At 49.0% G+C, this 67,326-nt stretch overlaps 9 protein-coding genes, 1 long non-coding RNA gene and 1 pseudogene across 27 annotated transcripts in view; 5 read left to right on the top strand and 6 right to left on the bottom strand.

Annotated features, from left to right (window-relative positions):
* Window positions 1–861, bottom strand: part of LOC120670129 (BAG family molecular chaperone regulator 3-like) — a 2,041-nt gene extending 1,180 nt beyond the window's left edge. Inside the window, exons 1-2 of the mRNA XM_039950135.1 lie at window positions 239–861; window positions 1–144 (exon numbers count right to left, since the gene is read on the bottom strand). The exon at window positions 1–144 is cut by the window's left edge and continues 113 nt beyond it. Coding sequence (XP_039806069.1) covers window positions 1–144; window positions 239–512 — 418 coding nt within the window. The 5' untranslated portion in view covers window positions 513–861. The remainder of the gene's footprint in view (window positions 145–238) is intronic.
* A 9,199-nt stretch (window positions 862–10,060) lies between these two features.
* On the bottom strand, window positions 10,061–14,921 carry LOC120670215. Of its 7 annotated transcripts, none has more exons than XR_005673103.1 (4): window positions 14,181–14,921; window positions 13,996–14,074; window positions 13,445–13,523; window positions 10,061–11,840 (listed from the first exon to the last, which is right to left on the bottom strand). It is a non-coding gene; the product is annotated as an uncharacterized LOC120670215 (long non-coding RNA). The 7 variants fall into 7 exon arrangements; XR_005673104.1 differs by having other exon boundaries at window positions 14,215–14,921; XR_005673106.1 differs by lacking the exon at window positions 14,181–14,921 and having other exon boundaries at window positions 10,061–11,537; window positions 11,618–11,840; window positions 13,996–14,174.
* A 1,622-nt stretch (window positions 14,922–16,543) lies between these two features.
* LOC120670843 lies at window positions 16,544–18,020 on the top strand. The gene is made up of 3 exons (XM_039951011.1): window positions 16,544–16,920; window positions 17,052–17,516; window positions 17,633–18,020. The coding sequence occupies exons 1-3, from the start codon at window positions 16,603–16,605 to the stop codon at window positions 17,729–17,731; spliced, it is 882 nt and encodes a 293-aa protein (XP_039806945.1). The 5' UTR covers window positions 16,544–16,602; the 3' UTR covers window positions 17,732–18,020.
* A 42-nt stretch (window positions 18,021–18,062) lies between these two features.
* On the top strand, window positions 18,063–19,589 carry LOC120670841 (gibberellin 2-beta-dioxygenase 8-like). Its single transcript, XM_039951009.1, has one exon. It carries the CDS (start codon window positions 18,421–18,423, stop codon window positions 19,462–19,464), a length of 1,044 nt encoding a protein of 347 aa, XP_039806943.1. The 5' UTR covers window positions 18,063–18,420; the 3' UTR covers window positions 19,465–19,589.
* A 3,974-nt stretch (window positions 19,590–23,563) lies between these two features.
* LOC120670840 (probable receptor-like protein kinase At2g21480) lies at window positions 23,564–26,825 on the top strand. The gene has a single exon (XM_039951008.1). The coding sequence runs from the start codon at window positions 24,025–24,027 to the stop codon at window positions 26,566–26,568; it is 2,544 nt and encodes an 847-aa protein (XP_039806942.1). The 5' UTR covers window positions 23,564–24,024; the 3' UTR covers window positions 26,569–26,825.
* Window positions 26,826–35,115: 8,290 nt separating this feature from the next.
* LOC120670484 (probable transcriptional regulator SLK2) lies at window positions 35,116–42,487 on the top strand. Of its 7 annotated transcripts, none has more exons than XM_039950583.1 (11): window positions 35,126–35,243; window positions 36,915–36,954; window positions 37,062–37,752; window positions 37,839–37,967; window positions 38,269–38,317; window positions 39,025–39,239; window positions 39,395–39,463; window positions 40,263–40,363; window positions 40,505–40,598; window positions 40,684–40,753; window positions 40,881–42,487. In XM_039950583.1, exons 3-11 carry the CDS (start codon window positions 37,066–37,068, stop codon window positions 42,116–42,118), a joined length of 2,652 nt encoding a protein of 883 aa, XP_039806517.1. In that variant the 5' UTR covers window positions 35,126–35,243; window positions 36,915–36,954; window positions 37,062–37,065; the 3' UTR covers window positions 42,119–42,487. The 7 variants fall into 7 exon arrangements, with proteins under 7 accessions (XP_039806516.1, XP_039806517.1, XP_039806522.1 ...); XM_039950588.1 differs by lacking the exon at window positions 36,915–36,954 and having other exon boundaries at window positions 35,128–35,243; window positions 37,062–37,180; window positions 37,288–37,752; XM_039950584.1 differs by having other exon boundaries at window positions 35,134–35,243; window positions 36,915–36,935.
* Window positions 42,488–43,126: 639 nt separating this feature from the next.
* LOC120670485 (E3 ubiquitin ligase BIG BROTHER-related-like) lies at window positions 43,127–45,694 on the bottom strand. 4 transcript variants are annotated; one of them, XM_039950590.1, is made up of 8 exons: window positions 45,550–45,694; window positions 44,960–45,128; window positions 44,513–44,741; window positions 44,344–44,411; window positions 44,173–44,223; window positions 43,900–44,027; window positions 43,599–43,707; window positions 43,127–43,461 (listed from the first exon to the last, which is right to left on the bottom strand). In XM_039950590.1, the coding sequence occupies exons 2-8, from the start codon at window positions 45,104–45,106 to the stop codon at window positions 43,420–43,422; spliced, it is 774 nt and encodes a 257-aa protein (XP_039806524.1). In that variant the 5' UTR covers window positions 45,107–45,128; window positions 45,550–45,694; the 3' UTR covers window positions 43,127–43,419. The 4 variants fall into 4 exon arrangements, with proteins under 4 accessions (XP_039806524.1, XP_039806525.1, XP_039806526.1 ...); XM_039950591.1 differs by having other exon boundaries at window positions 44,960–45,236; window positions 45,550–45,609; XM_039950592.1 differs by having other exon boundaries at window positions 44,960–45,268; window positions 45,550–45,596.
* A 2,906-nt stretch (window positions 45,695–48,600) lies between these two features.
* LOC120671336 lies at window positions 48,601–50,404 on the bottom strand (annotated as a pseudogene).
* Window positions 50,405–52,123: 1,719 nt separating this feature from the next.
* LOC120670526 (pentatricopeptide repeat-containing protein At5g08510-like) lies at window positions 52,124–55,429 on the bottom strand. 3 transcript variants are annotated; one of them, XM_039950647.1, is made up of 5 exons: window positions 54,473–55,429; window positions 53,412–54,275; window positions 52,948–53,239; window positions 52,750–52,870; window positions 52,124–52,568 (listed from the first exon to the last, which is right to left on the bottom strand). In XM_039950647.1, exons 1-2 carry the CDS (start codon window positions 55,412–55,414, stop codon window positions 53,622–53,624), a joined length of 1,596 nt encoding a protein of 531 aa, XP_039806581.1. In that variant the 5' UTR covers window positions 55,415–55,429; the 3' UTR covers window positions 52,124–52,568; window positions 52,750–52,870; window positions 52,948–53,239; window positions 53,412–53,621. The 3 variants fall into 3 exon arrangements, with proteins under 3 accessions (XP_039806581.1, XP_039806579.1, XP_039806580.1); XM_039950645.1 differs by having other exon boundaries at window positions 52,750–53,239; XM_039950646.1 differs by having other exon boundaries at window positions 52,148–52,581; window positions 52,750–53,239.
* Window positions 55,430–61,338: 5,909 nt separating this feature from the next.
* LOC120668940 (oligopeptide transporter 7-like) lies at window positions 61,339–66,427 on the top strand. Its single transcript, XM_039948757.1, has 7 exons — window positions 61,339–61,503; window positions 61,606–62,096; window positions 62,197–62,294; window positions 64,310–64,879; window positions 64,961–65,216; window positions 65,310–65,492; window positions 65,585–66,427. The coding sequence occupies exons 1-7, from the start codon at window positions 61,413–61,415 to the stop codon at window positions 66,200–66,202; spliced, it is 2,307 nt and encodes a 768-aa protein (XP_039804691.1). The 5' UTR covers window positions 61,339–61,412; the 3' UTR covers window positions 66,203–66,427.
* The window catches only part of LOC120668941 (pentatricopeptide repeat-containing protein At5g16420, mitochondrial-like), a 2,285-nt gene continuing 993 nt past the window's right edge, over window positions 66,035–67,326 (bottom strand). Inside the window, exons 1-2 of the mRNA XM_039948758.1 lie at window positions 66,549–67,326; window positions 66,035–66,218 (exon numbers count right to left, since the gene is read on the bottom strand). The exon at window positions 66,549–67,326 is cut by the window's right edge and continues 993 nt beyond it. Coding sequence (XP_039804692.1) covers window positions 66,662–67,326 — 665 coding nt within the window. The 3' untranslated portion in view covers window positions 66,035–66,218; window positions 66,549–66,661. The remainder of the gene's footprint in view (window positions 66,219–66,548) is intronic.

Below are 67,326 nucleotides of genomic sequence, written 5' to 3'. Positions count from 1 at the left end.
CCTCGACGACGACGAGCTTTGACCGGTCCTTGACGCCGGCCATGTCCAGGAACGCCTTGGAGTCGCGCTCCTTGTCCTTGTAGAGCACCTTCTGGTCATCCGGGTGCAGCCCCGTCTTGGCCGCCACCAGCTTCTTCAGCTCCCCTGCACCACCACCGAATCCGAAACGGTCAGACAGGCGATTGCCGGCGGCCGCAGTAACCTCGCCGGCGTCGAATCGAAGCAATCCATCACCGACCGAAGGACGCCTCGGAGCTGATGTAGATCTCGTGCGTGACGCCGGCGTGCTTGACCTTGACGCGGATGGTGGGCACCGGCTTGACGTTGGGCGACGGCTCGTCGTCCGGCAGCCCGCCGCCGCGCTTCTGCACCAGCATCCCGCCGGGCCGCACCTCCCACACCTCCTCCGCCGGCACCTTGTTCCCCGCCGGCGCCACCGCCGGCGGCGCCTCCTTCACCGACCCCAGCTTCGCCGGCGCGCCTTTCCTCGCCTTGGGGGTCGCTCCCAGCATCCTTCCTGTCCCCCTCCTGCTCCCTTTCGAAGCTGCTAGCTCTAAAGCTCAGGGGTTGGGGGCGCCTTTGACCGGGGCGAGAAGGAGCAATGGCGCGCGAAGGAAGCACGCACCAGAGCTAGCTCCTGGGGCAGTGAATATGAAGGGCTTGGGGATCGGAGGGGAGAATCGGAGGAGGAAGGCGACTGATGGACGGACGGATGGACAGCGAGGAGGAGGAAGAGGAGAAGCAAATAATGGCGCGAGGTCTGTCGATGAGGAGGAGGGGGGAACCACCGCATGGACAAGGGGAATATATACGCCAAATAGAATAGCGGCCACTGGCCACATGGCCAAATAGGTTCAGCTCATCAGCTCCATGGAAAATAAAATCGCTCGATAATCGCGATTATCGGTAAAATTTATCGTTACCGATGCTAGCTGAAAACGTAAACCGACTGGAATTTCGCTGGATTTCAATGGAAAATTCAAAAATTTAAAAAAAAAATCATAAAAATTAGAGAACTTATTTTTTATAAAAAACTAGACCTTCTCTTGATTCCAGAATGTTGTCACATGTTGAAAGGAACAATTGTTTGCTCAGCGAAAAAAATATTTTTATCTAACTACCCGTTACCATCCACTCATTTGTATGTGACTGTGGCCTCACGAGGATCTCCCAGCAACCTCCTGTCCCTTTCCTCGGGTTCCAGCTCACTTTCCCCAACCTGCCTCTCACTTTCCCCACACGGGCGCAAGCACAAAGCGAGAGTGGGCGATTTCAGCTCCGATCACCGATTTTCGTGCGATTAAGGCCGATAATCAATATATATGCAGCGATTATCGATGATACTGCAGCTGGGAGCGAGGGAGCTGTGATCGTGGCGTCGATAATCGAGGTAAATTGTTGATTATCGATTTGTATCGAACGATTTTCCAAAGCATTTGCGATGTCAAGAGCAATGCTCAACCTTTGAGTTAGAGTAAGATAACAGGGAATGTTAAATAGGAAAACAATGTGCATGACTTTACTTTATTTTGTATGCCTAAATGGTACAAATTAAGAGTGAGTATCATTTATTCGTAGCATAATTTTGACAGACATGGTTCGATTTCCCTCTTGTAGGTGAATGTCTGATAATCAGGACTTAGTTTGAGAACATGGAGAGAAGATTGACATTGGTTTCAAGTGCAAGTATTGTCGTGTTGAAAAGGGTGGAGGAGGGGCAACACGGCTAAAGGAGCATTTGGCACACCGAGGGAAGAATGTGAGGTATTGTCCCAATGTTCCTAAAAAAGTGAAGGAGTACTTCGGGCTTCAGATCGACAATAACAAGCAAAGAACGAAAGCAAGACATCGTCGAAAGCTAAGAGAAGATGAAGCAGCTAGAACTGAATATGTGGACTTAGAGACTGAGAATGACGACCATGATTTGGAAGCTGCTCTCCGACAGTCGAGAGAAGAGCATGAGTATAGAGAGAGAGCTGGTCAACGATATGAGAGAGGTGGTGGTTCCAGATCGGAGCAAGTGAGAGGTACGCTCCCATCTATGCTCACTAGGAGCAAGACACAAGTGACAGACCGTGTGAGAGACTACAATCTTGCTTCTGCCTCTGGCCCAAGACAACCACGAATTGATATAGGCCCATGGACGGAAAAGGGGAGAGGGGCCAAGAGCAAGATTGGGAGAGCGTGGGCGAAGTTTTGCCATGCGGCTGGTATACCTGGCAAGAAAGTAGATGACCCTTACTTTAGAGCAGCTTTCATGGAGACCCAAAAATATGGTGAGATTGTATGCATGTGCTAGTTTGCATACTATTACATCTATGTTTATTTTGTGTTAACATGTTTGTGTGACAATGTAGGTCCTGGAGTGAAATCACCTACTGGGAGGGAGGTTGATGGAGTTTACTTAGACGAGAATGAGAAAGAGATCATGAAAGAGATCGACAAGTGGAAGCAGGAATGGCCTAGTTATGGTGTAACAATCATGTGTGATTCATGGACTGGTCCAACCCGCATGAGTGTCATAAATTTCTTGTTGTACTGCAATGGCACTATGTACTTTTGGAAGTCGTTTGATGCCACAGGATATTCACAGGATGCTGATTTTATTCTTAAGGTATGTCGAATGATTTTATTCACACAATATTCACAGGATGGACACTAATGGTTTGTTAATACATGCAGCTCATCAAAAATATTGCGACAGATGTTGGCACTGATCATGTTGTCCAAGTAGTGACAGATAATGGATCCAACTATAAGAAGGCATGTCAGTTGCTCAATGCCGAGTATCAACACATAGTTTGGCAGCCATGTCTTGCCCACACAATAAATCTTATGCTGAAGGACATTGGACAATGGTCAGACCACGAAGCAATCATTGAGAGTGCTAAGAAGATATGTATTTGGTTATACAACTCCAATTCCTTGCACTATATGATGAAGTTAGCCATTGGAGGTGAACCGGTTAAGTGGAATGCAACAAGGTTTGGCACAAATTACATGTTCCTTCAGAGCTTCATGAGGAAGAAAGATCAATTCATGCAGTGGATGATGACCCCAGAATTTCGGGCTTCTCGCCATTTCAATTCAGAACAGGGAAGGTATGCATACAGATTCCTTAATGACAGATCTTCGCAAATGTTTAGAAAGGATGTGTGATACAAACACAGCGGCTGCTGCACTTCAGGAAGCTGTGTTTTTTAAGCAAAAGCGAGGAGATTTTGCTGGAGAGCTAGCTAGGAGGATGGCCACTGATCATGCTACTTCACCGGCTAGTTGGTGGTCTATGTTTGGTAATGATACTCCAACACTTCAACGCCTTGCAATGAAGCTTCTCTCTCAATGTGCCTCATCAAGTGGATGTGAGAGGAATTGGAGTACTTTTGCTTTCATCCACACAAAATTGCGAAATCGGTTGGGACACAAGAAGTTGCATCAGTTGGTTTTTGTGAACTACAACCTTCGACTTCGTATCCATCGAGCAGTAAGCACAGTTGAGCCTAGTGACTTTGATCCTGTGAGTAGAATGATGGATCTTTCATTCTATCGCCAGCGAAGTGCTATTCAAGATTGGATGGAGCACGGCAGATCCAATGCCCCTCCAACATTGGATGAGGACTCTGATATTAGTGATGTTCCCCCTTCCTAATCCAATGTTCACTTCTTTGGTAGAGGACAATGAAAATTTAGAGCAATGGGCAGATGAGAATGTTGGTGATACACATCTTGGCAAGAGGAAGACAAAAGTTCTCCGACCTGGGCCACCAGAAAAGAAGGGAAAAATGATTAGGAGCCCTCAAGAGGAAGAGCTTGCGAGCAATGAGACAACACCTGAGCCTAGTGGTGGTGGTGATGAAGGCAACACCGATGATGACGATGATGATGACAATGATGATGGAGGGAGTGGTTATCCTGTATCTAGTTAAGCTGGTGGAAGGAGTTCTCGTAGTATGTCGCCTATTAGATTTACCGGGGAGACAGATTTCACTCATGCCACACAAGATCAAGATCATGGTCAACCCATGTCACAACGGAGGACGACAACCAACCGACGTCGATCTGATCCTCGGGAAGGTGATAGCTCCAGTTCAGTGAGTTCAACCTTCAGCTATCCACGTCCACCCTCCTACCCATATCCATACCCACAACCATACCCATATCCGTACCCACAACCATATTCTCACCCACCACCATATCCAAGCCACTTCATTCAACTACCGGTACATTTTGGCATGAGCACTAGTGGTCAGATTGGTGAATTACAGATATATATGTACATATATCACAATTTCATCATTATGTGTTCCCCTCTTATTTGAGTTCATTTCAATATTTAGGAATATTATTATGGATATCACACATACCAGCAAGAAGAGACCGAAGAATGATTAAATTGATATGCCGAATGCCTTCATGGATGGACTATGTGCTTGCTAGTTTGTATGTGGCTTGTATAGACTACGTACTCTTGTTTCTATGCACTATGATGTTTGTATGAACTATGCACTCTTTTGTTTCTGTGAACTATGAAGTTTGTATGGACTATGCACTCGTTTATTTATATGAACTATGCACTTCATGGTTTGTATACATGTGCAAATTCATGTGCTTTATGCAATTTCATGGGCAAAATATGTAAACATGTTTATTTCTTAGGCAACCCCATATGCAAAATTGTGCATGTATGTGTAATTTATCTAATATAATATAATACATCACCTAAAAAATTAAATGCTATCAAACCTTTATATTTTTTCCACTGCCAAAACACATTTTCAGTAGGCGAAGCGATAAATCGTTTGGTTTGCATCGATTATCGACGATAAATTGTCGATTTTCATTTTTTTGAATTTGGGTCCCTTTACCAATCGGTTTTGGCGATTTTTCACCGATTTTCAATCGATTATTGTTACCGGAGCTCACTGATAAATATTGTATCACCGGTAATGTAATCCTTGATCAGCTCAGCTCACCTCCGAGGAGAGGAGGAAGAAGACGATTTTAAAAGCGCTAACCGTTTTCAAATCGGTTTGGGCGTAAGGTTATATTTAGTTTTCAAAAAATTTGCTACAGTACCCACCACATCGAATTTGTGGATACACGCATGGAGTATTAAATGCAGTTAAAAAATAACTAATTATACAGTTTAAATGTATACAACAAGACGAATCTTTTAAATCTAATTAGTCTATAATTAAATATTAATTATCAAATAACAACAAAAGTGTTAAAGAACCAAAACCTAAAAAACTAAACAAGATCTAAACCTGGCTATTATTTCGGCCATGATGAGGAGCCTGGCCTGATCGCAACTGCTTTCAATTTCTTAGCTAGACGCTATTGGCGCCATCTGGCAATCACTGTTGGTTGTTTCTTACTACTTTGTTTCGGTTTCGTATGGTTTCGGTGCTATTTCTTGCTCGTCCTGATGCTACCTGCCCGAATTTAATTATATTTGTTAAATATGGATAAATATAAAGGAAATGGAAGGATCCTGATTCGTTTTTTTTTGTGAAGAGATTCGTTTTCGTTTGGTTGGACGGTTAATATAATCGCGGAGAGTGTCGGCCGGCTCTGCTGCCAGCGCTTCGTAATCATGCGCTTTTCCTCCCCCCACCCCTGGCCTGTTTGATCGATCTGCTTGCTTCTTTTTTTTTTTGAAAACTGATCGATCTGCTTGCTGATCAAGCAGATCGCGATGCGCTGTGCCTGTCGAGACATGAACGTTCCAACCATCGCCGGTACAAGTTCAGGCATCAGCAGCATTCAGCTCAGCAGGTAAAACATCTGCAAGAAACATAAACAAAAGAAAACAACTGACGCAACGGCCACTCCTTTTTTTTTAAAAAAACTTTTTTGAAGGGGAAAAAAAGTTTTGAAACAGTTACAGGTACTCGGTGAGAAGCTACATGCCGCTGCTGCATGAGCAGGTAGTTGGGGTTTCATCGGCAGATGGTGAGGTGGTGGGAATTCAGTGCACATGCGGAAGATGCGAGGTCGGATTATATTGGTCGCTGAAATTATTATCAGGGGATCATCGCCCCCCCCCCCCCCCCCCCCCCCCCCCCCCGCGCAAGGCATTATTAGCGCGACTGCGCGAGCATGATTTGGGTTTGTTGGCTCACTTGCTCTAACCACCCAGGGGCGAGGCCCAGAGCCAAAAAAAAAAAAAAACTTATGGACGTGATCCGATCGGCGTGCTGGTGCTGGTACGATTGTGTACACAACCGAGAGAACCGTGTCATGGGCGCTTTAAAGAGGACAAACAAAAAAATAAAACCAGGCGTTGCCATGGACACCTATCTATCTATTATCTTATTATTTGACCAATAAATAGAGCCTCCACGTTCGCTCTCTAAGGCCTAAAAATTCTCACGTTAATCGGAAAAAAATAGAAAACTAAAATTACCCACCACTGCCATTATAATAAAAATTAGTCTAAAATACTCTTTGCCTACTTAAAATCACCCACCAATGCCATTATGAAAAAATAAATATAAAATATCATTTAGCTATGTATCAATTACAAACATATACTATTAATAAAAACTAAAGCTAACAACAATCAATCAAAATAAAACAAAAATAAGAATAATTATATGCATAATATTATTAAAGCTGAACAAATCAAATTATTATTATAAGTAGATCATATTTGAATTGTTTTAACCAACAATAAGACATAATTTACGATAATGAACTGGGTGATGTATGATAGAAAATAATATAATATTTAAGTAAGGATAAAATACATATGAATTTTTGAATTTTCAATACTAGCCGCGTAAATGCGCGGGTTATACGCCTAGTTGTTACAGTAATGGGAGCACGGAAAGTGAAACAGTGGGATCTAGAGTACTACTAATCAGGTGGTTCAGATGAGATGAGGGCAGAGCATTACTGTACGTGGCGTCCGGGTCAATCTCCAACCATGGAACGGTCGAGTGGCCGCTGCACTCAGGGGTACTCCGATCCGCCGCTGAACTGTTGGATCCCTCGCAAACCTACCACCTGAACAGCTACAGGTACTACTAATGTACTGTACTGCTGTCAGTTTGTACGCGCCATGTATGCTGTCAAATCATACTTTACCGAGCTTATTATAATTAACCGTATCCGATCATGTGGGTGACAAGTCTGCTTCCGAGGTTTAAAAAAAACTGAAACTCTACCTTTTTTTGCCCCATCGAGAATCTAACAAAACAGTCACCGACAGTCTGACAGTCTGAGCTCCACCGACAGTCCGGGGGTCCCCACGTGGGGCTGGGCTGCCACGCTGGCCGCCGCCCCTCCAACGGCCGCCCGGCGTTGACCGCCGAGCCCAAAAAGACGCTGCAACCTACCACCACCCTCGCGCTCGCCGGCCGTTCTGTCCCTCTTGCAGATGCATGCCGGGATCCGATTCCAAAAGGGAGACAAAAAACCAAGACAGTCATGTTTCAGCACAACTGCCCCGGTCATTGATCCCTTTTTCTTTGAGAAAACAATGCAAAATGCAGTCAATTATTCTCACGCCAAAATGCACATGCGCAGCTTGCATTGGTGTGCAATATCCACTCGTTCATCCTCGTGTTCTGGGTAACAAGTTCGTACTGGCAGCACCTGCTCGTGTATGTGCCACGTTTTTTGATGGGTCATGACCAAACCCCTTCGACCATCGTTCAGCTGAAATTTGCAGCCTTCAGATGAACTTGACAGCAACAGCCAACAGGCTTCTTATTGCTGACAATAATCACGGAAACTTGGTGGGTTCAGACGCCTGCAAGACAATCCCCTTTGTTTGTGTGCAGCCACGGAATGGGAATGTTCCCGGGCGGGCGTCGTCGTCGGCCACGGTCACCAACCAAGTCCCAACGAATCCAAAGCTCCCAACCATGGCGTAAGCCGCCTTAGCTTGTAGCTTAACACCGACGGATAGCTTATGCTTATTAGTATATGGTTGGCAAGTCACGTCAGCAGGATGAAGACAATGCCAGGACGGCGGAGGCGATCTTCCTGCCCGGCCGCGATGATGGAATGGAGACGGAGTTGTGTTGTGTGTACGCGCGCACAGACCACAAGATCAGGCCGGTCGCAGGCAGCATTGTATACGGAGCAATCAGCAGCGGCGGGAAGGTGCCGCCTCCCTGTCACCCCATGTCACTCGATCGCTCGCCGTCGGCTGTCGCCGCCGATGGGTGATCTGGATTGCCACGCGCGAGAACCAAGCTGCCGTTCGTGGGAGGATCTATCGGATCGGAGGAGAAGGAGATGGATGGATGGGCCGCTAGTGGCTAGCTGGTGCCGAGTTACCCTCAGCTCGATCGCTACTACTACAGGCGTGGCGACGGCTTCCGCTCACCTAATACTCCATTCCTTCCTTCGCATCGCATATACTGACAGGCTAGCTTGGTAGAATCTAATCTAGTACATTTCTGCTGCGCCTGCAGCAAGAGTGATCGTGCCATCAATCGTCTTTACGGGAACCGCAGTTCACGAAAATACAGCAGAAACAAAATGCCCACATGACATGGAACGGCACCCCACAATTTAGCTACGTACTTAGCTAGGCATAGATGACGCAATGCATGCACGGTCGGTCCATGGGGACGGACACGGACGGGATGATGAGCTAGCTTTCCCAAGAAAGATATAGAACATACTACAGTCTATATGTAGGCCGACCATGCCTGCCTGCTTTACCTTTCCATGGCGGCGAATGCGAATCCACGGGTACGACAGAGCGGATGCCTTAGCTTGTTAGCTGCTAGCTTGTCCATGGCAGAGGCAATTACATAAGGCACATGCTATGATCAGTTAATGAGCTAGCTTGATACTTATTCCTCAATTAATCTCTGATTAAAATCCAGCGAGGTTGAATTGACCGAGCTGGCGAGCGCCTGTACAATTGAAGTACAGTTCGCACTCATTCGCAGGCCTGTTAGTAGGTGAGGTCTCTAGCAGTTCATGCCGTTTGCAAGGATCTAGTATGAAACTAGCTGATAAGCTAAGGCAGTATGATCGGTGTTCTACCGTTCTAGCCACCATGTGCTGCACCATCGCCTCCCCATTTGTCAGCTCCTTCTGGCCGGCCAAGTGGTTAGAGCAAGCGATCGGGCATGTGGAGGACACTGTACTGTCTGTGCAAAGTCTTCTTCTTCCTTCTCTCTGTGTGTGTGAGAGATAGAGAAAGAGAGTTGCTTCCCTTTTCTAAACCCCGCCAACTGGTGAAAAGTAGTAGTAAAGGTTAAGCGACTGGATCGATGCGAGCTCCATCGGCTGCATGCCTGACCAACGACGCGGACACATGGGATTGTTTAACCAATGCGGCACGAGTTTCAGATTGTTGTATTCTGACGGCCGGTCAGAAAGCGGATGCAGAGTCAGAGGTCAGAGCTAGCCGGAGCCCGGAGGGGAGGAGGGCTCTTTCTTTGTGGATCCCAACACTGCACACATCTCTTGATCGGCATGTTTGGTTGGAGTGTGGAAAAATTTTGATGAGAGAGAAATGATGTTTTGACTACTAATTAGGGGTATTAAATAAAGTCTAATTACAAAATTACCTCCACAACTGTGGTACTGTAGCAGTTGCTCTACTTAATGAGGTCTTTGACCGCATGATTAGAGGATGATTGAGCGCGGTTACTGTAGCATCACTGTAGCCAATCATGATGAAACTTGGCTCATTAGATTCGTCTCGAAAAGTTACACCCATTACTAAAAAAGTTTTGCAAATAAACTTCGTTTAGTACTTCATGCATGCATTCGTCTTTTAGTGCAAAAGTTTTCGTAACATCATCCAAACATGGCCCTTTGTGGATATCACAGACTGTGTAGTGTAGGTGTAGTTGCTTTTGACCTTGGAATCGAGATGCCCCCGTCCCGGACCAATGATCGAGTTCTGACTCCCGGAGGTTCCACGATCCCGGTGCTCCAACCCGGTCCTCACTCATCAACCGAGCCTCGGCTCTAGTTTACGAGTACTTTGCGCGCGCCTTGACGCGCCTGAATTTTTTAAGCCTAGCTATTAAGGTATCCTTTTGTTGTCTGCTTCAGTAAAAATTAAGGTACGAACACATAATTATGAACAACGAGCACGTACATATATATTTTATTGATAGTTGTAATGTAGTTTTTATACCGGGCATTGAAGTAGGAACACATACAGAGGTAGGTAGGAACACATACAGAGGTTTTGTTTAGTTTTCTAATAGGAATCTAAATACACATTTTTTTCCACGTCGGTTGGAAGTTGTAATCCTGAACGAAGGATGTAACAGAAGACACATGGCTTACTGTTATTGCCCTTGAGCCCTTTGCTGATACCTGCTACAGTACTGCAACCAATCATCACCAGTGGCACCCTTGCTACAAGCCTGGTCGTGTGGCTTGTAAGAAGGCTATCCCCTATCTGAAGAAAAAAGAGCACAACAAGAAAGGAAATTTTGTTACCCCTGTGCATGGAAAGCCGTATAAGAGAAACAATAGTAAGGGTTAGTGTCTTGGCGAGCTCGAGAATAGCATGTTATATGTAGAGTTTGGAGCATGTATTCAGGTTCTGGATTTGGAGATAGCGGGTGTTTGTCACAGATTCAAGCATACTGCTGCAGCCATATTGGAAGAAAATGTGCTCCGATTATAGCATGAAAACGGGTTGGACCTGAAAAAAAGGCAATTTTGGAAAGAACAGAGCTGGGGAGAACAAACCACAATGCACATGACCTTCTCAATTTGCCGTGCAAGCTCATGGGTTAGAGCAAGAAAAATGCCTGGCACGCAACCAATCCATAATCTAGCTTCTGCAAAATCCCTAAACAGAACGTAGCTATTTTCTTCATTCCAGACTGAGATTGCTGGCTCACATCAAGTTGATGGCTTCTCAGAACCTGCAGATGAAGTAAAAAAAAGGTTTATAGAGCAGATCAAAACTGTAACCATTGAATGAACAGCAAGAATTATAGATTTTTTTTCATGCCGTAGGCATAAATGCCTCCCAGGAGGTTCTCGAGGGGCCCCATGTTATCAAAATGTTAACAGTTTATTTCGTACGAAGTAAAGAAGTTTTCAGTTGTGGGACTAAAAGTTGATAATTGTAAACGATGAAGAAAGCTGCAAGAGTTAATCAAAATTCTTTGTTAGCATGAAAGAAAAAGTTACAACATGTATATAATGAAGGGCCGTCTGAATTTGAATAGGTATTGTTATTCTTGCTGAACTCCAACATCCTAAATAAACATAAAATGATTCACCTCTAAGATGCACCAAGCTACAACCTGAAGCTCTAAAGCAAGCAAGGCATGACTCAAATGAGATGCAAAGTAAGGACTGCTCATTTACTTGTGACGCTATAGAATTCACTGGATTGGTAAAAACTTCCATCTTGAGCCAGTAATTTCAAAATTAAAAACTAAAGGTTGAAGTCCCTTGTGACTTAGCTGTTTTAAGTTCCTTCCGTGAATAGTATTTTGCAGTTTGAGATCAAAAGTTTTTCAGTACAGGCCCGTTACACCAAGCTACTTACGTAGGGTTCATACAAATTTTCCAATTGGCGAGAGATGCTGAAATAGAAGAGAGTTCCAGATCCTGAATTGCATTGGTAAAAGGAAGTTGCAGAGTTAATTCCAATAGATGCTCGTACCTTGTAGTTCTTGGATCAAGGGTTGTTGCTTCCTGCAATTGCATTAGTAGAGGAAATGGAGATGGAAGGAAAAGTAAATTGAATTCGGGTTGAATTTCATGATAATTACATTTCCCTTTAATTCCTTAGCTCTGCTGGCTTTAGCGAGTTGTTTGAATTGCCAATTTCATGTTGTTCTGTGCCGCCAATAGCAAAAGGATCAACTATTAAGCAGCGATATGATCTGCATGTAAGAAAGAATTTAAAATAGTTTTAGTCTTGTAAAAAGCATGTATACCTGGCGTCCAAATTACATTGAGTAGGATTATAGGTGCTAGGCAATGATGTAGCATGCAGAAAGTAGCAAAGAGTATCTCAAAAAAAAAAGTATGAGGGTTTAGGATCCTATATTGACATTGAGCTTCAATTACCATGAACTCACCTCATCTCTTTTTTAAATTGGCCAAGCTAAACCTATAGTAATAGATGGCAATGATGTTTTCTACTGTTGAACCAATTATATTATAATCACTGTGTAAATCGAGCTGGAGGTTCTCTTCCGCACCTAAATTTGCTTCGGCCAATTAGAGCCTGCAGTAGAATTGCTCAGCCTGAAAATATCTTGTCTTTTAATTCAACAACATGTACATACATCTCTCAAAGGAATTTCTTCCATGTCAATCATTTTTACCAAAACATTGAACATGTAGAGAAATTACTTGGTGCTAAATCGAAAGCATGGTTTCTCCATTAGGGGCACTCAGTTATGTATAGTTCAATTGGACTGTTAAAAAGGTCTTCATTCAATGATATTCAGTTGGAAACTCACCAGTCAAGGTCCATGTTGTGCTCCCTAATTTAAAAAGGTCCATCTTTTTACCTAGAACATTATTGCATAGAAAAATTGTCTTGCATATGTAACTCCACTTAATCCCACTTGTATTGCTGATACAAATAGAACATAATGCATATCTGAAGTTTTTATGTGTAATTCTCTTCCCTGTAACTAAGGCAGGGCAGTTATGATGTTTCGAAATAAGGCATTGATTAGGCACCTCGGACCAAATGTGAAGAAGTAAAGCCTTAATTCCAAATTATGAGAGGAACAAAGGATAAGGAATTTATATGGCGCTTTTGTATTGCTAACTTAAGAATCTTATGGCTGCAGGAATATTAATTGCAGCAGTGGTATAGATTGAACCATATGCCTGACAATCCCAACAACATTTCGAAAAAGTGACTTAAGTTCGTAATCCAAATACTTCAATGAGGCAACAACGAAATTATAAAACTTATAACTATTAAAAAACCCTAACCCTTTTGTTTTGGTCCTTCTAGCAATGAGGTTCAGGAATGACAGCGAAAAAATAGATACTATGATAATATGGTTGACAAACCACTTTTTTCAAATCTCTAATACCATCATCCCGTGTTAACTTTTTCTATTGAAATAATTATGTTGCAGAAATGAAGTATATTTTTTCAGAAAAATACAAAAGCTAGCTTGAAACAGATACATATCATGTTTAAAGTGAATCACTAGCATACTGCATAACATGAATTTACAATGCTTTGGAACTAACTCTTCCAAGCATTGCTTCACTTAGGATGACTAACCTGAGAGATGACCTTTCAAAGTTGAACATATATACCTTCAGCTCCTATACACAACTATGTATACGGGTATATGTCCACATGCAAAGTTATACTACCTACATTGTGTTTTTGCGTAAAAACATGTATATACATATGCATATAGTTAAATAAAGGAATTGCTGTACCATAAAAGCTGAATTGCAAAGTGCAAACCACAGAAGAAATGAAAATGGAACAGAGGTAGTGGGTTACCAGGTAGGTTAAACTTTGCTTGACAAAGGATCAACACGTCCGATAAGCTCTCACTGAAACAGCCAATCTATCCCAATAGCTTTGCAGAAAAGAAAATTGGAAGGCATAGGTAAAGCGTCATAATGCAAGTATATATTTGGAAAAAAATTACAGATGAAAATGAAGGGCCCAAACAGTTGTTCTAATAGAAATTGCACAGTGTACATATGTATATTTGTATATATTCAAAGGAAATAATTTAACTACCTGATGAAAATAAAGGGCCCAATTGTCATATGGCTTGACCAACAACCAGAGCAAGCAAATCAGTACGTATCAAAAAAATGAGAACACTGCACTTGCATACCACCTATTTAACTACCTGAATGAAATTACTTGTAGGTTTTATTTTTCAATTCGAATCAAATAGTTCACAAGAGTGTAAATGTAGCAGTGTGCATCTTTCAGACAAAAATGATCTACTCATGCTGCGAGAATTTAACTAAAAGTATAATCAGAGGTAATTGCTGCACAAATGTAACAGGTCATCAAACTTCATACTAAATCTATACCTGATGGATTGAGCAGGGTGAAGTGTTGGAGTATGTACATCAAGTAAGAAAATAGTGAGATCCACGAGAAAGGGCTTCCCTGGACATTTGAGAAAGAAATATGAGAGATAACCCTAATTACCAAAGGATATCATGAGATTTGCATTCACCAGCAAGAAAATAGTGCGAGGGCACAGAAGATTTACGTTCGGTAGATAATAGGGAGGACGATAGATGGACCTGCAGTAACTGCTGCCTTATCACCGGAGGCCTGAGACTGAGAGGGAGGGCAGTGTCGCGTTGCTGCCAGCCAGGGACCCGCGTTGCTGCCAGCCAGGGAGGGAGACCCTTGTATCTAGAACGGGAGATGCATCTAGCACGGGAATGGATTGGCTGCTTGCTCGTTGCCCGATCCCCGTGTCGTACGCCCTCGGCTGCCGTGCTCACTGCTCATGGTCTCCAAGCCCCATCACCGTCATGGGGCTGCCGCACCAAGCTGCCTGGCCGTGCGCCCGTGCCGCTGGATCTGGGTCCTGCGGCGGCCGGATCTGGCGGCTGGTAGCCCCCAATGGTCGGGAGTCGAAGGAGCAGGGAGCGGGATGCGGGGAGCCGGAGTAGTAGGACTGTAGGAGCAGGCTCGGCCGCGGGGCACGAAGGAAGGCAGGGGAGGCCCCATGGCTGCAGGACCAAGGAAGGCAGCGGAGGCCAGCAGATTTGCATTGGTTTAGGTCTCAACAAGCCTGGACTTGTTGGTTGCAAGGGCGTGGACTCGGCCACGCAGACGCCCATTCCCGAGCTCGTGGATCTCACCCGCACCCGCACTCGTGCCGCCGCGCCACTGGCCGCTCGTCTGCGCGTTCAGCGTCGTCGAGCGGGAGCCAGGAGGAGGTCCGACCCGTGGTGAATTGGTAGAGAAGGGAAAAGATGAGGGAAGTATGATATTTTTCTCAGGTGCGGCAGGAGAAGCCGAGAAGCTTCTAGCCAATGGGATGGCAGCGCATGCCTCTGACGGCGCAGAGCAGCAAGAGCCGCGTGATGAGCATCGAACGGCGCAAATTGGTTTTGCTATCGTCGATAGCTTGAATGGTGGCGGAGCGGTGCGCGAATAACATACAGAAATACTCCCACCGTTCTAAATTATAAGCCATTTTAAAAATTTTAGAGAGTCAAAATTTTTCAAATTTGACTAAATTTATATAACAAAGTAATATCATTTATGATATCAATTAAGTATTATTAGATTCTTTATTAGCTATATTTTCACAGTATATCTATTTGATGTCATAAATTTTTGTGTTTCTCTCTATAATTTTGGTCAAACTTTAAAATGGTTTGACTCTCCAAAATTCTTGGAATGACTTATAATTTGAAACGGATGGAGTATTTCTTAAAAACAAACTAGCGATGAACATGATAAAAAAAGTGTGAACTCACTCCGCAGACCGTGCCGTGTCAATGTTCTTAAATGGAGAGAGTTTGCAGATTAAACAAACACACCAGCATAGATGGACCAGTTGATTTGTTGACTACCATTTGGGTCATACTAATCCAACAGTTTGTCACCGATAGTTTTCCACTTATATTTTTAAGTTCATCGCTTTTAAGTTAATATAAAGTTGTTTCGCCAAATGAAAAAAAGATAATATAAAGTTACGAAACTTCCTGCGTATTCAAACAAACAAAAACAAAATCTTTGTATAGAACAAACAAAGAGTGCCTTTCTGCATCACCACCGACGTGACGACATGTGCTTACCGATAGCCCAAGAGAAGTAACACTAGATTCCTGACGCCGGCCCACGAGAACCCTGTTTGGGCCGACAGAGAAACGGTGGTAGTGATTAGTGAAGCTGGTGCCGCTGCGCCGTGGTGGTGGTGCGCATGCTCCCAGGCCGCATGGGCCATATTTTCGAAATTGGGCCCAACGTATATATATACTTCGCGTTCCAGATGGAAATATCCGGGGGACCCTATCCATCTAGTGGAAGATGATTAAGCAAATCATCTATAAAGCCCAAGGAGACCCAGTTCATGTTGAACTAGCATTCGAAAATGTTGAACTAGTATTTCGAAAATATTGAACTAGTATTTCGAAAATGTTGAAACTCACATTTTTCCCACATCATCTTCTCCGGTGCCGGCGAGAGCCGGCAACAGCGCCGGAGCTCCATGGCGCGGCGGCGGAGACAAGGGGCGGCAGCGCGCGGCGGCTAGGGGCGGCGGCCATGGCGCGGAGGCGGTCGGTCGGTGGCGTCGCCGGGCACGGCGGTCGGGCCGCGGCGTCGGCCATGGCGCTGCGGCGGCCGGGGGCTGCGGCGGGCGCGGCGATGGCTCGGCGCGGCGGCAAGGTCAGGGGCGGCGGCGCGGGCTCAGTGGAGGAAGGGCACAGGAGGGGTTAGGGTTGACTGTGTGGATCCAATGGTGGTTGATGTTTACACGAATTTCAAACACTGGAATGTGGATAAGAAAAAAACTTCCGGAAGATATATATGATCCAAGGGAAATATCCGGCCTATTATAAATCCAGCCCATGTTGGTGGACTCGGCCTAGTCTCCGACCCGATCTTGGCTCCGACCATGCCGGGCTGAGCTGCAGCTGCTGACCTGCACCGCGCTCCGTCGCCGCTGCATGCTCCATGGCCGGATCATCCCTGACGACGCGGTCCGCCTGGCGCCACGCCACCATGCCATTATAACCGACGACGCCGTTAGCGAGAGCCGCAGCGCGTGCCAACGGCCTCCGCAACGACCGCTCCTCGATCGCGTGCTGGCAGTCGTGTCAGTCCGGCGCGCCGTGAACTCGCCCGCCATGGCCGACGTGCTGGCCGTGGGCTCGGAGCGCCGCGTCCTCATCAGCGGCTACGGCCTCCCCGCGCCTGCCCCGCCGCCGCCGCCTCCGCCGCCGCCGGAGAGCCTGCTCGGCCGCCTCGACCAGATCGACCTCCGGGTACGTTCGTCGTCGTACTCGCGCGTTCGCCCACGATCACGTTCGCAACGCCGACGATGGCAGCACGCACGACGCGATGCGCGATAAATTGCCTCACTTTTATCTTTGCGTGTCTCTGTGCGCGCGTGCAGTTGCGGCAGCTGGAGGAGCAGCGGGACGACGGCGCCGTGGCGCGGCGCGCGCCGCCGCACCAGGCGCAGCACCACCACACCAAGTCCCTGCCGTCGGCGCTGCAGCACGTGCAGGTGCGGGGCACGCTCATGGACCGCCTCAACCTGCTCGAGTCGCGCATCAGGCAGCTCGGCTGCGAGCTGGACCTGGACGTCGGCGGCAAGGCCGGGAGCTACGCTGACGCCGCCGCCCATCTCGGGCTGGGGAGCTCCTCGTCCGTGGCGCCGCCGCCGGTCGAGGACCCCGCGTGGTCCGACACCGCGCCGATGTCGGAGCCCCGCAGGGACCCGGCGGCGGTGATGATGCCCGCGCCCGCCAGCAGCAAGCCGGCGCCGGCGCCGGACGGGAAGAGCTGGAGCGCCGCGGAGATCCTGCAGAGGGGCGCGCGCCAGCTCCACCGCAGCAAAACCAACCCACCCAATAAGGTGAGCTCCACCGTTGCAAATTACATTGTTTCTCTCCTTTAATAAAAAGAAAGAAGATCGTTTTGCTTGCTGCACATTGATCCAGAGGTTGAAAATCTGAGCTTTTCTCTTTGAAGGTGAAGAACGTGAAGGAGGCAAAATGTGCGTGCCAGAAGGAGAAGAGGAAGGCGGAGCGCGGCCGGACGAGCAGGAGATGGTTCACCGTCGGATGCTGAAGTATTGATTGCCCATCAGGAAGACGAATGGATGGATTTTCTGATTGATCTTCACCAATCCATAGAAGCTATAAATATATAAACTTACTTTTCTGTAATTTGGTTTCTCCTTTGTTTTGCACTTTCGCTCTTCTTTCATACGTAGCTGTATACAGGTTCGTATGTGTTTATTGTAGCACTGTCTAGATGCAATGTTTTGATTTGCCTTGTCCCAACTTAAAGTCTGCAGTCCTCAGTGATTCCAAGGTGCAATCCGTTTAGTCAGTCGATGTGTGCGTCACAAGTTTGAATGGCCATGTAAACTTCAGTTAGGGGGCAGATTATTGCTCTGATGCTCTCTGTTTTCTGAAGACTGAACTGTGTGAGTGGCTAGTAGTGCACTTGCAGAATGCAGGGTAGCAGTTAGGACAAGCCGGCCGCCGGATCCTTGTCGTGACTCGCCCCTGAGATCGATGACATGACCAGTCAGTCCACGAGAAGAGAAGCCAATGCATCAGCAGACGGATCAGATCTACCTGCCCCTGCCCCAACAAGCAGCCTGATGAATCCTGCCCGCCTCTGCTGCTTTCTTGCTTCCTCTCCTCACTCTCCAGGGTCGATCCTCCAGAGATACCTGAGCTGCAGTTCAGCTTCCTAGCTTCAGCATAGGATCGGAGGGAGTAGCCAGACCGACGGAGCGGGTGATCGAGATGGCGACGGGAACGGAAGCGCCGCCGGCGACCGCAGCCGCCGCCGCCGTGGCGGACCCGTCGTGCCCGCCGTTCCCTCTCCTCGAGGAGGAAGGGCAGCACGAGCGGGAGGAGGAGCAGGTACCGCACGGTGGGGACCTGGAACTCCCAACCGTTGACCTGGAGGCGCCGGGGGAGGCGCTGGCGGCGGCGTGCCGGCGCCTCGGCGTCTTCCGGCTCGCCAACCACGGCGTCCCGGCGGACCTCTCGGCGCGCCTCTTCGCGGTGGCCCGGGACGTGCTGGGCCGGGCGGCGTTCCACGACAAGCAGGCCCAGCCCGGCTACTTCTGGGGCACGCCGGCGCTCTCCTCGCTCCGCGTCAGGGACGTCAACTGGGTCGAGGGCTTCCACCTCGCCCTGGGCCCAGATCAGCAGCCAACCGCCGCCGCCGGCGGCCCGCCGCCTTCCTCCTCCCCGGACCTCGCCGCGCTGGCGGACCTCGCGCGCGAGTACGGCGCGCACATGGCGCGGGTGGCGCGGACGCTGTTCGACGCCCTCGCCGCCGCGCTGGGGCTCGGCGCGGGCCAGGCGTCGGCCTACCTCGCCGAGCACGACGGGTTCCTGCGGGTGTACCGGTACCCGCCGTGCCCGGAGCCCGGGCACCTCGGGATGGAGGCCCACACCGACAGCTCCGTGCTCACGGTCATCAACCAGGACGTCGTCGGGGGCCTGCAGGTGCTCCACGGCGGCGCGTGGCGCGACGTCGCGCCGGGGGGCGGCGGCACCGGCACCGGCACCGGCACGCTGCTGGTGAACCTGGGCGACATGGCGCGGGCGATGAGCGGCGACGCGTTCCGGAGCGTGCGGCACCGTGTGGCGGCCAGCTGGGGCGACGAGAGGCTGTCGCTGTGCTACTTCGCGTTCCCGCGCGACGACGCCGTCATCAGCTGCCGGGGCAGCAGGTACCGGCCCTTCACCTACGCCGAGTTCCGGGAGCAGGTGCAGGCCGACATCAAGGCCACCGGATCCAAGGTCGGGCTCGAGCGCTTCCTTGTTCTCCATTGATTTGTCTCGGCCTTTGTGCTAGTGAGTGAATTCAGAGCTGTAAAAGGGAAGGAATGTCATGGAAAATATGAAAGGAGTACTCATAACTCCAATAAAATCTCCAACAATTAAGCGTGTTCAGGTTTGCATTACCATGTTCGGCTGGCTTCTTAACCAACAATACTTTTCTCTCACAGCAAATTAGTACCAACCACTAGCGAACCAGCAGTACTTTTCTTTTACAACAAATCAGAACCAGCCAACAGTCACAGCCAGCCAAACAGATTTGTACATTGTCGCGGGGATTTTCAGGGGTACCCACAGCCGGGTGGCGGAGCGCACCCGCCTATTCCCAGTGAGGGAGAACTCGGGGAAGTACTAGGCGATGGGGCTAGATCTACGCTGAGATTGGGACTCAGGAACACACGATTTAGAGTGGTTCGGGCCGCCGGAGCGTAATACCCTACGTCCACTGGGAGATGTATTGTCTTGGTTGTGTGAATGAATCTATCCTCTGCTGGTCTTGGCTCTTACCCAGCCTGAGGTTTTCTAACGGCGCTCTCCCCTTTTATAGTTCACAGGGGGGGGGCGGATACATAGAACGTTGATGCCCCGACAGGTGGGCCCAACGTGACTGTGGCTACAGTGGTAGCGAATCTTTCCTTCGATATGCGTACTGCTGCTCTTCTGACACAGGGGGTCTTCTCTTGTCCCGTCAGCGAGGCGCCCGTTGGAGTAGCGTAGCTTGCGGCGTGGCCTGCTGAGGCTATTATGTAGCGTCATAATGGGTGAAGCCGAGCCGTCGTATCCGACTGTTACGGCAGACTGGCAGACGCGGCATGGGCGGCGCCATCGGCTCCACTGCCTTGGTAATACGCGATCAATAGTGCCCCCTGGTCAGTCAAACGCCTCGGCTTCCACTATATCAAAGTGGACGTCCACCTACCGCAATAAATGCGAAGGTAGGTGGACCTCAATATGGAGACCAAAGGCCTCATACACGTGTCGGCCCCGGACCACCCTGAGGCGGGGCGTCCAAACTTTCCCTTGGAGAGGGGTCCGGTTGCTATCCAGGACCCTATGAGGGGGTCCGGATTCCTTGGGAGGTCCGGAGCCCTGGCTGCTTGCGCTTGAGCGCCTGTTTTTCCTGGGACACGTGGCGTTCCCAGACCTTCCCCGGCCGTGGAACAGGTCCGGACCTTCGTCGGGAGGACAGGACTTCGGACTGCAGGGGTCCGGCTGTTTGGTTGTAGTCAAGGATGACTACAAAGGCTCTTGCCTAGTCACAGCAAGAGGGGGTACCCCAGTCCTGGGGTACCGACAGTGGCCCCCGGGCCCACCTCGGGAGAGGTCCGAACCCGCGGGTGGGGCCACCACCGTGATGTGTTCCTACGCAACTTGATTGCGTTGGTGTGCTCTTGGAGAGAGTGGGCATCCCGGACCCCTGAGGCCGGTATGCTTGTTGCCTGGTTTAGGTACTAGAGTGCTCTCCACGGGGCGACGAAGGTGTAGGCTTAGGGTACGGAACCAAGCTAAGCGGCTACACGGACTTCGGTTCGCTCAGGGGGTAGCACTACTTCCCGGACCTGGCTTTTGTCGACCGTGGCGAGCGGTCTCCGCCGGAGCGGGCCACCGGAGTGGACTTGGAGCGACCGGGGCGAGCGGTCTCCGCCGGAGCGGGCCACCGGAGTGGACTTGGAGCGGCCGTTGCTGACAATCCGATGAAGCATGTTACCGGACCTCATAGTAAGGTGCAAAGAAACCAAGCCTTATACTAGAAGAGAGCCCGGGACCTCTAAAGTCAGCAGTCCTGGATACTAGAGTACTTGTAACAGGGTAGTGAAGTACGTAAACTTAGGGTACATTACCAGGCTAAGCCACGCGGAGCTTCTCTACCCCAGGATACAAATACCACTTCTCCAGAGCAGGTCCCTAGGGGTCCGGACTGCCTTCCAGCTAGAAGGGGTGTCTTCACCTAACCACAAGCCAGCAACTCATCTTGGATTGTTAGCAACAATGGTAAAGACTCTGTTTAGGAGGAAGAAATGGTCAACCGAAAAAAACAGCCATCCAGAATGAATGAATGTAACCGGGGTGGAGCCTAGATAAGGTCAAGAAAGAAAATCTCCTTTATCATTGTGGTTATCACGGTATACATCAGAGGTCGGGATTACGAGGTCGGACCTCCACCGCTCCGGACCGCTTTTGCCTGTTTGTGTGATAGGGCCAGAGGCCGGGTTTACAAGGTCGGACCTTAACCGCTCTGGACACACACATAGACACCACGCTATTACAAAGGAGAAATTCTCTTATTCCTTTCTTAGGAGTAACCTACGGCTGCATGCTATACAGCGTGTTCTTCGGAGGTGAAGGCACCTTGGACGTGCCTGAACCGCATCATCCAGGATCACCTCGGGAGCTCGGGGGGCCCCTCCTTGCCTAAGAGCTGTCACATGCTTACATGGCATGAGACAAATTCTTTGGCCTTGAATGGAAGAGGCCCCCTCCCCCTGCCGTCGCCGTTGCCGATGGAAACCAGAACCCTTGCGCAGCAGATGGACCGGTGCGACGCGTGGAGAAGTGCGGTCGTTCGCCGGCTTGTCCTTGGTGCTAGCGCCAAGGGCCCCCCGCGCGAGGTGGCGGGGTCCTGCCTGCAGCAGCACCGAGCAACGCTGAGGTGGATCTCCGGTGCTGCTGCGGCAGGAGGTCTCAGTCAACTTCCTCCGGGATGGCTGTCGGCTCTAGGCTCCAAGTTGAGAGAAAGCCTTGAGCCGACGTCATGCCATCGCAGAGGGGGCGTGGCCGTTGCTTGAGAGAAAACCTTGAGTCGACGTAGGAGCGGCGGCGCGCAGCGGCGCCTCTGCTGCATGCTGCTACGCCGGCTCTGAGGTGTCGCGGTGGCGACACACAGCAGACGCCGCTGCCGTGCGCCGCCGCACCGAGGTCGTCGGAGCGCCGGTGCCATAGCATGCGGAGTGAGTGTGCCTTCCTTCATCTTCAAGTTTGCCGTTGCAGAGGGAGAACGCAGCCCAGAGGCCTGAAGATCCAGCCAACGCCTGTCTTCCCCACGGACGGCGCCAAAATGTCGCGGGGATTTTCAGGGGTACCCACAGCCGGGTGGCGGAGCGCACCCGCCTATTCCCAGTGAGGGAGAACTCGGGGAAGTACTAGGCGATGGGGCTAGATCTACGCTGAGATTGGGACTCAGGAACACACGATTTAGAGTGGTTCGGGCCGCCGGAGCGTAATACCCTACGTCCACTGGGAGATGTATTGTCTTGGTTGTGTGAATGAATCTATCCTCTGCTGGTCTTGGCTCTTACCCAGCCTGAGGTTTTCTAACGGCGCTCTCCCCTTTTATAGTTCACAGGGGGGGCGGATACATAGAACGTTGATGCCCCGACAGGTGGGCCCAACGTGACTGTGGCTACAGTGGTAGCGAATCTTTCCTTCGATATGCGTACTGCTGCTCTTCTGACACAGGGGGTCTTCTCTTGTCCCGTCAGCGAGGCGCCCGTTGGAGTAGCGTAGCTTGCGGCGTGGCCTGCTGAGGCTATTATGTAGCGTCATAATGGGTGAAGCCGAGCCGTCGTATCCGACTGTTACGGCAGACTGGCAGACGCGGCATGGGCGGCGCCATCGGCTCCACTGCCTTGGTAATACGCGATCAATAGTGCCCCCTGGTCAGTCAAACGCCTCGGCTTCCACTATATCAAAGTGGACGTCCACCTACCGCAATAAATGCGAAGGTAGGTGGACCTCAATATGGAGACCAAAGGCCTCATACACGTGTCGGCCCCGGACCACCCTGAGGCGGGGCGTCCAAACTTTCCCTTGGAGAGGGGTCCGGTTGCTATCCAGGACCCTATGAGGGGGTCCGGATTCCTTGGGAGGTCCGGAGCCCTGGCTGCTTGCGCTTGAGCGCCTGTTTTTCCTGGGACACGTGGCGTTCCCAGACCTTCCCCGGCCGTGGAACAGGTCCGGACCTTCGTCGGGAGGACAGGACTTCGGACTGCAGGGGTCCGGCTGTTTGGTTGTAGTCAAGGATGACTACAAAGGCTCTTGCCTAGTCACAGCAAGAGGGGGTACCCCAGTCCTGGGGTACCGACATACATGATGTTCAAACTTGAAACAACATCTTCTTGACTGGAGACTAGTAGTGAGAGAGTGATCAATCAATCCAATTGAGCACGAGCAAACAAACCAGAAGCAAGCAACAATGGCGCTCCAAGAATAGCAGGTGGCGTAGCCTCTGGTGGAGCGCGCAGGTCGGTGGCTGACCGGCCGGCCTCCGGGCAGGGCAGCGCCCCAAACATAGACATGGCCTGCTTAAACTTGGCACGCCGCTGGCCACCATAACACCCCCCGCCATTTCACGCCCCTCCCCCTCCCTCTCCTCCGATTGGGCCCACCAACCAGAGAGAGGGTGAGAGGGCCCCGCCCGCCAATAACCTCCTCCTCCTCGACGCCATCGCCACCGCCGTTCCTCCGGCCACCCGGCGTCCGGTGGCCACCACACCACGTAGTGGCGGGGGCCCAGCCCTACGTGCTGGTCGCGCAGTACTAGCTAGCCCGGCCACGATGCGCCGCGGGGCGCTCCCGCTGGCGCTGCTGGCCGCGCTGGCGGCGGTGGCGGCGGTGGCCGGGCAGGGCCGGCCCGTCACCGACAGCGGCGCGCAGACGCCGCCCACGCCGTCCAGCTTCACGCCCAAGGACAGCTTCCTCATCGACTGCGGCAGCACGGCGGCCGTGACGGCGGGGGGCAAGTCCTACAAGACCGACGCGCAGGCCAACCACCTGCTCGCCGCCAAGGACGCCATCCGCGTCGCCGACGACAAGGCCGACGTGCCCTCGCCGGTCTACTCCACCGCGCGGGTCTTCAAGGAGGAGGCCGTCTACAGCTTCCCGCTCGCCGTCCCCGGCTGGCACTTCATCCGCATCTACCTCTTCCCGCTCAAGGGCGGCGACGTCGACCTCGCCTCCGCCACCTTCAGCGTCGTCACCGACGACTACGTCCTGCTCCACAGCTTCACCCCGGAGAACAAGCCCGTGCTCAAGGAGTACCTCGTCAACGCCACCGAGAACCGCCTCGCCCTCAAGTTCCAGCCGCTCTCGGGCTCCGCCGCCTTCGTCAACGCCCTCGAGGTCGTCAACGCCCCCGACGAGCTCATCACCGACTCGGCGCTCGCCATCGCGCCGCTCGGCGAGACCACCGGCCTCGCGCACGAGGCGTACCAGGTGCTCTACCGGCTCAACGTCGGCGGCCCGGCCATCGGCCCCGCCAACGACACGCTCGGCCGGCGGTGGGACCCCGACACGCCGTACGTGCAGTCCAAGGAGGCGGTCAAGGACGTGTCCGTGCCCGCCAGCACCATCAAGTTCCCCGACGGGACGTCCAGGCTCGTCGCGCCCACGGCGGTGTACGCGAGCGCCGCCAAGATGGCGGACGCCGACGTCGGGAACGCCAACTTCAACCTGACGTGGAAGGTGGACGTGGACGCGTCCTTCGGCTACCTGGTCCGGCTCTTCTTCGCCGACATCGTGAGCAAGGCCGCCAACGACCTCTACTTCGACGTGTACATCAACGGGCGCAAGGCCGTCTCCGGGCTGGACCTGTCGACGGTGACCGGCGGCGAGCTGGCGGCGCCCTACTACAAGGACTTGGTGGTGAACCAGTCGGTGGCGACGGACAAGCTGAGCGTCCAGGTGGGGCCCATGGGGCAGGACACGGGGCGCATCGACGCGCTGCTCAACGGCATGGAGGTGCTCAAGATCAGCAACTCGGTGGGCGCCCTGGACGGCGAGTTCGGCGTGGACGGGCGCCGGGCTGACGACGGCAGCGGCAGCCGGAAGGCGGTGGCGGCAGTGGGGTTCGCGATGATGTTCGGCGCGTTCGCGGGGCTGGGCGCCATGGTGGTGAAGTGGTACAAGCGCCCCCAGGACTGGGAGCGGTCGAGCAGTTTCTCGTCGTGGCTGCTGCCCATCCACACGGGGCAGTCCTTCACCACGGGCAGCAAGGGCGGGTACGGGTCCCACCGGAGCGGCAACACCTTCTCGTCCACCATGGGCCTGGGGCGCTTCTTCACCTTCGCGGAGATCCAGGCGGCGACGGGCAACTTCGACGAGAAGGCCATCATTGGCGTGGGCGGGTTCGGCAACGTGTACGTGGGCGAGATCGACGACGGCACCAAGGTGGCGGTGAAGCGTGGGAGCGCCGAGTCGGAGCAGGGCATCAACGAGTTCAACACGGAGATCCAGATGCTGTCCAAGCTGCGGCACCGGCACCTGGTGTCCCTCATCGGCTACTGCGACGAGAACTCGGAGATGATCCTGGTGTACGAGTACATGCACAACGGCGTGTTCCGGGACCACATCTACGGCAAGGAGGGCGTGCTGCCGCCGCTGCCGTGGAAGCAGCGGCTGGAGATCTGCATCGGCGCCGCCCGCGGCCTGCACTACCTGCACACGGGCACGGCGCAGGGCATCATCCACCGCGACGTCAAGACCACCAACATCCTGCTCGACGACAACTTCGTGGCCAAGGTCTCCGACTTCGGGCTCTCCAAGGACGGGCCCGGGATGAACCAGCTCCACGTCAGCACCGCCGTGAAGGGCAGCTTCGGCTACCTGGACCCGGAGTACTTCCGGTGCCAGCAGCTGACGGACAAGTCGGACGTCTACTCCTTCGGGGTGGTGCTGCTGGAGGCGCTGTGCGCGCGGCCGCCCATCGACCCGCAGCTGCCGCGGGAGCAGGTCAGCCTCGCCGAGTGGGGGATGCAGTGGAAGCGCAAGGGCCTCATCGAGAAGATCATGGACCCCAAGCTCGCCGGCACCGTCAACCCCGAGTCGCTCGGCAAGTTCGCCGAGACCGCCGAGAAGTGCCTCGCCGAGTTCGGCAGCGACCGCATCTCCATGGGCGACGTGCTCTGGAACCTCGAGTACGCGCTGCAGCTGCAGGACGCCAACCCGCCCGAGGGCGCGCAGCAGGACGCCGACGACGCCGACGGCTCCGTCGTCGGCGGCTCCTCCACGGTCGCCGCCGGCGGCGTCACCGCCGTGCCCGACCAGTCCACCACCGCCGCCGGGGAGCTCTTCCAGCAGCTCGCCGACATGAAGGGGAGGTGATCCGATCCGATCCGTCCGTCGTCGACGATCCATCCAGCACAAACAATCTCATTTACAAACCGTAGACACACCGTCGCCGATGCATGTACGCGCGGTGAAATGATGAGATGAGGAAAACAAAAAACAAGAGGAGCAGGAAACTGAAGATCGCGAGAGTACGTATATGTACGTGTACATGTCTGTATTATACATCCATACATACATACTAGCACTGACGATGATGGATTCTTAATCTTTCTCAAAAACAAAACCTCCTGCTGCTGCTGCTGCTGCTGCTGGTGCTTCTGTCGTCTAAACTTAGTCCAAAGCGAGCTGAGGGTGGTGTTCGAGTCGAGTCGAGGCTAAACTACTACTACTGGTGAATGGTGATGATGGCGAGGGAGCTGGTTAAACTCATTCTGGAATTGATTGATTTCCAACTAATACATATATCTATTTATCGTCTATCGATGCCTTAATGTTGGGTTCATTGATGAATTCGTTTCGTTCGTGTTTGTCGTGGTGTGGCAAACCACAGCCGGGTAACGGAATGCACCCGCCTAAGCCCCTAGCGCCTAGTTCGATCTCGCTCAAGAACACGATGAACACAGCCGTTTTAGAGTGGTTCGGGCCGCCGGAGCATAATACCATACATCCACTGTCGGTACCCCAGGACTGGGGTACCCCCTCTTGCTGTGACTAGGCAAGAGCCTTAGTAGTCATCCTTGACTACAACCAAACAGCCGGACCCCTGCAGTCCGAAGTCCTGTCCTCCCGACAAAGGTCCGGACCTGTTCCGCGGCCGGGGAAGGTCTGGGAACGCCACGTGTCCCAGGAAAAACAGGCGCTCAAGCGCAAGCAGCCAGGGCTCCGGACCTCCCAAGGAATCCAGACCCCCGCGGGGTCCCGGACCCCTCATAGGGTCCTGGATAGCAACCGGACCCCTCTCGAAGGGAAAGTTTGGACGCCCCGCCTCAGGGCGGTCCGGGGCCGACACGTGTATGAAGTCCTTGGTCTCCATATTGAGGTCCACCTACCTTCGCATTCATTGCAGTAGGTGGACATCCACTTTGATATAGTGGAAGCCGAGGCGTTTGACTGACCAGGGGGCACTATTGATCGCGTATTACCAAGGCAGTGGAGCCGATGGCGCCGCCCATGCCGCGTCTGCCAGTCTGCCGTAACAGTCGGATACGACGGCTCGGCTTCACCCATTATGACGCTACATAATAGCCTCAGCAGGCCACGCCGCAAGCTACGCTACTCCAACGGGCACCTAGCTGACGGAACAAGAGAAGACCCCTGTGACAGGAGAGCAGCAGTACGCATATCGAAGGAAAGATTCGCTACCACTGTAGCCGCATTCACGTTGGGCCCACCTGTCGGGGCATCGACGTCCTATGTATCCGCTCCCCCTTGATCTATAAAAGGAGGGAGCGCCGCTAGAAAACCTCAGGCTGGGCAAGAGCCAAGGCCAGCAGAGGATAGGTTCATTCACACAACCAAAACAATACATCTCCCAGTGGACGTAGGGTATTACGCTCCGGCGGCCCGAACCACTCTAAATCGAGTGTTCTTGAGTCCTTGTCTCAGCGAAGATCCAGCCCCATCGCCTAGTACTTCCCCGAGTACTCCCTCACTGGGAATAGGCGGGTGCGCTCCGCCACCCGGCTGTGGGTACCCCTAAAAATCCCCACAACATTTTGGCGCGGTCCGTGGGGAGGACAGGCGTTGGCTGGATCTTCAGGCCTCTAGGCTGTGTTCTCCCTCTGCAACGGCGAACTTGAAGATGAAGGAAGGCACACTCACTCCGCATGCTATGGCACCGGCACTCCGACGCCCTCGGTGCGGCGGCGCACGGCAGCGGCGCCTGCTGTGTGTCGCCACCGCGACACCTCAGAGCCGGCGTAGCAACGCACAGCGGAGGCGCCGCTGCGCGCCGCTGCTCCTACGTCGACTCAAGGTTTTCTCTCAAGCAACGGCCACGCCTCCTCAGCGGTGGCATGGTGTCGGCTCAAGGCTTTCTCTCAACATAGAGCCTGGAGCCGACGGCCATCCCGGAGGAAGTTGACCGTGTCGTCCCGCCGTCTCCAGCGCCGGAGATCCACCTCAGCGTTGCTCGGTGCTGCTGCAGACAGGACCCCGCCTCCTCGTGCGGGGGCCCCTGGCGCTAGCACCAAGGACAAGCCGGCGAACGACCGCACTTCTCCACGCGTCGCACCGGTCCATCTGCTGCGCAAGGGCTCTGGTTTCCATCGGCAACGGCGACGGCAGGGGGAGGGGGCCTCTTCCATTCAAAGCCAAAGAATTTGTCTCATGCCATGTAAGCATGTGACAGCTCTTAGGCAAGGAGGGGTCCCCCGAGCTCCCGAGGTGATGCTGGATGATGCGGTTCAGGCACGTTCAGGGCGCCTTCACCTCCGAAGAAGAACACGCTGTATAGCATGCAGCCGTAGGTTACTCCTAAGAAAGGAATGAGAGATTTTCTCCTTTGTAATAGCGTGGTGTCTACGTGTGTGTCCAGAGCGGTCAAGGTCCGACCTTGTAAACCCGACCTCTGGCCCTATCACACAAACAGGCAAAAGCGGTCCGGAGCGGTGGAGGTCCGTCCTCGTAATCCCGACCTCCGATGTATACCGTGACAACCACAATAATAAAGGAGATTTTCCTCCTCAGTTTTGCCTAGGCTCCACCCTGATTACATTTATTCGCCTTGGTTTAACTATTCTTTTCTCTTGACCGGAGTTTCCCTTATTGCTAACAATCCAAGTTAAGTTGCTGGCTTGTGGTCAGGTAAAGACACCCCTTCTAGCTGGAAGGCGGTCCGGACCCCTAAGGACCTGCTCTGGAGAAGTGGTATTTGTATCCTGGGGTAGAGAAGCTCCGCGTGGCTTAGCCTGGTAATGTACCCTAAGTTTACGTACTTCACTACCCTGTTACAAGTACTCTAGTATCCAGGACTGCTGACTTTAGAGGTCCCGGGCTCTCTTCTAGTATAAGGCTTGGTTTCTTTGCACCTTACTATGAGGTCCGGTAACATGCTTCATCGGATTGTCAGCCACGGTCGCTCCAAGTCCACTCCGGTGGCCCGCTCCGGCGGAGACCGCTCGCCACGGTCGCTCCAAGTCCACTCCGGTGGCCCGCTCCGGCGGAGACCGCTCGCCACGGTCGCTCCAAGTCCACTCCGGTGGCCCGCTCCGGCGGAGACCGCTCGCCACGGTCGCTCCAAGTCCACTCCGGTGGCCCGCTCCGGCGGAGACCGCTCGCCACGGTCGCTCCAAGTCCACTCCGGTGGCCCGCTCCGGCGGAGACCGCTCGCCACGGTCGCTCCAAGTCCACTCCGGTGGCCCGCTCCGGCGGAGACCGCTCGCCACGGTCGCTCCAAGTCCACACCGGTGGCCCGCTCCGGCGGAGACCGCTCGCCACGGTCGTTCCAAGTCCACTCCGGTGGCCCGCTCCGGCGGAGACCGCTCGCCACGGTCGCTCCAAGTCCACTCCGGTGGCCCGCTCCGGCGGAGACCGCTCGCCACGGTCGTTCCAAGTCCACTCCGGTGGCCCGCTCCGGCGGAGACCGCTCGCCCCGGTCGCTCCAAGTCCACTCCGGTGGCCCGCTCCGGCGGAGACGGTCGACAAAAGCCGGGTCCGGGAAGTAGTGCTACCCCCTGAGCGATCCGAAGTCCGTGTAGCCGCTTAGCTTGGTTCTGTACCCTAAGCCTACACCTTCGTCGCCCCGTGGAGAGCACTCTAGTACCTAAACCAGGCAACAATCATACCGGCCTCAGGGGTCCGGGATGCCCACTCTCTCCAAGAGCACACCAACGCAATCAAGTTGCGTCGGAACACATCACGGTGGTGGCCCCACCCGCGGGTTCATACCTCTCCCGAGGTGGGCCCGGGGGCCACTGTCGGTACCCCAGGACTGGGGTACCCCCTCTTGCTGTGACTAGGCAAGAGCCTTAGTAGTCATCCTTGACTACAACCAAACAGCCGGACCCCTGCAGTCCGAAGTCCTGTCCTCCCGACAAAGGTCCGGACCTGTTCCGCGGCCGGGGAAGGTCTGGGAACGCCACGTGTCCCAGGAAAAACAGGCGCTCAAGCGCAAGCAGCCAGGGCTCCGGACCTCCCAAGGAATCCAGACCCCCGCGGGGTCCCGGACCCCTCATAGGGTCCTGGATAGCAACCGGACCCCTCTCGAAGGGAAAGTTTGGACGCCCCGCCTCAGGGCGGTCCGGGGCCGACACGTGTATGAAGTCCTTGGTCTCCATATTGAGGTCCACCTACCTTCGCATTCATTGCAGTAGGTGGACATCCACTTTGATATAGTGGAAGCCGAGGCGTTTGACTGACCAGGGGGCACTATTGATCGCGTATTACCAAGGCAGTGGAGCCGATGGCGCCGCCCATGCCGCGTCTGCCAGTCTGCCGTAACAGTCGGATACGACGGCTCGGCTTCACCCATTATGACGCTACATAATAGCCTCAGCAGGCCACGCCGCAAGCTACGCTACTCCAACGGGCACCTAGCTGACGGAACAAGAGAAGACCCCTGTGACAGGAGAGCAGCAGTACGCATATCGAAGGAAAGATTCGCTACCACTGTAGCCGCATTCACGTTGGGCCCACCTGTCGGGGCATCGACGTCCTATGTATCCGCTCCCCCTTGATCTATAAAAGGAGGGAGCGCCGCTAGAAAACCTCAGGCTGGGCAAGAGCCAAGGCCAGCAGAGGATAGGTTCATTCACACAACCAAGACAATACATCTCCCAGTGGACGTAGGGTATTACGCTCCGGCGGCCCGAACCACTCTAAATCGAGTGTTCTTGAGTCCTTGTCTCAGCGAAGATCCAGCCCCATCGCCTAGTACTTCCCCGAGTACTCCCTCACTGGGAATAGGCGGGTGCGCTCCGCCACCCGGCTGTGGGTACCCCTAAAAATCCCCACAACATCCACTGTGAGTTGTATTGCTTGTGTATGGAAGAGCTTAGAGCTGAGTCCAGTGTGTGTCCCGTGTGAGTGTACAGCGAGCGCCTCCCTTTTATATCTCAAGGGAGGCGCATACATGGCCGTTGGGTCCCCGACAGATGGGCCCATCAGTGTGATACAAAATAACGTACTGCTCATATATTATGGCATCGCAGGCGATGGAGATCTCTCTCCTGGATTTCCTTGTCTGCTCCTGGAATCCCTTGTTCAGCGTGCCCAGGCGCTGTCTTGTCGGAACGGCGTCAGGCGTAGCTAGCGGCGTCGCCTGCCACGTAGCTGAACGGGCCGTGTAGCTTGCGGCGTAGGCGACATGATGGAAAAGTGTCGTGCCGTCGTATCCAATTAATGCGGCAGACGGGCTCTGCGCGCGAGCGGCGCAGACGGCTGCACTGTGTACCTTGGTAATATGCGGTCTACAGTGAGGACTGACAAAAGCTGTCCCGCGTGCCGCGGCGGCAGGGCACGTCTCAACTATCCGCATTAGCGGAAGACTCGCGCCCGCGCCCACGGAACACGTGGTGGCTCCGGACCCCCGCCGGTGGTATGTTAGCTCTACGCGCGCGTGGGAGGTCCGGATGGGTGTGAGGAGGTCCCGGACCCCTACGGGAGGTCCGGGATCTCGGTGGCTGGCTCGGAGCTTCCCTTCTTCGAGGACACGTGGCGTCTCTGGACCCGTCCCAGAGCGGGGAGCGGGCCCGGGGCCGTTGGCCCGGTGAGGTAAGAGCCTGTCCTGTGGGCCCCGGTTGCTCCGCCTTTTACTGCGTAGTTACGGATGACTACGCGGGTCCTGCCTTGCTGCAGTAGAAGTGTGTATCCCTGCTATAGGGTACCGACAGTGTTGTACTGAAATACTGATATTCGTAACAATCAGTAGTTATTCGTTTTGGCAAATTTTGTAGCTAGGAGACGCGTACGCACGCCGTCGCTGCAATCTTCTCCTTTTAATCTGTCCAGGTTGTTTGTGCATGATCCCAGCCTTTAGATAATGGGAAAAAGAGTACCCAATCTTGACCTCAAAATAGGTTACAGCCAATTATTATAAAGTTTGCAACTCTTCCATTTGCGATCACACTAACAAGATTAAAAGAAAAGACGACATAGCCAACCCAAAAGTTTGATGAAGACATTTATTAAGGACCAATCCTATTACTCTGCATCCATGATTGTCAAATAACTGCATGATCAAGACCTTCATGGTTTGACATACCTTATGTACTACCTTCTTGTCTTCGTCACGCCTTTGTAGCTGCGCCCAGAATTTGAGCTAATGAGTGCCTCGATATAGTTGGAGATTTGTCGGACACCACATCATTCCTACTAAGCCAAATGACCGAACATAAAGCAAATGCTCCTACTAATAGTTGTCCTTTTAATTTGGTTCCAACGCCTCTAAGCCTATTACGTACCAAACAAATGAGTAATGGTTTGAGGCGGATGTAAATCAAAGGCAAACTGTACGTTTCTCCATAGAAACTTGGCGACATGACGATCAATAAAGAGATGTTGAATAGTTTCATTACTAGAACAAAAGCAACAAAGTCATACAGTAGTAAACAACCGGCCGGCTATTGACACTTTGCCATTCACTAAAGAAGAAGATGAGAAAATGGGTCAACTCTATGACTGTAAACCCAGGCAAACGACAATTGAAGCATGAGAATAAGTCATTTGCGAGTAATTAACTGCTTTAGTTCATATTACCTGCATATCTAAAGTGTTTGCTCGTACAGTACATGATCCTCCCGAAGAATCTCACTCGCGTCAGGGTGATGACTGGCTAATGACTAGCATCCTCGTCACCTAATGCTTCCAGGCGAAGGATGTATCTATCTATCTATCTTTTACACAACCAAATGGCAAGCCCGCACGTAACTGGCAATTCTGATACCGGGGATGCCTTGGCCGACTTGGCTCACAACACAATGGGCAGCTGGAATATCCTGGAAACAGTACCAAGGGCTCATCCTTTTGTTTTTCTAGCCTTATTACATTGTGTTAATCGAGAAAAAACAACCTGAAAAGTGAACTTCATATAGATATTGCTTCGGCACTAGAACTTTATCCCTGTTTAAAAATATTCATATGGACATGGATTTTTCAAATAAAGCAGTTTATACATAAACAACCGGGAAAAAAAAGGAAATTTAAAGTACCATACTAATCCAAGCATATAATTTACACTAGAAAAAAAATCTGTAAAGGTCACCTTACTTTTAGGACATACTTGGTACTCCAATATCCATAGAAACATGTCGAACTTAACAATGATCATACTACATATTATGAACGATTTGTTTTTTTTTTGCATGTCAAGGTTACCTGGCAACCCAAACCCTGTTTTCACTATGGCTGTGCAAGATACAGTAATCAGCTGAGGGGAAACCGTACAAGCACACTAGTCCACACTAGCAGAAAACAATGCGAGCCAGTCAAACTCAACGAGCCTGCTAGGCCCCATCATCGTCTTCTACCACAACAAGGGAAAGGAAGCTCTAGAGAATATGCATTCCAACTCGCCGTGTCCACGTCCCTGTGTGCGCGGAGCAAAATGCAGAACCGCTTCCTCGCCGAACAGTGTGGTCGGCCCTGGAAGAAGGAAATGGCGATTAACCTACTATCGTACCCGCTCGCAAGTTTCGGTCACTGACAGATGGGCCCGAGTTTCGGTCAGTTGTGGTTACCGGTAGCGTCTGTATCCTTGCTAAGCTGGAAAGGTCCAGCCCCCTTTCTTCACATACCAACGGCGGCACCCAGGACACGCAAGAAAAAAACGTGTCACTTACACCCTGGCCCCACAGATAGGAGAACGACCATAAGGGTTACTTTGAATTTCAGAAACTTAAGGTTCAAAAATCTAGCTATTGTTTTTACCATTTTCGTTTCACAAAGAAATCTGGCAGCACGTTAGACTAAGCCAAGGTCGTCAACAGGACTCGTGTATAGAAAAACATGTTTTGAGTTCCCGTTTTGATCAACTTTTTGTTACATGAAACACAATATTTTGAAGCTGGTTATAAATATTTACACTATCATTTCAAAAAATGGATGGAGTTGCCTCAATTCAGTTTTTCAAGCTTGTAAAGCCTCACATTTTGCAAAAAAGAGAGAGAAAACCCTCACATTTTGCAAAAAGAAAAGCCTCACATCTTGCAAAAAAAGAAGAATGATAAGGGAATATTAGCAATAATTGTTAGCAAAGATATACCTCACATTTTAGTAATGTTAGAAAATCTTTTTCTCTCAAAATAATGTAGGGAAATCATGAAGAACCAGCAGGCGCCGACCCACCGCTGCTGGCCGGGCCCCACCCGCCCTTCCCTCCCCCCACCCCACACAGCCCCATCTCGCCTTCCCCGCGTGGTACGCTCGCGGGGTGCACGCAGCCACGACACCGGCCTCCCCTCTCCCGGTCACGCCGTCCCCACCGCAGCCCAATCGCGCGCCGGCGCGTGTAAATATCCGCCCCCGCCGCGCGATCCGACGGCTGGGATCGCCCGCGGCAACCGGCGGAGGGCGGTCAGAGCGGGCCGGCCCACGGGCTGCGCCCGGTCACCCCGCCCCGAATCTATTTAACCGGCCGTTCGCGGGGACGGCCGCACACCAACACAACACACCACCGTCGGAAGAGGAGGGGGAGAGAGAAGTCAGCAGCGGCGGGACGGGAGGGAGCAGCACGGGCGCGGGGCGGGAGCGGGAGCAGAAGCAGCAGCGAGGTGGGATTTTTCTTCCGGGCCCTCTTCTTCTTCTTCTTCTTCGCGCGGGACTGTTTGTTTGCTGGATGGATTGGGAGGGGGGAGCTCGAGTGATCCGTGCGCCTTCCGGCCGGCCCTTGCTGGGTAGAATGTTTGCTGGTCGGATTTTTGGTTTGGGATTTTTCGGGGGCAGATGGGCGCCGGTTCCGGCAATGCAGCGCTCGAATTTTGGGGTCCGGGGCGGCAATTCTGCGCTTGCTCGTGCTGCTGGGGTATTTTGTCAGTTGTTTCGATTTGGTTTGCGGCTACTTCGGCTAAGGTTTCAATCCATCCGCGGGGAGCAACGTTTTGGTGGATTTTGTCTTGCTAATCTCCACCTCACGAGCACGCCCCGTCGTCAGCCTTCCCCCAAACATTACCGGAAAACCCCCCTAAAATGTCCCACACTTTTCTTTCTCTTTGTATGGATTAACTTGGTCAGGTAGCCAACTGCGTCCTTGCTTCCTCCAACAGCACCATTGGTCCATTGCCGTTTGCTTGGTTACGTTGTAGATGTCTTTGCTATGTTCTTGCCCACTGGCACTGGGTTGCGGAACATATGGATATGGATGGCGGGTTTGAAGGGCAATCCAACGAAACTGCTCCATGATTTTAGTTGTTGGGACCGATACTCGGGTATATGTATTTTCTCTACCCTTGTTGACTCAGATAATCTCTTTGTTCTTGCTTTTTGAGTATTTTCCAGCGTTACCTCTCTGTGTACGCTCCTGTAAGGCTGTGTTATCCGTTCTATGCGCTGCAGAATGTCTCCAAGCTTCATACATATGCAGATTTTCTTTGCTTAGCTTTTGTTTGCTATAAGATTGGGCGTAGAAGAAATTCACAAGCTGTAATACCTCTGATTAATGGGGTTACAGATAAAGCCATACAAGTCAACAAGAGAAGAAAAAAATCATCGTGTAACTTGTTTGGGCGATTAACCAGCGACCTCACCGATCTGCTACGATTTTGTGGAGAATAGGTGCCTAGTTGGCTGGGGGGCGTGGCGGTTTCAGCTTAATTCATGGCCAGGCACAGTCAAACAAGTGCACTAGCATAAGGTCTCACAGGTCAGCTGCCTGGGCGATACCCAGGCACGCTGCTGATGCTGCTGCTGCCGCCGCCTAGCGCCTTGTGTTTTATGGAATGCTGATTGCGCCATGAAAATTGGTAGTCTGAGTCAGAAGAACTTTGTAAGTTAATTTTGCTGCCTCTTTGAAAAGAGTCATGCTTCATCTGGGTGTTACAGAGTAGGTTTTGATGCACTAATGAACAACTAAATGCCTGGATTTTGGGTGCTGAAATGCTTTTAGTTGTATCTTGAAGTAGGTGGATTTTTGGTGCTGGAGTGCTTTTAGGTGTATCTTGAAATTGGTTCAGGCTCTTTTATTTCCGCCTTGCAGTTTGATCCAGTACTGTTCTCCTTGTTATACTCTGTTACTTGCCTTGTTTACCTGTCAAGAAACCTGTCCTTGCTAGGCTCACTTTTTACTGAGACGAACACAATTTAGTGTTCATTTTGCTGCTGTGAACTTGACCAGTTCACTTTACACATCTTTTTTTTTGTGTGTGTTAGTGCAAACCAAAGGAAAAACATTGCATAATTATCTTTGCATGTATTAAGCAGTGCTAACACCTACTTTCGTTTCGCAGGTTCTGGCTAAATATTTTAAGGTTTTTATTAGCAATTCCAGTTACGTGCCTTGCCTTTTTTACGTGATTCTACAAAGCGATGAACGGAGCCCATCCCTGGACCTCTGTGTCTGGGAGTGCATGCTCTAACCTTGGACTTGTTGCCAGGGAGATGAATGGTAGTGTTTCAATTAGTACTACAAATTCATCTGGGCCAAGCATTGGAGTTAGCTCTTTGGTGACTGACACCAACTCGTCACTTTCTGGAGGTGCCCAGTTACAGCCAAGTAATAGCATGAATTGTGATTCATTCATGCGTGTTCCTGCCTCCCCGATGTCATTTTCATCCAATAACACCTCTGGCTCTTCAGTCATTGATGGTTCCATCATGCAGCAAAGTTCACCCCAAGAGCAGGTCCAGAAACGGAGGACTTCAAGTGTATCATCACTAGCTGTGATTGATGCTGGTGGTGCATTGCATGCTCAGAAGAAATCAAGGATTGATGCTAGCCAGGGTGATATCATGCAACAACAGCTGATTCAGCAGCTGGTCCATGGTCAGAATTCTCTTCATTTCCAAGGGCAACAGAACCCACAGCTTCAAGCTTTGATCCAGCAGAATAAACTGGCCCTGCTTCAGCAGCAGCAGCAGCAGCAGCAGCAGCAGCAGCAGCATCTATTGCAACCATTTTCCCAGATACAACAACCCCAAGTTGGTATTCCTCGACAGCCTCAACTTAGGCCACCACTGGCACAGCCTGGAATGCAGTTAGGTGGTCCTGTTAGGACTCCTGTTGAGAATGGAATTTGTTCTCGCAGGATAAAACAGTATTTATTTCACAAGCGTCAGCACCCAGAGGTGAGTTTCTCTATAATTTTAATTATTTATGAGATTATGAGGTACAAGTTCTTGGTAATACAATTTACTCGAATGATGTATTCTAGAATAACTCTATAACATACTGGAGGAAGCTTGTTGAGGAGTACTTTGCACCGCGATCAAGAGAAAGATGGTGTGTCTCTTCTTATGAAAATAGAGGGAATTCCTCAGCAGCTGCTCCACAGAAAGCTCTGGTAATTAATAGCTCGAACCTCTTTGCCTACAATGCTCTTTGTTTCATGCTCCAACATCACTTTCTGCTTGATGTTCAATAATAGATCAATTATCATTACTGTGAAGTTATTGGGTTACTGGAAACTACATTTAATTTATCAACTGACTTTAATGGTAGTAAAATAGAATTTATAGGTACAGCTTTCTGCTGTAAAGACTTCCCTTGTAGCCTGCAGTAGTTAAATTTCCTTGTTCTATTTATAAAAATGTGATGGACACACATTTCAAGGTTCAAGCAATACTATTTTCTCCATGCTACAGGATTCATGGCGATGTGACATTTGCAATACACATGGAGGAAAAGGATATGGTATGTTGATCTGTGACGACTGTGGCATACTATATTCTTGATGCTGCTGCATTCATTTGTTCAAATTCTTAGTCTGATCAGTTCGTCTTTGTGAGCTGTTAGCCTAGCCCTAACCCAGTATTTTCTGTAGGCTTCTTGTGCTCTATACTCTATATAAAACCTTACCATTTCAGACTTTAATTTGTTCATAAGCATTAAAGAATGAATGAATGTATCCTGTGAAGATTGCTGTCCAGGTGAAATTTTAATGTCTGAATCAGTTGAATGCATTTGAAATGAATGAGAAAAACAAAGAATTGTGAAGGATCTGAAGTTTGTAGGCTAAATAAAGTGTTTAAACACTCTGTTTTTAGTCTCAGAATGGAAATAAGATGGTTCACTCAAACACTTCTAGTCTACTAGGTCTCTCCCAAAGAGGACCTTGGAACAACAAAGTAATTCCCTTGTGATGCACACTTTCTCACATTGAATCTCTGGTAAAACCAGATATGCTTTATGATTGCTTGTTGTCTTCTGCGTACTTTGCATGAGGATAACATAAATGAGCACCTCAGCATATTCGTTCTGAGTAGTTTTTCTTTTAAGATCTGTATGTTATTCTTGTAGATCATTATTTATGTCGTGCTTTTCCTGTTTTTCATTTCAATGTCTGCCATTGAGCTCACTGAGTTAATTTTTGTCCTTTTTGTGTTTGATCTGTCTGATAGATGCTACTTATGAAGTACTTCCTAGGCTCTTCCAAATTAGATTTGACCACGGTGTTATCGATGAATGCCTATTCTTTGATTCGCCCAATGAATTCCGGTTGTCTAATGGACAAATGGTGCTGGAGTATGCAAAAGTTGTTCAAAAAAGTGTTTATGAACATCTACATGTTATACATGAGGGGCATCTGAGAATCATTTTCACACCAGAACTGAAGGTATGTTGCTCAGCTGTCGTGGTAGCTTGCACATGTCGTTAACAATTTTAATAGCATGTCCATATTTGCATAGCATCTGTGTGCATTTAAATGATTGATAGGAGTGGGGCAATTGATAACCATTCTTATATCCTGATTGCCTATTAACTGTGTAGATAATGTCCTGGGAATTCTGTTCACGAAGCCATGAAGAGTATACCACACGCAAGACTATAGCACCGCAGGTAACATTCTTAGTCCAGAATGCTGTTCCTTTTCTTTTTGCTTCAACTTTTTAGACTAATTTTGTAACAAAACTATGATAGTTTAATCCCTCTTGCCAGTTACCATTATGTATATATTGCTTTCATAAAAAATGTATATATTGCTTAGCATCTTAAACCTTATGGGATGCAAATTATATGGCACGGCAAAATTGTTGGATCCTGGATTTTCGGGCTCCTCACATTTATTCGCTATCTTCTCTATGTTTTTATTTATGTCCTGGAATTTTTGACATCTGCACGGAACCCAGTAGAAGATCAAATATTAAAATTCCTGATTCATCACATTCTTATTCTCGTTGAGGGTGCTACCCTAGTGCATATACCTTGTACCTGAGTGAATTCCCTTGCATGGTACTCCCTCCATTCACTTTTGATAGCTATATTTCACCTTGATACAATAACCAAGAAAAATAACCTTATCATATATTAAATGCAACACGAACTTTTTTTTGTTGGTCCTCCAATATTTTAACTAGGAACTCCTCGTTACTAGTGCTATTTATTGTCATAGCTTATGCCAATAGCAAATATAGCTATCATTTATGAACGTTTAGTCCAAGGTGTGGAGTGTTCTATGTATTCGGACTCTTATTCTCTTAATACAAAGATACGCAGCTCTCCTGCGTGTTCGAGAAAAAAAATTTTTTATGAACGTTTAAGTTTTTGGAATATAGCTACCGAAAGTGAATGGAGGGAGTATATCATTAGCTTCGGTGACCATAATATCTTATCTTTGACTCACACATTGTCTTTCCAGGTTAATAATCTGCTGCAAGTTGCCCAGAACTACCAAACTGCTGTCAGTGAAAGTGGACCAGCTGGGATATCAAACAATGACGCACAAACCATTTGCAACATGTTAGTGAGCCTATTTTATCTTCAGTAGTTGACATGTGTTTTGTAGTGCTCTTTTAACACGGTAAATGAAAAATCTCGTGCGTCATAGTGTACGGAACAAATTATTTGGATTATCTAATCGTTTTCCTTCTGTGCTGTTAGGTTTGTCGCTGCATCACGACAATTAGCAAAAAATCTAGAGCATCACACCTTAAATGAACATGGGCTTTCCAAAAGATATGTACGCTGCCTGCAGGTAATTAGGGTTCTCCTTGTATCTTTTACAGTTCAGTAAATACATATATGCGCGCACCATTTTGACGGTGGTATGTCCTTGTCAGATATCTGAGGTGGTGAATCACATGAAGGACTTGATTGAGTTCAGCCACAAGAACAATCTTGGTCCTAAAGGTATGATGATCGTGCACATTTACCTAACAGCGTCTTCAGTTTTTTCCAGTAACAACTGCTTCCTGTTACTTCTATTTTCCCTATTTACCTGCAGGGCGTCTCTGATATTTTCTATGTTCATATGCAGAGAGCCTGAATATTTATTCTAAAACTATTGCAAAGTTTCAGAATATGCCAAGACAGCTCATGACTGCTGCTAGCCTTGCCAATAACCAGAGCAACACCAAAGTAATTGGGATCCAGCAAGAGACAAGTGCTCCTGTGAACAACCAGACTCCTAGTGTTGGAGCCATTGGCAATAACACTCTACAGACTGCCACAACGCTAAACAGTTATCAGAACCTACTCAGAAGCTCCAGCGCAAATCAGATTTTGCTTCAGCATGAGGCATCGAGCATCTTCAAAGGCTCAGCAGGAACGCACAACGGGATACAGCTGGAAGCGGTCAGATCCTTCCATGGACCTGGCCAGGCGCAGCTTGCGCAATTCCAACACCCTGCATCATTTCAGCAGCCTACACCGCAGCAAAACAATCTCCATGGCTTTGGTGCTAGCCCACAATACCAGCAACATGTGTTTAATCAATTACTTCAGGAAGTTAAGAAGAATAATAACTGTGCTTTTGCACAGCAACCACCTCCAGATGCACCTAGTGCAAGCAGTGGTCTCACATCAGGAGCTGCTACCCCCAATGTTGCTGCTTCTGGGGAGCAGGCGCTTGGTGCTAACCCACAATACCAGCAGCATGTGCTTAATCAATTACTTCAGGAAGTTAAGAAGAATAACAACCGTGCTTTTGCACAGCAACCACCTCCAGACGCACCTAGTGCAAGCAGTGGTCTCGCATCAGGAGCTGCTACCCCCAATGTTGCTGCTTCTGGGGAGCAGGTGCTTGGTGCTAGCCCACAATACCAGCAGCATGTGCTTAATCAATTACTTCAGGAAGTTAAGAAGAATAACAATCGTGCTTTTGCACAGCAACCACTTCCAGATGCACCTAGTGCAAGCAGTGGTCTCACATCAGGAGCTGCTACGCCCAATGTTGCTGCTTCTCGGGAGCAGGTGCAGCACATCAATAATCATAACAGTAACCACAACAGTGCAGTAAAGGGTGCTCCTCCAGCTGGTACTGGGCCTAGTTATGTGATCAACAATAACACAGCCAGCATTGCCCCTAGCAGAAACAACAGTTTCAAGTCAGCGAGCAGTAATCCACGTGCTTCTGCTACTGGAGGAAACGCTGTGAATCAAAAGGTTGATGAATCCTTCCATGAACTGGAGGACCTTGACCACCTGATTACTAGCGAACTGTTGGAAAGTGGGCTGTTCGGTGCAGGGCAGGGTGGTGACGTGTTGCCGTGGTAAACATCACGCTACTCTTGAGATTGTTTGATGTAAGCGCTAAGCAGCAATAGCCTGCTTGGTTGCTGGCAAGTGGTAATGGAAAGTTGCCCTAGATTCTAGTTTAATATCTTCTTTCTCTCCTCTTTTTGGAGATTTTGTGTTGCTCTTTCAGAGAGTTTCCGATGATCATACACTGGGGTAACTTCAGATGTGGTAGTGAGATAGTGAGTTGGATTTGCTTGGGAATCTGGGAACGGTGCTACCATAGCAGTATCTGTGACATGTTACTGAATGAACCTGTCATTATCACCAAGTTCACAACATTACTTGAGTCATGTATATCATATTCATGCTATAGGAGTGCCAATTGCGATCTCCAATTATCTGCGACAGGCGGGTGTTTCCCATTTGTTCTAATCAGGCGATGCTTTTTCTCTATCTTTTATTTTCTGTCTAGATGCTTGAGTAAAGTATAAATGATGTGCATGTATGCTCATGTCAGTATGGGAACACTGTGCACAGTATTCTGCCACACATGTTCCAAGCTAGCACCATGAAATGTGAAGGAACCATAAGGAATTTGCCTCAGCCTGCACAGAAGCTGAGAAGGAAGAAAGCTACAACTTGTGTGTGGTGTGGTCTGTGTAGATGGATGTCTGGATGTAGGGCTTCTGCTGGATATTGAGCTTATGATCACCGATTTTACATCTACTAAAATCTACCGTGGCCAGGCCATCTTTCCCTCGACTCATCTATCTGCGTATTCCTCTAAGCCTCAACATAGAACCTGTAACCTCGCCGGAGACACTCTCCCTCTAACGCTAACTATATCTCGTAGGAGAGAGTCTATCTCGTAGGAAAGAGTCAGAGAGAGGCGAAGAGACTAGAGAGAACAAAAAATAGAGCGTAGAGCGACCGAATTTAGCTTTCACTCTATTTTTACGAGCAGCAAATATCCAGTACATCAAAAAGTATCATTGTCTGCTTCGTGAAAAATATTATTTGCATTGCACAGCAAAGACACCACCATGGCAAAGAAAGAAAAACAGTCTTCTCACATATATAAGATTGTGATTCTTAAGTACATTTCCACAAGCCAAAAATCCAAATGTAAAAGAAAAATACTGTCAGAAATCGGGATCAATTTTTTTTGGGGTCTTTTCCTCGAGTGATCAAGCATCTATATTTGCTATTTTTTGTTTTTTTCCTTTTGGATTAACTTTTTTTTTCATTTTCAGTTTACTGGCACTAAAAAGGTAGCTGAATAGCTGTTGCAACAAGCTGGGTGTGACGTCATCGTCTATCTGCTTCGTGGCCACATGCTAGCAAGGTCCAAACGGTTCATATTTGCAGACAGGGCAGGTCTGTTTCACAAAAACAGCAAGAAATTCAAGGTTACTAAACATTTTCATATTCTCTTTGGTGAATAAAGCTCAAGCAACTGCAATGGAACGGGACAACAAATTAATACAAGAAAAGCATGCTTCATCTGCATATTTACCTTATTGACCTTGAGCCATTTGGTGACACAAGCTGCGTGGTAGTAATGCTTGCACGGCAATGTAATCATACTTTCTCGGTGTCTGAAAGTAGACAGGCAGATAGGACAGCTGCATCCAAACCCCCCCAAAAAAGTCATCAGCAATGTGATTGAAAATTTCACTAATTTTTCGCTAATATGGGGGAAAACCCCATCTCACATCTTGTAATTGCGCATATGGATCGATATTTATCGCCCAAAAATATTTATTTGTTCATAACAGTTTCAAAACCTGTAATTGAAACTGAAAAGACAGACATACTCTTCATTGGTTGTCTTCCTGGAGAAAAACCCTGAAGCCTTGTACTTCCATGTGTGCAGATAGGAGATGAGCTCATCAGGTAAACCTCTGTCCTCAGTCCCCACAGCTTCCACGAGTGCTTGCCTTTGCTGCAGCACAGAACACGTGCAAGAATCAGCAGCCTTTCCAAACCAGGTGTAAAGTACACGCTATATGCATAGCTCTATTTTGTTCAAAAGCTTTACATGTCACCGGAAAAGAGCAAAAGAAAAAAAATATTCACATAGCACAAACCTCGTAAGTCATGTTGTCTGGATCATCATCATTACCATCCTGCCTGTCAGCCTGCAAACCCAATTATCAGAATCTTCAGTTCTTTTGCTTTCCATATTCTAACAGAATTGTTAATTCAGAAAGATAGATGAGCGCATTAGAGGAGGAAAAAAATAGAGATTGAGCAATCACCTCTTCGTCGTTATGGTCATGGTCATGGTCATCGTCAGAGTCTGATGGAGAGGGTACGCAACTGATATCTGAAGAATCAAGCCAACACCAACACAAGAACCACTATTATGAGATGTAACATCATACAGAGCACATCGTGATATTCCTAATCATCCTAGGCAAACCATACCGTCATCTTCGATGCTCAGGTCCTCCATCTCCTGCAGTAGCTTGGCGTACTCAAAGTCCGAGGCGATCTGTTCTTCCGTTCCTGAAGTTCCGGAGGCAGTCGCTGATGCTGCTGCAGCAGTGCTGCTCTCCCCATGGTAGTGCTGTGACTGTGAATTATCAGATGGGGCACCTCTCATGTGGTTTTGGTTGCTGGATGCTTCTTCCAAGATGGATTGGTGCAAACCCTCCTGATGAGATCCCAAAGGATTTTTCAGTATATGCTTATTTTTGGCCAAAATTTTTTCAGTAGAGAATGAAATTCTACTTTCTAAGACGAAAGAATGAAAGCTACCGAAATGATCCACAAACGAAAGTCTACTGCGTGTTCTTGGAGAAAACAAAGATATAAGCCTGAAAGAGACCCCAATGTTTTACTTGCTGAAGACTCGAAGACGAAGCAGCATACCTGACAAGGAAGAAGATCAGCGAACACAGACTGGAGCAGGTCTTCTTCTAGCTCGTCAAGGTCCGCATCTCCCGTGCTGCGCGTGGGCGAGTTGGCGTAGTGCACGGTGATCCTTCTCAGGGCGCCAGGCTGCCCCACGGTGGCCATGCTTGGCCGGCCACAGGCAAAGCTACAGACGCTTACATGCAAGCCATGGCACGCAACCTCTCATAATTAATTGGGATCGCGAAAGTCTCCGATCAGAGAGAACAAGGTGCTCCGTTGCTGTTACCACTGCCTAACAATATGGATTTTGTTTGAAAAAATAAACTGATGCAAACTCATATCAATCTCTCATGTTCTTGTGAGTTATGCAGTGGAGCAGAAATCGCAAGGAAGAAATCGCACAAGCAGTCAAGGGTCAAGAACAAGCATATAAAGATGGGATGGACTTTTTTTTAAAAAAAAACGATATCGCTTAAGACCTATGAGGCAAAGAACAGAATCGAAGTGCAAAACAAGTGATGGAGTTTGCAGGACTTCTGAAGAACAGAAGTGTAGGAAGATGAACAAGAAACAAGAACAGGGCGGCAGAGAGATGCTTTGTTTACCTCGGTTTGTGTCTCTTCTCTGTCAGCCAAGCGACTCAAGGTTTGTTTGTTGGATGGGCTTTGTTAATGGAGGAGTGGGTGGCTGCCTCGGTATTTATATGTAGAGACACACATTTCGCTCTCACTGTCTCTGCATCTAACTTTACTAATCACAGTAAAATCTAATTACTGTTCGGTTATTTCGTTTTTATCCTAATCTCGGCGTGCCTTGCGTCTTCAATTGTGAAACAAGATCTTTGCAGCTGATTCCTTGTCGCAGTGAGTGCATCCTTCCTGTTCATTTCCGGAGAATGACTGCCTCTCTGTAGGCTAATGTTCAACCCAACCACAACTCAACATCTCACATTTGTTTTTGAGGAATGCAGTAAATCGAAAATTACCTGAGCTTGACCTCATCCAATCAGAAGGTGAAATGTAGGGCTTTTATTGATAACACAAAAGTTTCTGATGGAGTGTTTTTTGTTGTTGTTTTGATTGAAGAGCGAGTCACACGCCCTTAAAGTCGTTATCATCCATGACTCCATTGCGTCCGAACCGTGTGAACTGTTGCCATTGCGTCCATGTGAGCTGTTCCGTTTAATTTGATTTCTTTTTTTATGGGGATTTCTTTTTGTTGACTCAAGGTCTTCTCTCTTCTGCGACGACGATGACTCAAAACACAGAAAATTTAATTCGAAACGGACCGCTAGTCCCTTTTGAACCAAGCACTAGTAGTAGAGTAGCAATTGTGAACTGGTCTCACATTGACGACAACATGGTTGCATCATCAAATAGACATATGGCTTGTTAGCACAATCGGCGATGACTTGGAGTCTCCAGACTTCACAAGATAAGCATCAATCAATAATGCACATCTTCGCGATCGCAACCCTTAATGACAGCTCCATGTTCTGACGCCGTTAATTATCTGTTAGTTCTTGGAAGGAAGAGCTCAATATGGTGGCAAATTATAGCACAAAGTTATATACTTGAAGGTGGATAATATGATCATTTCTCGCAAATATAGTCCAAGTGCTTTAAACTGTAAATGTGCCTAATTTGTCAAAAGAAAAAAAGGCAAGCAAGCCAAATCTAGGTGTCTCATGCAGGAACCATCATCTGAGATTCTGGGATCACCTTCCGGTACACAGAGAGGAAGATCCTAGCTATTGCCAACAAGTAAATATAGAACACCCTACTTGCTTCAGACCATGTTCCAAGTAGGGTGAGATGATCTGCTCAAGATATCTACCAGTGGTACATAATGTTGGAATCTTAGGCATACATGTTCCAAGGAGGACACTGAATTGTTTTTACACACCAGTAGGTGGCGATCCCTTTCATGGCCAACATCTCTGCATGCCTGTGCCTGCAGTCCAATCAGTATAGCCCGGGGGCGTGGATCATCATGTGGTTAAGGGACACTGATCACGACCTCAAAACAAATCGTTGTGTCTAACTCATCCAACGAAATTTCCGAGTAGGACCCACTGCAGTGTCGACACGACATGAACAATAAGATTGGGCGGCAAGAAATATAGAGGCCATAGACTTGGGGCCAGTCAGGTCAACCATAAACTAGTGCCGGCAGTTGGTGTTGCCAAATCGATTCAGCTTCCTCTTCTTAATTTATTTTGGAAAAGAAGCAAGAACTGTACTCTCTACTATTAGCTGATGGAGTCATGGAGATAACTACAATAGAACAGTGTTGCATGGTAACTGTTTTATGGATACCATCAGATTGGTACAAGAACTGTCAATTTTCAAGGCTATGCTAGACTTTCACAGCATGTCATTAGCCAACAGAAAGCTTGTCTTACTCATTTAACCATACGAGCCAGTAATCCTAAATTGTACTGACTCCGAAATGGATAACTATTCATACATTAGTCTTCCATGTATCAAATGATTGATGATATATGGCTCAGAAGACAGCTTATCCCATTCGGCATCTGACACTGCTAGCTCCACAGGAAGAAGCATCTGATTGGTAGCTCCTGATTGCAAGGCGTCATCAAGGATCCAGAGCACAACCTGGATCAGCCAACTTTTTAAACACAAAAGGACGAGGAAAAAAATCATGCTGTGAATTATTTCAATAGATGAAACAATGACATAAAGTAAAATAACATTAGTCATCATGTCCGACAATCAGCACTTACAAGTCATGTCAAGCATCTTACGTTATGATTATGTTTATAATTGTGAAACTGACCTGGACAAATGGTTTTCCAAATCACATGGCAATCTGAAACATTGACCAGTGCCACTGTGTCCATCTGGAGTGTCCTATCTGAGGAAATCTTTCTCTTTGCTTGTGCTGGTGCGTTCACACCTTAAGCAGCAGTCATTTCATTCCAGAATCCAGATCGATAGATAGAACACAAAACATAGTTATTTGCTCAACATACCAGTTGCGCATATTCCTCTATTTTTAAGAAAGTAGAGGGCGGATGTGGCTTCTTATTTCTGCATTTGACAGTTTGATGTTTGCCCCAGGCCCAGTATACATGAGGGTGATCTCCATACCACGGCTGAAAAGTGCTACACAGGGGGAACCATGCAACATGATGGGCACAAAGATGACATCCATAATTTCATGCATCATGCTTATGACATCCAGAATTCCTGCATCATACTTCCAAGCAATCTCATGCGTAGACCATAGTTTGAGAGTTTCCTCTAGCATCTTCCATGGTGAGCTGCCACATCAAACAAGGTATGAGGTATTTAGCTAAATGCAGAAAAGAAGAAAGCATACAACACAGCGATACTAAAGCACACGCTTTCTCAATAATAGTTCTCTAGTTTCTGTTTAATAATTTAGCATGTGACATCCAAAGTTCACAGTCAAACAGAAGCCGAGGAATGCACCTGCTTGGGGGATGTCATGCAATTACATGTTTTTTTCCTGCCTGGTACTCTTGCACATCCGGATATTAAGCACAAGAGAAACAGCCATTTGGTAGTAGAAGAGAATCTGCTTATGTCACATCCTCTGTTTGCCTCCTTGATGTATCCCTTTGCAGTTCAATTTGATACGGACGATCAGAGCAAGAAGCCCGCCAATCTCAAGTGACTTTATTGCACTTTCTTCCCATATCTAGGTGGCTCAAAAAAAGATAAGGTGGTGATGGAAAAAAATAAGCCTTTCTCTTCTTCTGAATTTTCCAAGTCGACAAGCTTCATGGCAAGTGTGATGCTATCCAGGGTTTCATATACCTCCTCATATCTTGGATGTGACTTATCCTCAACCAGGAACTTATGCATCCTGCCATCTAACTCAAAACTGTACCCAGCTGATTTCTTGTGATCTTTTTCCCTCAGTAACTTCCAGACCTGGGCAACACCGTCCCATTTTCCACAAGACGCGTATATGTTTGAAAGGATCACTAGGTTTGCTGTGTTTTGCGGTTCCAGACACATTAATTTGTCCACTGCTATTTCTGCTAGTTCAATGTTGCCATGGAAGCTGCAAGCTCCAAGCAAGGCTCCCCAGATTATGGCATCAGGCTCCACTGGCATGCTCAATATCAGATTCTCAGCTTCTTTTAAGAGACCGGCACGCCCCAGCAGGTCAACCATGCAACCATAGTGCTCAATTCTTGGCATAAGACCGAACTCTCTCTAATTGAGTTGAAGAGCAGCTTGCCTTCATCCACCAAGCCTCCATGAGTACAGGCCAAAATGACTCCAAGCAATGTAATGCCATCTGGTTTAACCCCTGCCATCTAAACAGAGTAAAAATCAGCTTCATGTTTAGCAACAGAATATAATAGTAGCTGAAATGATTTTAAGGTTCCTAGTCACTAGTTTTATGCTTTAAAAGATAAAAATGTATTTGATTCCCGGTCTACTAGTCACCATCTAACATTACTAGTCAAAGGGGAAGGTTAGTCACCATTTATTACAAAAAAACCCTCACCCTCAACTTATGAAACAAGACCAGCGCCTCCCTCCACAGGCCATGCACAGCAAATGCCATGACCATTGAGTTCCAAGAACAAAGATCCCTTCGCTGTCCGATGCCTTGAAACACCTTCCAAGCTCGTTGAATGCTCCCACACTTGGCATACATCTCGACCAATGCATTCGCCACATATATGTTCTTCAGAAGGCCCTTACCCCTTGCGTACTTCTCCACCTTCCTTCCCAGCTCCATCGCCCCAACAGCCGCGCACGCAGGCAGTACACTGCTCACTGTGAGCTCATTTGGTCGCACACCTTCCTTCTCCCACATCTCCAAGAACGTCTCTACTGCTTGCTCGTGCTTCCCGTTCTGCGCGTAACCAGACACCATCGCGGTCCAAGAACCACATTCTTCTCAGGCATTTCCTCGAACAGCTTCTCCGCGGTGTCGATGAGCCCACCCCTTGTGTACGCCGAGAGCAGCGCATTGTACACCGCTGCGTCCCTCCGGGGCAACTCGTCGAACACCCGCCTGGCTTCAGCTAGGAGGCGGTTCTTGGCGTAGAAGGAGACGAGCGCGGAGGCGAGGAACGGGTCGCCGGCGGACGCGAACTGGCCGAACTTGATCAGCAAGGCGTGGGCGCACACCGCGAAACGCGTGGACGAGGAGGATGCGACGGCGGAGGAGAAGAGCAGGGTGAAGGAGAGCGGGTGAGGAGGCGGAGGCGGTGGGTGCGGGAGAAGAAGGGGACAGCAGCGGGTGGCGGGCGGAGGCGAGGGCGTGGAGGAGGCGGTTGTGGAGCGGTGCGGAGGGAGGAGACGAAGGGAAGGACTCGAGCAGGAGCGCGGCGTAGCGGAGGTCGCCGGCGGCGAGCACGCGGAGGAGCAGCGGCTGCAGGCGGCGCTCGCCGCGGCGGAGCAGGCGCGCGTGGAGCCGCTTCGCTTCGTCCATCTCCCCGTTGGCGGAGCCCCGGGCCCACCTCGGGATCCGGTTTGATGACCGCATCAACCGTTCAATGGTGGATGGACGGCTGAGATGCACGTGGGTGGCGCGTAGAGTCTGGCCGCGGGCCCTGTATTATGGGGCGGGTGCGACCCGTCGCTAAAGGCGGGGCGTGCGCGGCCCATTAGGGTTTGAGACTCTGCCGGCCACTAGCGTTTTTAAGGTCGGCTGATGGTTCGCGGTCCAGTTTACTTTTTTTTTCTTGAGTTCCAACGATTTTCTTTCCCATTTTGTTGTAGTGGAATTAGATTTAACTGCAAAAAATTTATTTTTTCTGATGGAACCTTACATTTTATTCCAGCAGAATATTTTTTTTCCAATCACGAGGAGCAAGGGATAGAGGGTCTGCAGCTGATTCCTTGTCGCAGTGAGTGCATCCTTCCTGTTCATTTCCGGAGAATGACTGCCTCTCTGTAGGCTAATGTTCAACCCAACCACAACTCAACATCTCACATTTGTTTTTGAGGAATGCAGTAAATCGAAAATTACCTGAGCTTGACCTCATCCAATCAGAAGGTGAAATGTAGGGCTTTTATTGATAACACAAAAGTTTCTGATGGAGTGTTTTTTTGTTGTTGTTTTGATTGAAGAGCGAGTCACACGCCCTTAAAGTCGTTATCATCCATGACTCCATTGCGTCCGAACCGTGTGAACTGTTGCATTGCGTCCATGTGAGCTGTTCCGTTTAATTTGATTTCTTTTTTTTATGGGGATTTCTTTTTGTTGACTCAAGGTCTTCTCTCTTCTGCGACGACGATGACTCAAAACACAGAAAAATTTAATTCGAAACGGACCGCTAGTCCCTTTTGAACCAAGCACTAGTAGTAGAGTAGCAATTGTGAACTGGTCTCACATTGACGACAACATGGTTGCATCATCAAATAGACATATGGCTTGTTAGCACAATCGGCGATGACTTGGAGTCTCCAGACTTCACAAGATAAGCATCAATCAATAATGCACATCTTCGCGATCGCAACCCTTAATGACAGCTCCATGTTCTGACGCCGTTAATTATCTGTTAGTTCTTGGAAGGAAGAGCTCAATATGGTGGCAAATTATAGCACAAAGTTATATACTTGAAGGTGGATAATATGATCATTTCTCGCAAATATAGTCCAAGTGCTTTAAACTGTAAATGTGCCTAATTTGTCAAAAGAAAAAAAAGGCAAGCAAGCAAATCTAGGTGTCTCATGCAGGAACCATCATCTGAGATTCTGGGATCACCTTCCGGTACACAGAGAGGAAGATCCTAGCTATTGCCAACAAGTAAATATAGAACACCCTACTTGCTTCAGACCATGTTCCAAGTAGGGTGAGATGATCTGCTCAAGATATCTACCAGTGGTACATAAATGTTGGAATCTTAGGCATACATGTTCCAAGGAGGACACTGAATTGTTTTTACACACCAGTAGGTGGCGATCCCTTTCATGGCCAACATCTCCTGCATGCCTGTGCCTGCAGTCCAATCAGTATAGCCCGGGGGCGTGGATCATCATGTGGTTAAGGGACACTGATCACGACCTCAAAACAAATCGTTGTGTCTAACTCATCCAACGAAATTTCCGAGTAGGACCCACTGCAGTGTCGACACGACATGAACAATAAGATTGGGCGGCAAGAAATATAGAGGCCATAGACTTGGGGCCAGTCAGGTCAACCATAAACTAGTGCCGGCAGTTGGTGTTGCCAAATCGATTCAGCTTCCTCTTCTTAATTTATTTTGGAAAAGAAGCAAGAACTGTACTCTCTACTATTAGCTGATGGAGTCATGGAGATAACTACAATAGAACAGTGTTGCATGGTAACTGTTTTATGGATACCATCAGATTGGTACAAGAACTGTCAATTTTCAAGGCTATGCTAGACTTTCACAGCATGTCATTAGCCCAACAGAAGCTTGTCTTACTCAATTTAACCATACGAGCCAGTAATCCTAAATTGTACTGACTCCGAAATGGATAACTATTCATACATTAGTCTTCCATGTATCAAATGATTGATGATATATGGCTCAGAAGACCAGCTTATCCCATTCGGCATCTGACACTGCTAGCTCCACAGGAAGAAGCATCTGATTGGTAGCTCCTGATTGCAAGGCGTCATCAAGGATCCAGAGCACAACCTGGATCAGCCAACTTTTTAAACACAAAAGGACGAGGAAAAAAATCATGCTGTGAATTATTTCAATAGATGAAACAATGACATAAAGTAAAATAACATTAGTCATCATGTCCGACAATCAGCACTTACAAGTCATGTCAAGCATCTTACGTTATGATTATGTTTATAATTGTGAAACTGACCTGGACAAATGGTTTTTCCAAATCACATGGCAATCTGAAACATTGACCAGTGCCACTGTGTCCATCTGGAGTGTCCTATCTGAGGAAATCTTTCTCTTTGCTTGTGCTGGTGCGTTCACACCTTAAGCAGCAGTCATTTTCATTCCAGAATCCAGATCGATAGATAGAACACAAAACATAGTTATTTGCTCAACATACCAGTTGCGCATATTCCTCTATTTTTAAGAAAGTAGAGGGCGGATGTGGCTTCTTATTTCTGCCATTTGACAGTTTGATGTTTGCCCCAGGCCCAGTATACATGAGGGTGATCTCCATACCACGGCTGAAAAGTGCTACACAGGGGGAACCATGCAAACATGATGGGCACAAAGATGACATCCATAATTCCTGCATCATGCTTATGACATCCATAATTCCTGCATCATACTTCCAAGCAATCTCATGCGTAGACCATAGTTTGAGAGTTTCCTCTAGCATCTTCCATGGTGAGCTGCCACATCAAACAAGGTATGAGGTATTTAGCTAAATGCAGAAAAGAAGAAAGCATACAACACAGCGATACTAAAGCACACGCTTTCTCAATAATAGTTCTCTAGTTTCTGTTTAATAATTTAGCATGTGACATCCAAAGTTCACAGTCAAACAGAAGCCGAGGAATGCACCTGCTTGGGGGATGTCATGCAATTACATGTTTTTTTCCTGCCTGGTACTCTTGCACATCCGGATATTAAGCACAAGAGAAACAGCCATTTGGTAGTAGAAGAGAATCTGCTTATGTCACATCCTCTGTTTGCCTCCTTGATGTATCCCTTTGCAGTTCAATTTGATACGGACGATCAGAGCAAGAAGCCCGCAATCAATCTCAAGTGACTTTATTGCACTTTCTTCCCATATCTAGGTGGCTCAAAAAAAGATAAGGTGGTGATGGAAAAAAATAAGCCTTTCTCTTCTTCTGAATTTTCCAAGTCGACAAGCTTCATGGCAAGTGTGATGCTATCCAGGGTTTCATATACCTCCTCATATCTTGGATGTGACTTATCCTCAACCAGGAACTTATGCATCCTGCCATCTAACTCAATAAAACTGTACCCAGCTGATTTCTTGTGATCTTTTTCCCTCAGTAACTTCCAGACCTGGGCAACACCGTCCCATTTTCCACAAGACGCGTATATGTTTGAAAGGATCACTAGGTTTGCTGTGTTTTGCGGTTCCAGACACATTAATTTGTCCACTGCTATTTCTGCTAGTTCAATGTTGCCATGGAAGCTGCAAGCTCCAAGCAAGGCTCCCCAGATTATGGCATCAGGCTCCACTGGCATGCTCAATATCAGATTCTCAGCTTCTTTTAAGAGACCGGCACGCCCCAGCAGGTCAACCATGCAACCATAGTGCTCAATTCTTGGCATAAGACCGAACTCTTCTCTAATTGAGTTGAAGAGCAGCTTGCCTTCATCCACCAAGCCTCCATGAGTACAGGCCAAAATGACTCCAAGCAATGTAATGCCATCTGGTTTAACCCCTGCCATCTAAACAGAGTAAAAATCAGCTTCATGTTTAGCAACAGAAATATAATAGTAGCTGAAATGATTTTAAGGTTCCTAGTCACTAGTTTTATGCTTTAAAAGATAAAAATGTATTTGATTCCCGGTCTACTAGTCACCATCTAACATTACTAGTCAAAGGGGAAGGTTAGTCACCATTTATTACAAAAAGAAACCCTCACCCTCAACTTATGAAACAAGACCAGCGCCTCCCTCCACAGGCCATGCACAGCAAATGCCATGACCATTGAGTTCCAAGAACAAAGATCCCTTCGCTGTCCGATGCCTTGAAACACCTTCCAAGCTCGTTGAATGCTCCCACACTTGGCATACATCTCGACCAATGCATTCGCCACATATATGTTCTTCAGAAGGCCCTTACCCCTTGCGTACTTCTCCACCTTCCTTCCCAGCTCCATCGCCCCAACAGCCGCGCACGCAGGCAGTACACTGCTCACTGTGAGCTCATTTGGTCGCACACCTTCCTTCTCCCACATCTCCAAGAACGTCTCTACTGCTTGCTCGTGCTTCCCGTTCTGCGCGTAACCAGACACCATCGCGGTCCAAGAAACCACATTCTTCTCAGGCATTTCCTCGAACAGCTTCTCCGCGGTGTCGATGAGCCCACCCCTTGTGTACGCCGAGAGCAGCGCATTGTACACCGCTGCGTCCCTCCGGGGCAACTCGTCGAACACCCGCCTGGCTTCAGCTAGGAGGCGGTTCTTGGCGTAGAAGGAGACGAGCGCGGAGGCGAGGAACGGGTCGCCGGCGGACGCGAACTGGCCGAACTTGATCAGCAAGGCGTGGGCGCACACCGCGAAACGCGTGGACGAGGAGGATGCGACGGCGGAGGAGGAGAAGAGCAGGGTGAAGGAGAGCGGGGTGAGGAGGCGGAGGCGGTGGGTGCGGGAGAAGAAGGGGAGCAGCAGCGGGTGGCGGGCGGAGGCGAGGGCGTGGAGGAGGCGGTTGTGGAGCGGTGCGGAGGGAGGAGACGAAGGGAAGGACTCGAGCAGGAGCGCGGCGTAGCGGAGGTCGCCGGCGGCGAGCACGCGGAGGAGCAGCGGCTGCAGGCGGCGCTCGCCGCGGCGGAGCAGGCGCGCGTGGAGCCGCTTCGCTTCGTCCATCTCCCCGTTGGCGGAGCCCCGGGCCCACCTCGGGATCCGGTTTGATGACCGCATCAACCGTTCAATGGTGGATGGACGGCTGAGATGCACGTGGGTGGCGCGTAGAGTCTGGCCGCGGGCCCTGTATTATGGGGCGGGTGCGACCCGTCGCTAAAGGCGGGCGTGCGCGGCCCATTAGGGTTTGAGACTCTGCCGGGCCACTAGCGTTTTTAAGGTCGGCTGATGGTTCGCGGTCCAGTTTACTTTTTTTTTCTTGAGTTCCAACGATTTTCTTTCCCATTTTGTTGTAGTGGAATTAGATTTAACTGCAAAAAATTTATTTTTTCTGATGGAACCTTACATTTTATTCCAGCAGAATATTTTTTTTCCAATCACGAGGAGCAAGGGATAGAGGGTCTAAGAGGATTTTCGGCCCAGCAGCAGCCCCACGGCTTCTGCGACTGCCCCCATCCATCCTCACCCTGCAGAGTCATCTTGCCCCCTCCCCCCGGCACCAGCCTGGTTGCAAATACTCGAGTTTTTTTATTTTATATTATTTATTTTTTTATTTTAAAAAAAAATATATATCTCAAAATTTTTGTTGCACATCTGGCCTCCTGTCGCCAGTTCAACTAGCGGTAAGAGCATACCGCCGAGTGAACCAGCAGTAGGGACACTGTAGCGATGTTACTGCCGGTTCATTCGGCGGAATTTTTCTGACCTGTGCCGCTCACTTTCAAAAAATCATAACTAATTTATATAAATTTGGATGGAGATACATTTTTATATGAAAATTGTAGATCTCGACGAGATCTACAACTTTGTAGTTCAAACTTTTTTCATTTGGAGCCATCTTAGTGCTAAAATAATCGATAAATGCTCCAGATCTAAAATTTAATTTTGGATCTGAAGCTTGTGACAATTATTTGAGCACCAAGATGGCTTCGAATAAAATAATTTTTAACTACAAAGTTGTAGATCTTGTTGAGTTCTACAATTTCTATATAAAGTTTATCTCCATATGAGTTCATATAAATTAATTATGATTTTTTGAAGATGTGTTGTCCAGTGTTCAGACCAAAATTTAAATTTTAGATCTGAAATTTGTGTTGATTATTTGAGTATCAAGATGACTTCAAATGAAAAAAGTTTGAACTACAAAATTGTAGATCTCGTCGAGATCTACAATTCTCATATAAAGTTTATCTCCATCCACATTCATATAAATTAACTATGATTTTTTGAAAGTGGCTGCCCAGGTCAGAAAAATTCCGCCGGATGAACCGATTCATCTAGCGGTATGCTCTTACCGCCAGTTGAACTGGCGACAGGAGGCCAGATCTGCAAAAAACATCTTGAGATATATATTTTTGAAAAATCAAAAATAAATAATATACAAATAAAGTGTAGACCTGTTGCAAGTGCCCCTCATGCGACCCCCTCGCTTTGGGCCGCTTTCTGGGTGGGTTTCGCCGGTCCACGGTGGGTTTGAGATCTATTTTTTCTTTTTTCTCTTGAAGTTTCAATGAAGCATTTTTTCTATTTTATTTTAGTGGATCAATTTGTTTTAGTGGAATATCTTTTTTTTATTTTTAATGGTAAGATCAGATTCAACTGAAAAAGTTTTAATTTTTTAATGGAATTTTTTCAACGGAACAATTTTGTTCTAATTATTGGAAAACTGTGGGCCAGCTCCTCGGTGCTTTGTACGCCAAGCAGCGTCCAGCCTAAGACCTCGTTTGGTTTTTTCAGTTTAAATTATAAGTCCCGTCTGATCACATGTTTAAATACCAATTAGAAATACTAAACATAAATTTATTACAAAACTAATTTCATGTCGCGACTTAATCACGAGATAAATCTATTAAACCTAATTAGTTCATAATTTGACCATTAATTGCTACTGTAATTATGCACTAATCATGCATTAATTATATTTAATAGATTCGCCTAGAACTCTAATTGAAACTTATATAATTAGTTTTATATTAAGTTTAAATCTGAATATTCGAATTGATACCCGAACATTAACAGCTACTTAAAAAACAAATGGGGCTAACACCTTCCGCTCTCGCCACTGCCGACCACCGGGGACTTTCCAACCAGCCATGGAGTCTCAGAGTTCCTTGTTCGAATGACCTAGCAATCAATCAGGTCGTTCAATGGCATCTTACCACAATCCAGGCGAGGAGATACTGAACTTGAAGCTCTCATCAGGCTCACACAGAGAAGAGAGAACAGTGATACAGCACGGCACAGCTAGCAGGCTTTGCAGGCTGTCCCTCCCACAGCATGAGAATTGGAGTCTCAAGAGTTTCTTGGACGACAGGAGATTGTCGCCTGGCCCAGCGTGAGTCTCGGCCGTCGTCGTTGGTCTCGTGTTGCCATCTCGTCGACAAGTCTTGGTTCTGGCAGGAGACAATGCAGCAAAGCCCCTGGTCCATTCAGAGACGTCGACTGATTGGTACCGGCTTGGCCCCAGCTGATTCAATGCTGCTCCCCCGTGATTGGCCGAGCCGGTTTGGATTCCCTTCCTCCCTCTCACTGAAGATTCCTGCTTATCGTTTTTCTAGTAAATCAATTGAAGATTCAGGTATAAGTATTTCTTAACCATTTGTGTTCCTTTCTTCATTCCCTGATCTCGAAACTGGACCTGACGCAATGAAAGTGTGTTTCTCTAGACCTACCAAGGAAATTTGACAGCACCTGATACTTAATAATGACAATCACAAGGGACGCATTTTGAAGTTTCAGGAATGCATTTCGTGAAAGCAAAAGGGAAGAGAGGAGAAGAAGAGGACGTCAGTTCATCCGTGTACGGTTGTGCTTCTCGCCAGGGTTCCGTGTGTTGTCTGCAGGACAGCCAGTCAGCAACAGCTTCCTTCTGGCTGCTGGAGGAGGGCTGTGTTTATCCTGCAAAATTGACACTGTTCCGAACTGAAAAGCAATGTAACATTTTTCGTTTATTTGTGATAAATATTATTTTACCATGGGGTAACTAGGCTCAAAAGATTCGTCTCGAAATGTACATCTAAACTGTGAAATTAGTTATTTTGTTTACCTATATTTCATATTCCATACATGCGTCTTTTGGTACATTTAATGATTCGATGTGATGGAAATTTTAGAATTTCAAGTCAAATTCTGGAGATCTAAACACAGCCGAGGAGAAAAAGAAGGGAAAACTGAACAAGAGCAAGAAACACACGAGGGGAAAAATGTGTAAATCCCGACGAGCCCGATTCAATCATTTAAGAGCTGGTACGGGACGGTCCAGGATCGGTTCATGGAACCTGGCCGGGAAAACGTAGGCGATGGAATGAATGTGCACAGAGAAAACAGGTGTACATCATTACATGTGTATGTTCAAAGAAAAGAGAGTGGCAAATGAGACAGGTCAAGCGACTTCTCTGTTAGTAGAGTCATGCCAATATAATGACCATTTGCACATCATCTCATCTCCCAGATCCCATGATCCAGCATAACGTCCCCATGCTTAGTGAAGGGGAGAGGCAGAACATGCATGTTCCTTGATCTGTAGTGAAAGGGCCTCATGTTGCTTGCCTCTTCCTGGTCTGAAGATCCATTCAGATCTTCTAATTTGGCCTGCTCGGCCTAAACCACCATAACAATACAATCGGGGCTTCGGAGGGGCGACTCGGGCGGAACAGCGCCGCCGCCGCCCCAAGCCCCCGCGCCTCCTTCCTGCCCCTCGCCGCCGCCGGAGCACCTCGCCGGAAGTCCGTGCGAGTGCCAGGACGGCGGCGGCGGGGAGTTCCCACCTCAACGCAGTCCCCCCTCGAGCTCGCCCCCCACCTCCTCCCTCCTCCGCCGGCCCTCCTCGCCGCCGGCCGGCGACGGCCGTTACCGGCCAGGGCTCGCCAGATCCGGCAACCCCTTGGCCGGATCCGGTGTTCCCCCGGTTGAATCGGCAGTAGTTGCGCCCAGTTGCTCCCCTCCCTCTCCGGTGGTGCTGCCGGCGACGGAGCGGCGGCCGGCGGATTTGGGCTGCCTGTGCCTGGATCCGGCGACAAGTCGCCCTGATCCGGTGCCCCCTTCACGGTCTCCGGCTGGCCGGCGCCGGACCCCGGCACCATGGTGCCAGATCCACTCGGGGGGGAGGCTGCCCCCATCAAGTCTGGCGGGCAAGCGGCGACCTAGGCCCCCCCAATCGTGTCGTGCCGCCCCCTACTGCCATGCACCGGACTCGCCGCCGGGTTTGTCCCCGGCGGCGGCTTCGTCTCCAACGACGTCCTCTATGGTGTTGGCGGTTGACCATGGTGGTCAGGTGCCCCCGCAACCAACCTGGGCATCTGCCGCGTGGAGGCTCGACCGTGGTGGTCGGGCATCCTGCTGCTCTCCCCCCAGGCCACTGGTAAGCACCTCCAGGGCGTCGTCGTGACCTAGGCTTCTCGCATCTTGCGGTTTGCGTCCAACACTGCAGCGGGTGGGTTTGTCTTGTTTTTTGCGGTTACAGCCTGAAGCTCCGGGCTAACGCCTTGCCCAGTCCTGCTAGTGCCAACATCGGCAAATGCTCCCCGGGTTGTTGCATCCCTCCCTGGAGGCGATGTTGTGCAGTCTTCGGCAACCAAACCTTCCAGGTGTAAACCAAGTCCTCTAGGCATGTGAGGATGTCGCATTGGAAGTGTTTCCCCCGCAGAAATGTTTGAGACAAATGCGGGTGATCAGCCCACAAGCTTGCCTGTTGTCGTCTGTCTCTTGGTTCGATGGGTGTTTGCTCCCAGCACCACTGTTTCGTCGTCGGGCTCCTTGTTGATGGTGTCAGTAAATCTTATGCCGTGTGCGTCCATGCTTGCTTATTACCCCCCTTTGTGGGCTCCTCCCCGCAAATGGCGTTGGGTGGTGGCTCGTGGAGACCGGATGCTCGGAAGGTGCCATTGTCAGCTACAAGGGAGATCGGCGTTGTCCAACTCGCAGAGGTTGGCGGACATGCCCCACTCTTAATCCCCATCCTGTTGGGCGGCCCTTCCGTCCTCCAAGGATTCCTCCCCTTGCTGGAAGGTGGAGGGTGACAACAGGGCGGCGTAGTTACGAGGAGTGGGTGTACAGTGCGACGACCCATGTGGTGGAGGCAAGCATGTCGCTCGGTGGTGACTCCTCGTCGACAATTAGAGTCTGTCTTCAGCTTCTGGTCAAGGCTTAGGGCTCCTGTGATGGAGTTTGTGTGTTGTTTGTTGTCGTTCTGTTTGTGTTGGCGCCTTGTTGTTTCTGTTGGTGTCTGTACTCTCTGCTGTTGCCCCCTCCGCTTGTACAAGCCTGTAGTACTCCAGGCATGCTGATGTATCTTGTGAGCTATTTTGGGCTACCACATTTATATAAAATGGAAGATTCAGGTGGGGAGCCTCCCCTCAAAAAAAAAAAAAATGATGAAGCGCTCAACCTCAACCACCGCTTGCATTGTCACACGCAAATGAATCGCCTGGCTTTGCACCTTCGTACCTACTGACCTACAGTTTTCTCTTCAGTGATTCTCTCGTCTGAAACAATCTGCAGTCATCAACTGTCCCGTTCCTTATTTTATAGTGCATCCTTCATCGTTAGTAAACAAATCTGGGTCAAATACAGTCAGTTCCTTCTGTATTTTCTAAAGCTAAAATAATATAGACCACTTGACGTTGACGCTGTGTTCAGCTCAAAAAAAAAAAAAAAAACTGTGCCATATACTTATCTCACTGACATGTGGCCCGGTAACCCTAGCTAGCTAGGACCCACATGTCAGATAAAGAATCAAGATATAATCCTCCAAGTTGTAAATATGCTGATAATTACAAGTCAGAATTAGACTAGTTCATCGTTACCGATATTATTTTAAAGCACAAGGACACAATCACGAATTGCTGATGAAACAGATATTTCCACAAACATCCCTGTCCCACAAAAATGCACAGTGCAATATTAGCAGACAGCTACAGGATTGAAACAGCAGGAGTAGAGGACCCCAAAAGGCCACCAAACTACCAGAGCCCAGGACAGGTTGGCAAACGTGCCCCCAGCTACCATGGCATCCTCTCCTCCTCCTCGCCGGGAAGAGGAAGAAGAGCGCCGGCAGGACGACGACGAGGACGACGACCGGATTACCTCTCCTCTCTGTAAGAACAACAACCCGGCAAGGTCGTCCCGGCCGTTTGGCTCCCGTGCAGGTGCAGGGCGTCGTCGCTGACGACCGCTCCCTACTTGCCATGTCGATGCAGTGCCGCCGGAACCGTCGGCATCGGCGTCGCGCAGGTCGCCGGTGGATGATGACGAGCTGGAGGAGAACTCGCCGATCGAGGAGGTGGCGCTGACGGTGCCGGTGGGCGACGACCCGGAGATGCCGGTGCTGACGTTCCGGATGTGGGTGCTGGGCACGGCGTCGTGCGCGCTGCTCTCCTTCCTCAACCAGTTCTTCTGGTACCGCAAGGAGCCGCTCACCATCACGGCCATCTCGGCGCAGATCGCCGTGGTGCCGCTGGGCCGCCTCATGGCGGCGGCGCTCCCCGACCGCGCCTTCCTCCGGGGCACGCGCTGGGAGTTCTCCCTCAACCCGGGGCCCTTCAACGTGAAGGAGCACGTGCTCATCACCATCTTCGCCAACTCCGGCGCCGGCACCGTCTACGCCATCCACGTCATCACTGCCGTCCGCGTCTTCTACGGCAAGCACATCACCTTCTTCGTCTCCCTCCTCGTCGTCCTCACCACCCAGGTGCGTGCGCCGCCGGTGCGGCCGTGCACGCCGTCCTTCAATTCCTGTTGCGTGGCGTGCGAGACTTGATTCTTTGGTGGGTGGCGCGTGTGGCATGCAGGTGCTGGGGTTCGGTTGGGCGGGAATATTCCGGCGGTATCTGGTGGAGCCGGCGGCGATGTGGTGGCCGTCCAACCTCGTGCAGGTCTCCCTGTTCAGGTACATACTCACACTGCCAGAAAAACGCACATTCGTCCACGGCCGTTAGTACCGGTCACGGTTTCGGCCGGTACTAACGTGCAAATTTAGTACCGGGTCAAAGAAACAGTGTCTTTGGGAGCCGTTCAGTACCGGCTGGTGGCTCCAGCCGGCACTAAAGTGCGCCACCGACAGCGCCCCGACAACCGCCGTGACAATTTAGTACCGGCTGGAGCCACCAGCCGGTACTAAATTGGCGCCAGGAAACTTAGTACCGGCTGGTGGCTCCAGCCGATACTAAATGGGGAGCTTTAGTACCGGCTGTAGCCACCAGCCGGTACTAATGCTCCCACTATAAATTGGGCTTCTTCCTCCCCGAGCCGAGCCAGCGCCCATTTCACCAGAGAGCTAGCTCGAGCTCGGTTTCTTCTCTCATATTAGAGTTGCGCCGCCATTATTTGATCTATTTTTGTGTGTGATTTGGACTCATTCAAGTGCGCCAAAGGTTTGCAACTTCACCCTCTCTTCATTGATAGTCTTTATTCTTCGTTTTATGCTCTATAGTTAGAGAAATTTGTGACTTTTAGAAATAGTGAGGATGAGTATGATTTCTTTGATTTATGCAATGATTTGAGATATATAGAACCGATGACTTGAATGTGGGAGTAGATTTATTGGCTAGGTTGAATATGAAAAATTTATAGACATATTTTTCAATCATTTTCTATATATTACAAATGACCGTAGCACATTTTTTATTTTTAGATTCAGATGAGCATGTGGATAGTAGAAATTTTTAGAATGAGTGTAGACAAAACATGTGATTGTAGTAGATATAACCATAATGTGGATAGTTAATTTCTTTTATCCATGTATATATATAATTTTTTTATTTGCTTTGCTCCATATACAAATACAAATTCTAGATACGAGTACGAGTACGAATACACTAACCGCTGCGAGTACGACTACTAATACTAATTACTTGAAATTGAAAGGAAAAGAGAACAAATATAAAGCATCAAAAAGAAGAAAAAAATCATTTAGTACCCGGTACTAAACTGCTCGGCCTAGCTGCTGGCGTGGCCAGCAGTTTAGTACCGGTTGGTGTTACCAACCGGTACTAAACAGGCCGTTTAGTACCGGGCCAGCTGACCGGTACTAAGTGCGCGTGCACTTAGTACCGGAGGAGCGGTACCGGTCGGGAAACCGGTACAAACCAAGGTTTCCCGACCGGTACTAATGAGAGATTTTCTAGCAGTGTCATCTGACCCAGCTTGTCGCTTACTTGTCATATGGATATGAACAAATGTGTGATGTGTACGATTGGCACGTAGTAGGTGCATGTGTTTGACCTTCTGATTTTTAGGATCAGCGTTTTACGATAAACAATGGATGCAGATTATATACCTGTCATGGGGCCATGCCACGTCAGATTGCTTTTGCTTACATCCAAGAATGAAAGGGATTGCAATGTGTCTGGTACACTGCGGGCCATTTGAAACGATGAACAAAGACAAAAAAAAAAAGGGGATTCTATTTTAGCTAGTAACTTGTGAAATGTTTGTGACTCGAGTCATGACGAAGCTTTCGATCTGGAATACAGCAACGTGGTCGCCAATTCACCATGTTGGGCTCTGTCCAAACGTGCTCGGGTTGACCAAGCTGGATCTGAACGATCCCAACAACTGGCTCTTGCAACTTGTTATCATGGTCCATCCCCATCTACAATTAGTTTATAGTTACTGCCAGCTCGTTCATATTTTATCGGTTATGAAAACGACTAGTGATCTCACAAACACATGCAAAGAAAATTTCCTTGACAGTTTAGTCTATGCAACCTGAAGTAAGGACAGTGAGGTAACTGAGTACATGCCATGATTATTCACATCTTCTTTTTCAGGCCACAAAATGAAACTTTGTTCCGAGGATGTAAATAAATCAAAGATTCAAACAGATGTAGGATCAAATAAACAGCTTTATGATTCTATTCATTTTGTTCCTCAACACAACTTTGCACTGTATCTGCTCACCAGGGCGCTCCATGAGAAAGAACAGCGGGTTAAAGGCAGCTTGACGCGGAACCAGTTCTTCCTGGTGGCGTTCATCTGCAGCTTCGCCTACTACATCTTCCCAGGCTACCTGTTCCAGATGCTTACCTCCCTCTCCTGGGTCTGCTGGGTCTTCCCCCACTCCGTGTTCGCCCAGCAGCTCGGCTCAGGTCTGCAGGGCCTTGGCATTGGAGCTATCGGTCTTGACTGGTCCACTGTCTCCTCCTACCTCGGGAGCCCTCTCGCAAGCCCCTGGTTCGCCACTGCGAATGTTGCCGCAGGGTTCTTTATTATCATGTACATAATCACACCCATTGCATACTGGTTCAACTTCTACAACGCGCAAAACTTCCCCATATTTTCTGATGGCCTCTTCACCTTGACCGGGCAAAACTACAACATATCCAGCATCGTGGATTCCCATTTCCATTTCGATACAAAGGCGTACGAGAAGAATGGCCCACTGTACCTCAGCACTTTCTTTGCTGTCACATATGGTGTTGGTTTCGCATCCCTTACCGCAACAATTGTTCATGTTTTCCTCTTCCATGGAAGGTGAGCAGGTTCTTCTGAAGTTTGTCATTCTGCTAAGGAAAACAAGATAATGAAGCTAAGAATCATTGTGCTCTTGTGCAGTGAAATTTGGCAGTTAAGTAAATCGGCTTTTCAAGACAAAAAGGTGGACATACATACAAAGCTTATGAGGAGATATAAGCAGGTCCCGGAGTGGTGGTTCATCTGCATCCTTATTGCTAACATTGCTGTCACCATATTTGCTTGTGAATACTACATTGAGCAACTCCAGCTGCCTTGGTGGGGTGTTTTGCTTGCATGTGCCATTGCCTTTTTCTTCACCCTACCAATTGGAATAATCACAGCAACAACGAACCAGGTACCCATTTTAACACCCTATGCATATTATTATTACATGCCACACAGCTCAAGAGCGCAAGCTCAGCACTACAGCTTCTTTTGTTGTATGCAGACTCCAGGCTTGAACATAATCACAGAGTACATCATGGGCTACTTGTACCCTGGACGGCCTGTTGCAAATATGTGCTTCAAGGTATATGGTTACATCAGCATGAGCCAAGCTCTGACCTTTTTGCAAGATTTTAAGCTGGGTCATTACATGAAGATTCCTCCAAGGACCATGTTTATGGCCCAGGTAAGCTCTTCTAACCATTTCTCTACACAGATTCATATGTGGCTATGTTCTATAGTGTCACTAAGCAGCTTCTTACTCTTACAACATGATAGGTGGTCGGAACTCTGATTGCAGCATTTGTATACATCGGAACAGCATGGTGGTTGATGGACACAGTCCCCTACATCTGCAACACTGAGCTCCTCCCACCAGACAGCCCTTGGACCTGCCCGGGTGATCACGTGTTCTATGATGCATCAGTTATATGGGGCCTTATTAGCCCACGCAGAATATTCGGCGACCTAGGCACTTACTCAGCTGTGAACTGGTTCTTCTTGGGTGGAGCTATTGCTCCCCTACTAGTATGGCTTGCACACAAGGCATTCCCAGGCCAGAGCTGGATCTTACTCATCAACATGCCCGTGCTGATCGGTGCCACTGGCCAGATGCCACCTGCTACTGCAGTCAACTACACCACATGGATACTTGTTGGGTTTTTGTCAGGTTATGTGGTTTACAGATATCGGCGTGACTGGTGGGAGCGACACAATTATCTGCTTTCCGGTGCACTAGATGCTGGTTTGGCGTTCATGGCCGTCCTGATATACTTATGCCTAGGCTTGGAGAACATCAGTTTGAACTGGTGGGGCAACAATTTAGACGGATGTCCTCTTGCTTCTTGTCCAACTGCTAAAGGTATTGTTGTCGAGGGCTGCCCAGTGTATACATGAGAACTCATCGTGTGACCTGGAGAGAAGAGAACAGGGATGTATGTAAATAATCAAACTTTCTTTTTAAACAATTTAGAGATGAGAACTTGGTGTAATTTTTATTGAATTCTGGAAGATTCAAATAATATTAAGGAAAATGGGTAGTTATCGCCAAGCAGCTACTATTTCAGCTTGGAAAGAAGACACTCCATGGTTATAAATAAACAAAGAAAAATGCATCTTTTAGACTGGTACCAGTATCAATAACAGATCCTTCCACTTCTGTGTGTATATGACTATATGTGCTACATAACCTGTCCGGTCTGTATGCATCCTAGTAGTGCCAGGCCCAGGGGAATACACTAACCTGATTAATTTTCTGAAGAAGCCCAATGACATAATTTTCACAAGAAAAAGTTTCAGAACACATAAGAAGTTCCAGGCTTCCAGCAGTCCAGCTATAATCTGAATTCTTTGTGGCTACATAGTTAGCACCAAATCAAGATGCTTTGTCCAAGATTCATTTGTATCTAACACTTTCTTGGTAAATATTTCCCACAATTCAGCATCCAAGAAATCGCGACCACTTAAAACTGCAGCTTCAACAATAGTGCAAAAAGTATCATCATGACTTGGCTCAGAAAGGCTATCAACCAATACTTGGTAAATAAACCTGGTTGGAGTGCATCCTTTGGCCACCATCTCCTTAAACAGTGCAGCACCTTCATTTGACTTGCCCATTTTGCAGAAACCCTTGATCAAAGCCTCATAAGTCATTGCATTTGGTTCATATCGCAGTTCGACCATGTCATCCCACACCCTCCCAGCCTCCTGTAACTCCCCATTCTCGCATAATCCTAGAATAAGTGAGTTATACGCCAACAAGCTTGGCACGAGCCCCTTCTCAAGCTCCTCGAACAGCTTCCTCGCCTCCTGAACCATTCCATTCTTGCATAACCAGTAGATCAATGTGCTCGTGATGGCATTATCTGGTGGGATGTTCTTCTTCACCATCCATCTCCACATCTCATATGCCTCCCCTGCCTTTCCATCCTTGCATAGCACATCGACTACTTTAGCACAAAGTGGTGTGTCCGGGGCATACCCTGCGCCTAGCATTTCCCTCATCAAATCACGTGCCTCCG

The sequence above is a fragment of the Panicum virgatum genome, chromosome 4N (genome assembly GCF_016808335.1).
Source record: "Panicum virgatum strain AP13 chromosome 4N, P.virgatum_v5, whole genome shotgun sequence".
NCBI classification, from domain to species: Eukaryota; Viridiplantae; Streptophyta; class Magnoliopsida; order Poales; family Poaceae; genus Panicum; species Panicum virgatum.
The sequence above is the reverse complement of the archived record's forward strand: the minus strand, read 5'-3'. Positions and strand labels throughout refer to the sequence as shown.

Coding starts and splice junctions, on each gene's coding strand:
- LOC120670843 (XM_039951011.1), top strand. CDS start 16,603: ATGCTCCATGGCCGGATCATCCCTGACGACGCGGTCCGCCTGGCGCCA. Junction 16,921..17,051: donor TCGACCAGATCGACCTCCGG/GTACGTTCGTCG, acceptor GCGCGCGTGCAG/TTGCGGCAGCTGGAGGAGCA. Junction 17,517..17,632: donor AAACCAACCCACCCAATAAG/GTGAGCTCCACC, acceptor TTCTCTTTGAAG/GTGAAGAACGTGAAGGAGGC.
- LOC120670484 (XM_039950582.1), top strand. CDS start 36,994: ATGAACGGAGCCCATCCCTGGACCTCTGTGTCTGGGAGTGCATGCTCT. Junction 39,464..40,262: donor GCAAGACTATAGCACCGCAG/GTAACATTCTTA, acceptor TTGTCTTTCCAG/GTTAATAATCTGCTGCAAGT. Junction 40,599..40,683: donor GATATGTACGCTGCCTGCAG/GTAATTAGGGTT, acceptor TGTCCTTGTCAG/ATATCTGAGGTGGTGAATCA.
- LOC120670840 (XM_039951008.1), top strand. CDS start 24,025: ATGCGCCGCGGGGCGCTCCCGCTGGCGCTGCTGGCCGCGCTGGCGGCG.
- LOC120670526 (XM_039950645.1), bottom strand. CDS start 55,414: ATGGACGAAGCGAAGCGGCTCCACGCGCGCCTGCTCCGCCGCGGCGAG. Junction 54,276..54,472: donor TCTTGTTTCATAAGTTGAGG/GTGAGGGTTTCT, acceptor TACTCTGTTTAG/ATGGCAGGGGTTAAACCAGA.
- LOC120668940 (XM_039948757.1), top strand. CDS start 61,413: ATGGCATCCTCTCCTCCTCCTCGCCGGGAAGAGGAAGAAGAGCGCCGG. Junction 62,295..64,309: donor GTGCAGGTCTCCCTGTTCAG/GTACATACTCAC, acceptor TCTGCTCACCAG/GGCGCTCCATGAGAAAGAAC. Junction 64,880..64,960: donor GTTTTCCTCTTCCATGGAAG/GTGAGCAGGTTC, acceptor GCTCTTGTGCAG/TGAAATTTGGCAGTTAAGTA.
- LOC120670841 (XM_039951009.1), top strand. CDS start 18,421: ATGGCGACGGGAACGGAAGCGCCGCCGGCGACCGCAGCCGCCGCCGCC.
- LOC120670485 (XM_039950590.1), bottom strand. CDS start 45,106: ATGGCCACCGTGGGGCAGCCTGGCGCCCTGAGAAGGATCACCGTGCAC. Junction 44,224..44,343: donor ATGACCATAACGACGAAGAG/GTGATTGCTCAA, acceptor TTGGGTTTGCAG/GCTGACAGGCAGGATGGTAA. Junction 43,708..43,899: donor AGGAAGACAACCAATGAAGA/GTATGTCTGTCT, acceptor GTTTGGATGCAG/CTGTCCTATCTGCCTGTCTA.